Source organism: Geotrypetes seraphini, chromosome 7, assembly GCF_902459505.1.
Source record: "Geotrypetes seraphini chromosome 7, aGeoSer1.1, whole genome shotgun sequence".
Classification (NCBI taxonomy): Eukaryota; Metazoa; Chordata; class Amphibia; order Gymnophiona; family Dermophiidae; genus Geotrypetes; species Geotrypetes seraphini.
Genome location: NC_047090.1, coordinates 107,530,065 through 107,601,936, shown reverse-complemented (window position 1 = coordinate 107,601,936; position 71,872 = coordinate 107,530,065). Strand labels below are relative to the sequence as shown.

At 45.7% G+C, this 71,872-nt stretch overlaps 1 protein-coding gene across 1 annotated transcript; it reads right to left on the bottom strand.

The window, feature by feature from the left end:
- Positions 1–16,197: 16,197 nt before the first annotated feature.
- SRSF5 (serine and arginine rich splicing factor 5) lies at positions 16,198–37,970 on the bottom strand. The gene is made up of 8 exons (XM_033951695.1): positions 37,820–37,970; positions 36,619–36,769; positions 28,834–28,904; positions 28,578–28,685; positions 20,686–20,755; positions 19,462–19,535; positions 16,979–17,089; positions 16,198–16,862 (listed from the first exon to the last, which is right to left on the bottom strand). The coding sequence occupies exons 2-8, from the start codon at positions 36,742–36,744 to the stop codon at positions 16,592–16,594; spliced, it is 831 nt and encodes a 276-aa protein (XP_033807586.1). The 5' UTR covers positions 36,745–36,769; positions 37,820–37,970; the 3' UTR covers positions 16,198–16,591.
- Between the last annotated feature and the right edge of the window lie 33,902 nt (positions 37,971–71,872).

Sequence of the window (71,872 nt, the reverse complement as noted above, 5' to 3'; positions counted from 1 at the left end):
GACTGTCGATTCCGCAATAATCTCCCCTGGGAGAGTATTCCAGATGTCAACCACTCTCTGTGTGAAGCAGAACTTCCTGACATTAGTCCTGAACTTGCCCCCCCTTAGCTTCATTTCATGTCCTCTTGTCCGTGTCAAATTGGACATTGTAAATAATCTTCTCTGCTCTATTTTGTCAATTCCTTTCAGTATTTTGAAGGTCTCGATCATATCCCCACGCAGTCTCCTTTTCTCAAGGGAGAACAATCCCAGTGTTTTAAGTCGATCCTCATATTCCAGTTTCTCCATACCCTTCACTAGTTTAGTTGCTCGTCTCTGCACCCTCTCCAGCAGTTTTATATCCTTCTTTAGGTAGGGAGACCAATGTTGGACGCAGTATTCCAAGTGGGGTCTGACCATTGCCCTATAAAGCGGCATTATAACATTTCTCTCCGATCTACTCGAGATTCCTTTCTTTATCATGCCCAACATTCTATTTGCCTTATTTGCCGCTGCCACGCATTGTGCCGACGGCTTCAGGGTCCTATCTATCAGTACACCCAGATCTCTTTCTTGTTCACTTTTCCCCAGAGTTGCACCTGACATTCTGTACTCGTATTCCTTATTTTTACTGCCTAAATGCATTACCTTGCATTTCTCCACGTTGAACTTCATCTGCCATTTCTCCGCCCATTTTTCTAACCGACACAAATCGCTCTGGAGTTCCTCACTGTCCTCCTGCGATCTGATTGCCCGGCAGAGTTTTGTGTCGTCTGCAAACTTGATGATCTCACTGGATGTTCCGTTTTCCAGGTCATTGATATAAATATTAAAAAAGGATCGGCCCAAGTACCGAGCCCTGGGGCACACCACTAGTCACTCTCTCCCAGTCGGAGAACTTCCCATTTATGCCCACTCTCTGCTTTCGGTTTTTCCAGCCATTTGCCTATCCATCTTTGTATATCTCCCTCTATGCCATGGCTTTGTAGCTTCCTGAGAAGTCTTTCGTGTGGAACTTTGTCAAATGCTTTCTGGAAGTCCAAGTATATTATGTCCACCGGCTTTCCACTATCAATTTGCTCGTTCACGGGCTCAAAGAATTGGAGTAAATTCGTCAGACACGATTTCCCTTTCCTGAATCCATGTTGACTGGGTTCATCAAGTCGTGTGTGTCCAAGTGCTGAACTATGCTATCCTTGATCAGTGATTCAATCATTCTTGCCGGGGACAGACGTAAGACTCACAGGTCTATAGTTGCCCGGTTCTCCTCTCGATCCTTTTTTGAAAATTGGCGTGACGTTCGCTTTCCTCCAGTCGTCTGGTATCTGACCAGTTCTGATTGACAGGTTTGCAAGTTTTTTGCAATAACTCTCCAATTTCAATCTTCAATTCCTTCAAGACTCTCGGGTGAATTTCATCCGGTCCAGGTGATTTGTCACTTTTAAGTTTGTCGATCTGATAGTATATCTGGGCTAAGTCCACTTCAACTGTGGTGAGGCTGTCTTCTATTTCTCCTGCAAACACTTTCTCCGCTTCAGGTATTGTTGAGGTGTCCTCCTTCGTAAAAACGGACGCAAAGAAGGAATTTAGTTTGTCTGCGATTTGTTTATCTTCCTTGATGTACCCTTTTCTTCCCTTGTCGTCCAGGGGTCCCACTGCCTCTTTTGCAGGTTTTTTCCCTTTCACGTATCTAAAGAAGGGCTTGAAGTTTTTGGCCTCCCGGGCTATTTTTTCCTCATAGTCCTGTTTTGCTTCCCTCACCGCCTAAACAAATTCCAACAGCCCTACCAAGGGAGATGGGTACAGCTCACCAAGCCTGCTGGAGACTGAGGTAATTAGGGAGAGGTCACATGATATGTACAGTTCCAAAGTTATCTCAGTCTCCAACTGCTGGTCATGATGATATATATATAGATATATATAGATATATATATATATATATACTAGTCTTATAGCCCGTTACATTAACGGGTGCTAGAATATATGTGTGTGTGTCTCTCTTTATTTCTTTCTCTCTCTCTCCTTAGCCGCTTTCTTTCTTTCTGTCTTTCTTTTTCCTTGGCTGTCCATCACCACCCCTTGCCTGCTCCCCCCTGTCCATTCCTCCCTTCCTTTTACCTCCCCTGTGTCCACCACCACCCCTTCACAGGTCTCCTTATGCAGCAGCAAGCCCTTCTCCCTTTGTTTTACCTCCCCCCTGTCCAGCAGCATCTTCCTTCTCCCCCTGTCCAACATTAGGGCCTCCGTCTTTTTCTTCACCCCACCTGTCCCATCAGCACCTCTTTCCTTCTCCCCCTGTCCAGCAGTAGGCGTCACCTTCCTTTTTCTCCCCCCCTCCCTCCTTCTTATCCCTATGATACACTTACCTTGCTCTGCCCGTGATCAGAGGCTCCCGACAGCCGCCCAGTTGCATCCATTGGAAAAGTTCCCTCTGTGGCATCCCGCACCCCTCCTGACGCGATTCCCGCTGTCCCGCACCTGCCCCTGTGTCTTTCTTCTTGTCTTTCTGTGTCCCTTCCTCCGTCTGTCTGTCCAAAGCAGCATTTCCTCCCCCCACACCATTTCCCTGTGCACCTGCCCCTGTGTCTTTCTTCTTGTCTTTCTGTCTTCCTTCCTCCCTCTGTCTGTCTGTGCAAAGCTGCATTCCCTCCCCCCACACCAGTTCCCTGTGCCTTCCCACAGTCGCGACTACAAACGCAGGCCCGAGTCCTTTGCCGCCCCCCCTTCCCTTACCGCGGCCCCGACTGGCGATTTAAGCAGCGTGTCCAGCAGTCTTCACACACTGCTTCGGGCCCTTCTACTGCCCTGATTTGCTCCGGACGTGCCAGAGTAAATCAGGGCAGTAGAAGGGCCCGAAGCAGCGTGTGAAGAGTGCTGACACGCTGCTTAAATCGCCAGTCGGGCCCGCGGGGAAGAGGGGGGGGGCGGCAAATGAGTCGGGTCCCGGACAGCGGAAAGTTGCTGGGCTCCTCGGTGTGGCCGCGATCCCTCTCCTCCCAGACCCCCCCCCCCCCCCGGAGGAACAGAGATCGATTTGCTGCCATTTTGAAGATCGTTCTGCCCTGCTCCTTGCCTTAGTATATTTTTAAGTTGAAAGACACGGTGGCGATATGACACAGTTTTGTTTGGGATGTCTATGAGGACCAAAAGTCAAATCTCCTCGAATAATAATAAGCTGTTAATGATTTTAACAGAAGTTGCCATCCAACAAATAACATACAATTGGAAAGACTACAGGGGGTTGAATTACTGTTTCTGGTGGAGTTCGGTGTGTCATGTGTATGAAATGGAAAAAACATTGGCGATTAAGAGAGGATATTATAAGAAATTTAAAGATGTGTGGGGACCATTAATTGATTACTATAATAAATAAATGAATTTATCCCCATTTAGTATATATAGGATGGGAGGGTGGATGGGTGGGTTTTATGACATTAGGATGAGTAGTTACAAAAATATTTGGAAAAGGAGGGAGGGGAGGTAATTTATGGTATAAGATGATTGTAAAGTTTCAAGTGAAGAATGTATAGTATGACTTGATTTATTGTACACTTGTTTGTATAATGTAAAAAGGAATAAAGATATATAAAAAAAAAAAAAAAAAAGACACGGTGGCGGCGGCTCCTCTCAAGATCCCCGACTGCATTGGACTTCCGACGCAGGTGGGGATCCTGAGAGGAGCCGCTGCCTGGTCTTTCAACTTAAAAATATAGTAAGGCAAGGAGCAGGGCAGACCGAAGAACATTCATTCCCATAAGATCATCTGCCTCGGGGGAGACAGCCGCCGCGTCCGACATCAGCCTCGGGGGAGAGAGGACTTCAGGCAAGGAGCAGGGCAGATCAAAAAACAGCACGGGCCGACAGCCGCCGTGTCCGACATCCGTCTCGGGGGAGGAGAGAGAGTGTTTCGGGCGCATGCCACTCCTGAGATGCTGTACATCTCACGGAAAACGGACGCACCGCGATGGAACTGCGCATGCACGGCCTAGCGTTTTATTATATTAGATATACCTGATTGTAAGATTAATCCTAAGCTGGTCTGGAGAGTTGCTAAAGAATGGTTGACTTGAATATAAGATGGCGGCTTAATATTCAAGTGCCATGCCCTGCCCATGTCCCCTCCCTCACACCCTGCTCTGTTCTGTAGTCAGCCCCCTCCCTGCTAAGTTCTGCACTTAGCCCCCTTCCCTCCCTGCCCTATCGGCTCTGAACTCAGTCTCCTTCCAAGTCAGGCTCTGAATCTAGTCCCCCTCACTCTCTGCCAGGCTATGCCCACTATCCCACTTTCCTTCCCTGTACCCTCTTCTCCCTCTAGTTGTCTCATGGTAGGCCGGGACAGAAAGGATCCCTCCTGTCCCAAGCCGATACTAACAATTTTTTACCCCTCCCCCGTGTACTTTTTTTCACATCCCATGTGGTCCAGCGATGTATGGGCAGGAGTGAGCTTTCCTTGTTTCTGCCCCAAGTTGAGCTCCTCCGTCCAATCTCGCAGCCAGCGGGGAACCCGGGCTGGCACACAGGAACGAGCTTTTCAATATCCTGCCCAGCCCTGCGCCGCTCCCTGAATGTCTGCTGCTGGTTCTTGCGGGACTCCGGAGTTTGAGCAACTTGTGGGGCCTGGTCCAAGGTAGGTGAAAGAGGGTTATCATATGTCTGGATTTCCCCAGGCAAGTCCTTTTTGGTATTTTGTCTGGGTTTTGAAAAGCTTCCAGCTAGCAGTGACATTGGGATAGCATCTGCGCATGTGTGGATGCAAAGCGGTGATGTCACGTGCATGTGTGTGACATCATTGCATCACACCAGCACATACAGATGCCCTTCCCAACAAACATGTTGAGGGCAGGCCAGGGGGCAGAACGGGCATAACTCAGGCAGAATGGGGTGGGGTTTGTGGTCTGGAATTTTGTTATGGAAAATCTGGTAACCCTAGTGAAAGAGGCAGCACAACTGCTGCAAGGGGAGAGGTACAGGATGCTAAATTTTAGGGCTGAGCTGTCTTTTGAAATAAGTGGCACTAAAAGTGTGCACTATTTGCATATAGTTTGCACTTTCTTCAAGAGCATGCTAAATGTACATAGTGCATGCACACGGCCTAGCGAAGGAGGCGTGCAGGGTGGTGGTGCCTAGCATCACCCCGTGTGCCCCCACCCTCACCTACCTCTTCAAAATTTCACCAGCATCTGCTATCTGCTGCTCATGCCAGCCTCACTCTTCCTCTGACATCACTTCCTGGGGAAGATTGGGTGGCTAAGACTGACGGGGTGGCAACTGGTAGTGAGGGATGTGACTATTGAGTTTAATTACCTCACAAGGGTTCCTTCTTCTAACCTGGATCATCACTGATAAAGAAGGACTGGAATGGAAATGAGAAAGTTTTCACTGTGTAAGAAAGCGAGGAAATAGGAGTGAAGCAGGTAAACCAAATCTCTACTCTTTCAATTTTAGTTTCTGACCCTGAATCTTGGCATTTCCCACCCCGTCCAGATCCAGACATCTTCATGTCATCCCCACCCCTAAATCCTCCCTTGTCTACTCCCATCCCAGATCCCTTATTCCACATTTCTCTTCCCCTTTCTCAACCATGCCTTCTCCTCTTTCCATCTCAAATCCTGTCCCATCTGTGATTTCCCCAGTATTCATTTTTTTTATTTTTTAAATTTCTATACCATTTAAAGCCTATACGGTTTACACCCTTTCTTCTTTCCCCCTCTTCCCATCCCTAAAATGCCCTACTAGGATATCTCAAAATGGGCTATTTTGTTCATTATCACTGTTACACAAATAACAAGGGAGAAAAAAAAACCTAAAACTAATGTAGCAACATTCTTCTGAACAAATGAGTTCTGGCTGCGTTTTTTCTCCCCCTTGCTGTTTGTGTAACAAGGTTTCAGATGGAATGTCTTTCAGTGACCACGATATAACATTTTTTTTTAATTATTTGATAACTTGTTATCCTTCAGTTTTTTGAAAACCAGTTTTGTGCATACCATGATGAGGGTAATCTCAAGGTAACATGGAGAGGAATTTTTGATGACTTCCAAATCTGATTTGGACATTCTAGTGCCTAAAACCCTTTGTTCCTTTGATTTAAAGGAACTTCTTTAATAGCATTGAGAAGCAGATCTTTGATCTGCAGATGATGTCTGTTGATTGTTCAAATTGGACTCCTTTGGATGGGCTGAAGAAACGGTAATGAAATGAGTAACCTTCTCAATTTGTAAAACCCATTGGTCGGTTGTGATCAATGCCCAATAATGGTAATAATGTTGGAGACGACCCCCTATGGGAAGAGATGAGCCCAGTTCAATTTTATTCTGCTTTAGATCACTGACAAACAATATTTCAGAATACAGTATAGTCTTGTTATAACAGACTCCAAGGGACCTGGAAAAACGGTCCGTTATATCCAGAGTTGTATTTTTAAAAAAACTTTATTTAGGGCAACTTTAAACAACATAAATCAATGAAGTCACAGCAACAAAATCTAGAACAAAACTCAGCTAAATATTGGTAAAGCACGAAATGTCCGCTGTAGGCAAGATTCTGTTATGAGTCCATTATGAGATTATACTGTGTATTGTATAAAGATTATACTGATCATCTCCCCTTAATTTATTAGGTGATGCTCGTTGGAAGGTCTCTTATACATTTGCATGTTTGAATGTGTACAGATCCAATGTGTGCGCTGGTCTCATTATATGTCATATACAATTACAGTGGTACCTTGGTTTACGAGCATAATTCGTTCCAGAAGCATACTCGTAAACCAAAATACTCATATATCAAAGCGAGTTTCCCCATAGGAAATAACGGAAACTCGCTTTGATACGTTCCCCCCCCCCCCCCCCCCCCCCCCCCCCCGTGGATCCAGCACTCCCCCCACCACAACCTGAAGTCCCCCCAGACCCACCCAAACTTGCTTTTTACTTTCAGCTTGGCCTCGGCACCGGCATGTCCTGTGTGTTGGTGCCGGTGCCCGAAGATCGGCCTCCTCTTCTGTGCTGGGCCTTGAGCATCAACATGCATAATTTGTACAGTTTGTTTCATGTTTTATTTTAATATTTGTACTTTTATTTTATAAAATGAATAAAAACATTTGAAGTAAAACAAAAAGTTGTCAAAAAGACTGTTGACTGATGGTGCAGATGTTTGTGATACCAAAGAAAATTTTCCCGTAATAATGGAAACTCAAGACGATTCGTTCCACAACCCAAAAACTTAAATACAAAATACTGTATGCACTTGTATTGCAAGACCTCACTCATTTAGAACACTACTGCAGCGTCAGAGATCGGCTCAGTTGTGATGTTGTATGCAAGTATACAGTATGCACTCGTATTGCAACACCTTGCTTTTTTAGAACAGTCACTACACTCCTGCAGTGTCAGTGAAGAACCATTGCTTGTTTAGAAATCACTACATTCCTGGTGTCAGCGTGAAGCTCAATTGTGATGCGATGTGTATATTGTATGTACTTTATTGCAAGACTTTGCTTGTTTATCAAGTTAAAATTTAACAAAACATTTGTCTTGCAAAACACTTGTATATCAAATTACTTGCAATCCAAGGGTTTACTGTATTTTTCATGATCACTAAGCTTTCATGTAGCTGATTCTATGGATTCGCCAAATAATTCATCTCCTGAACATGGTATGTTTGCTAAACAATCTTGTAAATTAGCATCCATATTCGATACTTAACCAGGCTATTCGTCTCATTGTTACTGCCATAGCAGAGGCCCTAGAGTAGTGTTCTTCAATCACTGGTCCACAGGGCTGGCATGTCCATCGGGCCCAAGACAGTATTCTTCAGCCACCAGTCCACGGTGCGTTCAACGCGGCATCTTCGTGCTGACTCCCTGAGTGCTGTAGTGCACAAAGCCGTGGGAAAAGGGTCCTACGCACGTCCTGTGCCTGAACTGGAAGCCTTCCCTCCGACATTGCAATGTCTGATGCTTCTAGATGAGGCACGGTATGCACGCGAGGAGCTGGCCCTAAGATAACACCGGGGGGCAGGCCAGAAGGCAAGGCACAGCATGGAGGGAGAGATAGGGGGAATGCTTTTATTTTGTGATTGATTTACATCTGATGTCTGTTCAGGAAGAAATGCATTTGTTTTTTTTCCTCTGGAGTTGTACTGCTTGCAGTCTTGCATCTTAGGATTTGTTTGTAAATATGAGTATTTAGTTTTTTTGTCCTGCATTTGCATGTGGTTATTTGTTTCCTGGTAGGAATGAATGTTGAAAAGCATAGTGTGTTTTGTGTATTTTAATTTTGTGGTTAACCATTATGTGTTGTTAATATGATTATAGTGTGTGTGTGTATATGAAAAATGAATATAAAAAATGGTATTACAATTAGTACTATTATGGGGGTGGGGTCTGGGACAGAGATTGGGTGGAGATGGGCATGACTTGGCCCAGTGTTCTTCAACTGCCAGTCCACAAAATAATTATTTTATTTCCACCGGTCCATAGGTGTCAAAAGATTGAAGAACACTGCCCCTAAAGAATAGCTCAAATGAATCATATGCTGATTGGACCATGTTGACATAACTGGAAAAGATTAGTGAGAATATGTTAAAATTTCTTTGCTGGGCCTGATGAGAAAGCAAAGTTACTTACCGTAACAGGTGTTATCCAGGGACAGCAGGCATATATTCTCACATGTGGGTGACGTCATCTACGGAGCCCCGATGCGGAAGCATTTTCAAAGCAAACTTGATTGAAGATTTAAGTTTGCTCTGCTGCTCCACGCATGCGTGCCTTCCTGCTCCACTAGGGGGCGCATCCCCTCGTGGTCTCCAGTTCACTTAACTAGCAAAGAAGCCAACCTCGGGGAGGTGGGCGGGTTGTGAGAATATATGCCTGCTGTCCCTGGATAACACCTGTTACGGTAAGTAACTGTGCTTTATCCCAGGACAAGCAGGCATGATATTCTCACATGTGGGTGACCTCCAAGCTAACTGAAAAGGGATGGAGGGAAGTTGGCAATTTAAGAAAATAGATTTTGCAAAACCGATTGGCCGAATCGGCCATCGCTCCTGGACAGTGAGTCCAGACAGTAGTGGGAGGTGAAAGTATGAACCGAAGACCACGTGGCAGCCTTGCAGATTTCGATAGGTGTGGACCTGAGGAACGCTACGGAGGCTGCCATCGCTCGGACCTTGTGTCCCATTACTCGACCATGCAGCGCGAGACCAGCCTGAGCGTAGCAGGAGATGCAATCGGCCAACCAGTTGGACAAGGTGTGCTTGGAAACTGGGTGGCCTAACCGGTTTGGGTCGAAGGACAAAAACAATTGTGGGACTTTCCGGTGTGGCTGAGTGCGTTGGAGGTAGAAGGCCAACGCTCTCTTACAGTCAAGAGTGTGGAGCGCCACCTCTCCGGGATGAGAGTGGGGCTTGGGAAAAAACACAGGCAAGACAATGGACTGATTGAGGTGAAAATCAGACACTACTTTAGGCAAGAACTTTGGATGAGTGCAGAGTACCACCTTGTCGTGATGGAATACCGTGAAGGGTGGGTCCGCTACCAGAGCCTGTAACTCACTAACCCACCGAGCGGAAGTGAGTGCAAGCAGGAAAATTACCTTCCAAGTGAGGAATTTTGGATGGCATTTGTCTAGGGGCTCAAATGGAGGTTTCATTAGTTGAGCCAGAACCACGTTGAGGTCCCAAACCACCGGAGGAGGTTTGAGAGGAGGGTGGACATTCAGGAGACCCTTCATGAAGCGAGAGACTAAGGGATAGAGCGAGAGGGCTTTCCCTTCCAGGGGCTGGTGAAAGGCCGCAATCGCACTGAGGTGTACTCGAATGGAGTTGATCTTTAGGCCGGAGTGAGATAATTGAAGTAAATAGTCAAGGACCAGTGGGACGGGGACCGACACCGGGTCCTGGCTGTGGGAGGAGCACCAGGTTGAGAATCTGGTCCACTTTTGGGAGTAGCAGGTTCTCGTCGAAGTCTTTCTAGAGGCCTCCAATATCTCCTTGACTGATGAGACACGGGGAGAGAAGTCAGGGGGAAAGAAACCAAGCATTCAGATGAAGAGATTGAAGATTGGAATGTAACAGCGAACCCTGACCCTGTGATAGTAGAGAGGGAAACCGAGGCAGAGGCAGTGGATCTCTGACACTGAGTTGAAGTAGAAGGGAAAACCAAGGCTGGCGTGGCCAGCGAGGAGCAATCAGGATCAGGGTGGCTTGTACTGTTTTCAGGTGAACAAGTGTCCAACGGCGGGAACGCGTACAGGAACCTTCCCTCCCAGTCGAGGAGGAAGGCGTTAGCCTCGAGCCGGTCCGGGGAGTACATCCGGGAGCAGAAGAGAGGCAGTTTGTGATTGTGGGGGGATGCGAACAGATCTATTTGAGGTGTCCCCCACTGTTTGAACACCTGTCGTAGGGTTTGAGAGTGCAGTGACCACTCGTGTGGCTGGAGGAGGCGGCTGAGTCTGTCCGCCAGGCAGTTTTGTTCTCCTTGTATGTACACCACTCAAAGGAAGGTGTTGTTGGAGATTGCCCATTTCCAGAGGCGCAGGGCTTCCCGACAGAGGGACCAAGATCCTGTTCCTCCTTGTTTGTTTACATAGTACATTGCTACCTGGTTGTCAGTTCGGATGAGGACCACCCGGTCGTGGAGCAGATGTTGAAAGGCTACAGCTGCGAGATAGATGGCCCGGAGCTCTAGCACGTTGATGTGACAGCGGCGGTCTTCCGCTGACCACATCCCCTACGTGCGTAGGCCGTCCAGATGGGCTCCCCAAGCGTACTCCGACGAGTCCGTGGTGAGTACCTTGCTGGGATGAGGGGCGAGGAAGAGTAAACCTTTGGGAAAGATTTGAGAGTTGGCCCACCAGCGGAGCGATCTTTGCAAGGAAGGAGTCACTGTCACGGGACAGTCGATCGGGTCCCGGTCTTGACGCCATTGAGAGGCCAGGGTCCATTGAGGGATTCTCAGATGGAGGCGGGCGAAGGGTGTGACATGGACAGTGGAGGCCATTTGGCCTAGGAGAGTCATCATCTGTCGAGCTGATACCGAGGTCAGCAGAGAGATCCTTCGACTCAGACTTACTAACGCCTCTAGGCGCGGAGGGGGTGAGGAAGGAACGGAGGCGAACCGTATCCAGCGTGGCCCCGATGAACTGTAGGGACTGCGAGGGGCGTAGTTGGGATTTTGGGAAGTTTATTTCGAACCCCAGACTTTGTAGGTAGGTAATAGTCTGTTGGGTCGCTGAGATAACCCCTTCCCTGGACGGGGCTTTGATCAGCCGTCATCCAGGTAGGGGAATACTGGAGGCCCTGGGAACGTAAGGTTGCTGCGACCACCACGAGGCACTTGGTGAAGACCCGAGGTGATGATGCTAGGCTGAAGGGGAGGACTCGGTATTGTAGGTGCCAGTCCCCTACCTGAAAAAGCAAGAACTTGCGGTGAGCGGGGTGTACTGGGACATGTGTGTACGCCTCCTTCAGATCGAGGGAGCAGAGCCAGTCGCCCTCGTCGATCAGGGGGTAGAGGGTCGGTAGGGAAAGCATCCGAAATTTTTCCCGTACTAGAAATTTGTTGAGGCGTCTCAAGTCTAGTATTGGGCGTAGGTCTCCCGTTTTTTTCGGTACCAGGAAGTAACGGGAGAAGCCCTTCCCCCGTTGGTTGGGGGGGAACCTCCTCCACTGCCCTGAGGCGAAGCAGGTCTCGAGCCTCGGAGAGGAGCAGGGGTAGCTGTGTCCGGTTGGGTGGGCAATTCCTTGGGGGGTTGTCTGGAGGAATGGCCCGAAAGTTGAGAGTATCCTGATGAGATCACGCCAAGGACCCATGCGTCCGACGCGACTTGTTCCCAGTGAGGGTAAAAGGCCCGATAGGAAGGGGGCCTGGGACTATGGCGGAGGGGGCCCGCCCCCTTCCGCGAATCCCGTCAAAAGGACGGGGATGGTTTGGAAGTCGCAGGCAGTTGGGACTTGGGCATGGCCCGGTGGTAGGCTTGCGGACGCCTGGGTGGAGGCCGCGAGAAGGGAGGGGTGGATTTTTGTGGGTAGCGGCGTGGAGGGGCCCTGAACGGCCTGGGCGCGGGCGGTTTTAGGTTTTTTGCCGGACGAGGGAGGCAAATGAGCGTTCATGTTCAGAGAGGCGTTTTGTAGCCGTCTCGATCGTGTCATCGAACAGCTCTTTTCCCACACAGGGTAGGTTAGCCAACCGGTCCTGTAAGTTGGGGTCCATGTCGACCAGGCGCAGCCAAGCTAGTCGGCGCATAGCGATAGCAAAGGCTGCCTCTCTGGAGGAGAGTTCGAAGCCATCGTAGGCCGCGGGAATAGATGGAGGCGCAGGTTGGAGAGGGACTCTAGAAGCAGGCCAAACGCTCCTTGGCGGGAGGCCGGTAGGTCAGTCTCAAAGGCTCTCAATAGTCCAATGAGGTGTTTGAGGTAGGATGTGAAGGTGAAAGTGTAGCTTTGCACCCTAGAGGCCATCATGGCATTTTGATATAGTCTCCTGCCGAACTTGTCTAGGGTTCGGCCTTCTCGGCCTGGGGGGACCGCGGCTGAGACCCGGGATGGATGGGCCTTTTTCAAGGAGGATTCTACTAGCAGCGACTGGTGGGAGAGCTGTGGTTGTTCGAATCCTGGGTAGGGTACTGTGCGGTACTTGGCCTCCATTTTGGAGGGTACGGCTGTGACCATGTAGAGGGTCTCCAGGTTCCTGAAGAAGGCCTGTTGGAGTACCGGGGTTAGGCGGTAAGCGGAGGGACTCTCTGGGAAGTGATGGCATATTCAGCTCGGCTAAGTATTCCTTAGAGTATCTGGAGTCGGACTGGAGGTCTAAGTCCAAGCGTGGCCCATGTCCTGGACCAAAGCGATGTGAAGGATGGGCGAGATGTTCCCGAGGCCCCATGCAAGGTCCGGTGAACGAGACCTCACGTCGGGTGGAGAAGGAATGGGAGGCTTCCCTCGAGTATCGAGGTTCCTGCTCCGATCCACGCTCCGAGACCGGGGGAAGTACTGTGAAAGTGTTCCGGGGGTCGTAGATCTCCGACGTCTCGAGAAGCCCCTCGGAGACGATGTCGGGGTTCGAGGTACCGATCGATGTCGAATCGGTGACCTCGACCCGGACTCCCTCGGTGAAGAACCTGCAACCTCGGGTCGGTAGTTCCCCGGTCCGAGGGGGAGTTCGGAGGATGTGCGGGTTGGAGAGTGATAACTCAGCCACCCATTTAGCGGTCCCGTACGAGGTGTAGGTGAACGGCCTCGTAGAGTGGGGGAACCCGGGCCTTCTTGGAGTAGACGGCGGTTCGAGGTTCTGTTCCGTTTTTAGCACGACGTTTTGTACCGCGGCGGCGGTCCTGTGGAGGGAGAGCACCTCGGGTTGCCTCGGTGAGGAGTTCCGAGGAGGATGGAATGTGGCGAAGCTTGCGCGCTTTTCTTCAAGGTGGCTCGATGCGAGGCTCAAGCTGGTCTGCTACATGCGGGGTCGAGGTCGATTGCAAATGGGCCATTGCAGCGGTCAGCTCCGACGAGATCATCGCTCGGAGTAGGTCCTGGAAGACGGGCACGGACAGCATCGAGGGCATGTCCACTACCTCGATGCACTCCACCGGGGGCGACCTCGTCTCAGAGTATTCCCGTGTGGTGGAGGCACGGCCCAAAGGCTTGGAGGGCTTCGCCGGGGCTGTAAGCATGGGACTTCCGCCATGCGTCACCGGTGTCCCCGAGGCCGGTTTCTTTGCTGGTACAGAACCTGAAGAGGGGACTTACTCGGAGCCGAGGTTTTCTGTTGTCCCGAGGACTTCGGGTTCGAGTCTCGAGGCGATGCCGAGGTATTCGGGGCCGAGGTCAAGGCCGGGGCCGACCTCGAGGCCGAGGTAGAGGGTTGGTCTGGGGCGACTCTGGAAAGTAGCGCACTGGGGGCAGGAGTCGGTTGGATGAGCGGCCCCCAGGCAGAGAATATGCACCGGCGATGCGGGTCTGTGATGGAAAGAAGCCGCTCGCACCGGGAGCACTTTTTAAAGCCAGTCAAAGGCCGGGACATAGAATCGAAAGTGGCCGCGGCTCGAATAGCCACACGGCCACGGGGACCCGGAAGCCTCCGGGTCGGTGAAAAACGAAGCAGGACCAGTTGAAACAAGAAAAAACTCACGCACAGCGACTAAATTGAGAAAAAGAAGAAAAAATCGCGGTGCTAGAAGGCAGTTGGGGCAGAGCCTGAAAAAACACGACTTCTAGGCTCAGCGGAAAATTTTGAACTGGAAACCACGAGGGGATGCGCCCCCTAGTGGAGCAGGAAGGCACACATGCGTGGAGCAGCAGAGCAAACTTAAATCTTCAATCAAGTTTGCTTGAAAATGCTTCCGCATCGGGGCTCCGTAGATGACTTCACCCACATGTGAGAATATCATGCCTGCTTGTCCTGGGATAAATATATGTTTGAAGTGCTGATAACTGCCTCAACTGTTTTAGTAGATGCATCCTATAGCAAGTATAATAAAAACTATAATCATTCACTCCATTAACATGGAATTTTGATAAAGGCATTTACCAGACACGTCCATGGTCTGTCCTTTTCTTCCTGGTGGTACTGTCGGCTGAAGGCATAGACTTGAGGGTAGACTCTAGTGTACAGGACTGACGAGATCATTGCAATTTATCAAATCCTGAAATTGGAGTTATTCTATACATAGAATCTAACTTTTGTGGAGCCACAGGAACTGAAAAAGATGACTCCCAGTTTTTATATAATATATCCTTAAAACTGTATGTAAAGTTAACTTTAATGATTCTTTAGGAGGCTGGTCATAGTCTCCAACAACTCTTGAGAAACCTTTGTATCTGCTTCTAATTTGACAGTTAATTCTTGACCCAACTGCTTGATGAAACGTGTCCCTAGAGATTTACGAGGTGAACCTGAATTTGTGGTGATGAATGAGTTTTCCATATCTATATGAAGCTGGTCAGAATCTTGATGTAATGAAGGTGACCTCAAAGGACGCTTTGACTTATGATGATCTGAAGGAGATGAGTCATATACATGTTTTCTTTGTATGCTTTCCAGATTTCGAGGAGCAATGTGAAGAGGACGAATGGTATTTAGCTGAGTGAAAACGTGGAAAAAGTTTGGATGCATGTTGGTCATGTGGTGAACAACTATGCCTCGATCGCTACCTTTCTTTTGTTGACCGTCTTGATGATGATCGATGCATCTCCCTCAATGTCATTCTTTCACTTGATCAATGTTTCTCTCTCAATGTATGCATATATGGATTTTTCCTTTCATGAAAACCTCAATGGAGATTAGTGTTGAGGCGACAGTACCCAGATCTTGCATCGTGGCTAGACTGATACTGGAGAAGTCGTTCCTAGCCCAAACTAGTGTCCAAACTCAGCTTGGATCAAAGCATTGAGCTTTTGTTTGAAAGAAAACACCGATACCTTTGGCTTGGAAACAAGTACCATATGTGTCACAGCTCTTTCTAAAGAGGATGATATACCTCTTGTTTTAGAGAGGAGCCGTAGGGGCTTAAGCTTGGTTGACCTGACTCGATGCCTGAATGATCTGCACCCCGGACTTTGGAAGTGGTATCTTAGCTGCTTTATCTAAGGAAGGAACGTTGGACATCGGGGTTAGGGTCGGAGCTTCCGATGTTACTGCTCTAGATACCTTTGGAGCAATTGTAGACACAGATGCTGATGTTTTTGTTGTTGTCATCAGCAATGCTGAATTCTCCTCCATGTGTATACCGAACAATCTCTACTATTGCAGAAGCTGGCTTTTGGTGCGTTTTTGAAATGTTTAGCAACTGGGACAAGTGTCGAAACGGTGCTGGGGACTGAGGCACTGTATGTACCAGTTGTGCAGATCAGTAATTGAAATTGCTTTGTGCAGATCAGTAATTGAAATTGCTTGTTGACAACTACCGCACTTTTTAAATTCAGTCAGTGGTCGGATGCACTTTGGTAGTTTCTGCGCTAGGATGCTGTGGAATGGCATCACGCATATGTGAGTATATCATGCCTGCTTGTCCTGGGATAAAAAAAGTCTAGCATCCTGTACTAGACTACTGGCCAACATAAAAAAGGTACCTACCAAGAAGCAATCCTAACCCAAAACAAAATATGCACCTCTTATTTATCTTGCAGAGAAAAAAGTTTGAATCTACCCACCCCCCAAAAAATCAACACTATACTATACAAATTGTGACCCTGGGGAAAAAAAACAAAAAAAAACACCTGATGTGAAAATGACTCAAAACAGCATTTTTAATAAGATTTATTGTCATGTTCAACAGCTTATCTGATCTGCAAATGTGAATTGCAAAACAAATAGTCTCAAAAATAAAGCTATGTACAGCAAACATTGAGCTCTTAAATATCTGAAACTAATAAGGAAGTTCCAAAAATTTTCAAGGAAAAAAGGCTTCAAAAAGAGCTCTGTCAATAAACTCTACAATTTAGACATTCACAAAATGAGCAGGAAATGTTTATCAAAAAGACATTTAATACAATCAGTTCAATAGTTCCCTTGGTGGTCCACATTTAGTTTTCCAAGCCCTTACCCTCCCCCCACAAAATGTACATACTTACCATTAGTCTTAGCAAGTATTTTAAAAAGCCCTCTAGACAAAATATTTACAGTTTAATTTTCACTTTCAGCAGATCTTGACCTCGACCGCTGTCGATCCACTGAAGCAGGAGATTTTGATCTACTTGAGGAGGCTGCCCGTGGTTGGTTTTTCTCAGGTGCTGGAGACCTGCTAGCAGAGCGAGACTTGCTTCTGTTGCTGCGATTGCTTCGGCTACGGCTCCTGCTTCTCGATCTGCTATAAGATTTGCGACTTCGGGACCGGGAACGACTACGAGACCTGGATGAGCTTCTGCTGCGGGAACGTGACCTGCTTCTAGACCTACTAAAGAAATATAACAAAACAATATTTGAGCCATGTTTAAAGCAAAACCTCCTAGCAAGGCAAAAATAAAGTTAAGTCACAAGACACATTAAAACACATTAAAAAAAGGTGAATACCTGTGCCTTTTGCTGCCTTCAATTAACTTAATTTTTCTGCCATTAATTTCTTTGCCAGATAGTTTCTCAATAGCATTTTTTAAGTCACTGTATGAAGCAAATTCAACCACCCTGAAAAACAAATTTGTTTTCAGTGCATTAATGCAGATCAGTGAAAACTATAGGCATCAATACAATTTTATTTTTGTTGACAAGTAGGACAGAGACAAGCAACAAATTCCTTCTATAGTGAAAATGAAGTCAGCCATTTCATACCGGGGCGTGACAAAAACATTTCAGACTAGTAGTTTAAGCTAAGATCATTTAAGATCTTAACAGCAAGACCCTCTTGTGCTGCAAAAAGGGTAGCAGGTTGGATGTGAATTAACTCTATCTTTTCCCCTTCCTCCCCATCTTTTAGTAGTCCATCTCAACTCTTGATGCCTAGTTCCAGACACCACCTTCGACTTATGCCATGCAGAAAGCATGGTACAGACAATGCTAAGTGCACTGTCATTTAAAATCTTTAGGCAGTGCCCATACCATGCACTTGCAGGTGCCTTACCATCTGAAATCAACTTGCAGGACTATCAGCTCAGTGACAAAGCTAAGCACTAACTAAAAGGGGGGGGGGGGGGGGAATAAGAGTATATGCCTGCTGTCCTCACTGAACATCTGCTACATTTTATGTATCTTTTTTTTTTCTCCTTGCTCACCATTCATCTTCCACCTGTGTTTTTTCCCTATGCATCTTTTCTGTCTCCTATACTCCCCTTTCTAGTATTTCCTCTGTGCCCATCTTCCTTCATCAACACTATTGTGTTCGTATCCCCTCTGTGCCCAAAATCAATCCTGTGTCCCCCCCCCTTTCTCAAATCTAATATTTCTTCAGCATTCCTCTTCTATTTTATCTATTTATTCAATTTTCTATACCGTTCTCGAAGCTGGGATATTAGATTATTTGCTATTCTTTTGTCCATTGATGCTTGCTTTTTGAAAATCAATTGGAGGGCCACCTTAAGAATTGTTAATTAGGCTTGAGTATGTGTACGTGCTAGACATCATGTCGTTCTGTTAAGTAAAATGCCTTGTTCACTTGTTGCTCAGAAACGTCAGGAGCATGTTGATAGCCCAGAGAAGGTAAAAGTGAATTCTCTATAAGGTAAAAGTATTTAGTTGGTTTTCTTGAAGAGTTAGTAATTTTTTGCTTTTTATGTTTCAACGTTGCTAGAGAGACTTTTCCCTGACGTAGCGGGTATATAATTCTATCTCGCAAAACGCAGGCTGCATTGGATGACAAAGTAATAAGCAATGGCCTTGGTTTCTAAAGAGCATAAGCTAAGTACTTTAAGTTCTCAAAGTCTAAAATGAACTCAAGTAGTTTACACCACAAATGCACTTTTTGACATAGCACTTAGAAGCACCAGTGCACTTTTTCATGAACTGAGGTTTCTTAAGTACAAAGTATTAATGAATTATGAGATTTTTAAAAACAGTTTAGTATAAACTAGTAGAAATTAATTTAGATTTTTAATATAAATTAATTGAAGATTGAAGAGTGATGAATTAAAGAGATAAAGTAATTTAAGGACTAAAGAATGAATTGTTAGAATCATGGTAGGGAGGATGGGTTCAAGCAGGTGATGCAAGCAGGAAAAGAATTGTCTCTCTCTCTGAGAAAACGCGAAATGGGTGAAACTCCATAATCTGAGGCTTGTTCCCATTCATATAAGAGAAAATATCACCTGCAGTGTCATTTTGCATAGTTCTTCATTTTGGATTTAATTAATAGGTAACCATCAGGTTTTCTGTAGTTTCCTGTTAGAGCTAGACATAACTGGGGACCATAAAGCCTAGACCGTGCTTCTTTAACTTCCAACTGGTTTAGGCTCTCTCTGACCAAAGGGCAGCTGCTCTAGTTGCACTCCTCTAACACTATTCCTGCCATGTGTGAACGTATTGTTAGCTTGATTTTTCTATGTAAAATTCTGTAATTTGTTTTCTCGATAGTGGAAGGGTTATTTGTGAGAGGGAGGGGAGACAGGGGTTTTGCTGATCTTTGCTCTGCATTATTTGAGATTTATAAAATGGCAATCGTACAGAATATCATTTTTTTATACTTTAATAAAATAAATACTGAAGATACAGGAGGAGTGTCAGCCAATAGGACCACCTGTTAATCAGTTTCTTTATCTCCGCCTGCTGGTAGATGTGTGCTATCCCATTGGTCTCTGGATTCATCTGCTGCTGTTGCTAAGGAAATAACTATTCAAGGCCTGTGCAGATGGGATCAGACGTTTTACAGGGAAAGGGACCAGGCACGCGGGAACAGGGACAAATTTTTCCCCTCATTCTCTAGCCACTGCCTAAAGATTTTAGTGCACTTGGTCATTTCCATACCAGATTCTGTGGATGACATCAACCACATGCATCAGATTATTATGCCTGCTTGTACTCTGAGAAGTATTTTTATATACGATTAAAATATTTTTTAAAAAATTTACCCTTCATTAAGCTTAGGACGGTGTGCATCAGCAAAGGTAACTTCTCCAGCTTGCCTCATGAAATCTTTAAGATCCTAACACAAGACCAAATTGTTAAGCAGAGAAATTACATACAAAGAAAACACAATACTAAAAATGTTAATTTTCTCAGATAAAGTACAAATATGGAATACACCTGCCACATTTGTATTGCATCAGAATTGGAAAAGTCTCAGGGCACGAAATAATTGAAAATAGTATATCTTAAAAAGCTAAAATAATTTTTAAGTAATAAATTTCTACATATTGTGGTAGTACATCTACTTCTACACTAAGCTGAATGCTATGAACAAATTTTGCAAGTTAATATTAATACCTAAAAGCTTTACATAATACCAGTTATTTTGTGCCCCATATATTAGAAATATAGATTACTTTACCTTCAATTACATTTCCCTAGGCTACTCAAGCAGCACACTGCATTAAGTGCTTGGAGGCACCATCACGATACATGCCCGACTGGCTCTTCGCCACCCATTTGGTGAACACTACCCAACTGGAGGAAGCCTTTAATCGCATGACCCTCCCTATTAGATGACTAGGATGATGGCCGACATTTTCTAATCTTGTGATGTTACCAAGGACCACTTTAATGCGATCAGGATTCCAACGACCACCTAATTTCGTATCTTTCAACTCTTTTCGACCAGGACCTCATTCGGAAGCGTTACAGGAGGAACAGCTCTCAATTTAAGGACCAGACCTCTTTATCAATTCTCAGGGGGGTCGCTGCAACCTGGCACTTTAAGGAATGCTCCGATATTGTCTAGACCACCAACGGATCTAGAGAGGAGGCCAACTGACTCTGTAGGAGCTGACTGGCAAATTCAACCAGGCCCAACCAAAAGTGACCAAGACAGAGCGATAAGGATAACCCACAGGCACTCCTCGTCACGAGGCCGACACACAGATAGGCTGGCAAATAAAGGGTTTAATATTTAGTTAAAATTGTATCAAAAACAAGAAAAAAAATCCTAACCAAAATTTACAAATGTTACTGCTACAGTTTTTAACTAGTCACTTCCCAAATATTTACAGCATTGAAGTGGAAGTAAAATGTATTTACTTAAATAATTGTGATGCACATACTTTAAAAAAAAAAAAAAAAAAAAGTATAAGCTATAAAAAAAAGTTTAGCTTTATATTCTCAAACTCAAAAGATTTTCAGTAATCACTTCTACAAACCTGCCAGCTCACTCTCGAAGATAAGTTTTCCACTATTAGACGATTCTCTGTTCTTACTGGTGGAGCATTTCTGAGAAAAATCAGAAGGCAGTGTTACAATCTAAGCCAATGCTCAGAATAAATCTCTCACTTTGAGAACATTAAAAAATAAAAGCTACAATAAATACAAAAAATTGCAGTGCCAAGATGGAAGTGTCCCTTAAAATACATATACATACACACAAATCTGTCAGAAGAGAAGGATGAACCTTGGAGAATAGTTGTCACTGAATATAGAATTTAAATAAATATTTTCAGTAAATATCTTACTTGGAATTTTCCAAAAATCATGAACCACCTATTAAAAAGAGATTATATACTCACCCAGGTAAGTTCTTTTCCAGTAGATAGGCGAGACATTCTAGAAGGGTAATATCCTTATAGCCGTGTGCATCTGCAGAAGGAATCCACTCTGGATTTTTCCTCTTGCCTCTGCTGTACTTCACTGGGCTCCTTAGCTCCACCTACAGTTAATGCTGAGAGCCATCCAATACACGTGAAGTAGAGGCACCTGTAGCAACAGGCTTAGAAACAAACTGCTCAGCTCACAAAGTAAATCAAATAGCAATGGCAACCGCCAAAGACAGCAAAGGAACTCAGAACTACTCCCATATAAAATGGAAACGAACAAAATTCTTCCCAGCCCCCAAGGACTGACAAGCATCCAAGAATCAGCTTGGAAAAGCATAAACAATCAGTAGAAAGGTAGTGACCTCCAGATAACGTAGAAGAACTCGGCGCACATCCAGTTTCTTCTACAGGCAAGATCTTGTGTCCTGGAACCAGTAAGCTGAAAGGCAGGCAAATACTTCCTGATTGTGGGTTCCCTACAGACAATTCAATCTCCGAGATATGGAGAAATGGTTCTTTGTTTAAAAAAAAAAAAAAAAAAAAAAAAAAAAAAAAAAAAAGCTTGTAGTTCCGACACATCGCACCAAAATAATGACAACCAGAATAACGGTTTTGAGCATCAAGTCCTAGAGGGAAGCCTCTTGAAGGGGCTCAAAAGGAGCCTTGGTAAGGCTAGACAGAACAAGGTTAAGGTTGCTTAACCAGCGGTCTGATGTGAAGAGCCCCCTTCAGAAATCTAGTGACATCAGGATCAATGTCAATGAGAACTAATGATGGGATCTAAAACAAGAAAGCCTGGCCACCTGAACCTGAAGAGATGCCACAGTGAAGCCTTTATCCAGGCCAACCTGAAGAAAATGTGAGAATCAGTGAGGTCAGAGCTGGTCGTGGGTGCACCGATGTTGTAAGGCCTTCCACACTGTGGCATAATCAGAAACTGTGGATGATTTAGGCTTGAGAAGAGTATCAATAACCATAGGAGAATAATCCTTGTATTCTAAGGCTGTGCGCTCATGAGCTATGTTATAAGAACAAAGTGAAGCAGATCCTCCATGTAGACTGGACCCTGCATGAGTAGATCCAGATGGTCGCTCAGCCGTAAGCCGCAACCCCTGAACAGACCATGAGATCTGCTTACCATGGTCTGCAAGGCCAAACTGAAGCCTCCAGAATAACAAAGCCCAGGTGGATTGCAATCCGCCAAATGACCCAGCCTATCATTGGCCAAGGAGGAAAGACATACAGGAGAATCTCCTGAGGCCACGGCTGCACCAAACGTCGAGCCCCTAGCTTCCAGACTCAGATCTTCGACTGAAGAAATGATCTGTTTTCCTGTTTCTTACTGTGGCCATGAGGTCAAAGTGTGGCCAACCCCAGCGCCACACTATGGCTCAGAATGCCACTGCGAACAGAGTCTACTGCCCGATTCAGGGTCTGTCTGCCGAGGAAATCTGCCTGAATATTGTCAACTCCCAATACATGTGCAGCAGAGTCAGAGGTGCTCTTGGTCCCTTCCCTGACGATTTAACATAGGCTACTGCCGTTGTATTGTCAGAGAAGACCTTGCCTAAGCACTCCAGTCTTTTGCAATTGCATCAGGATTAGTTGAATAGCTCTGAGCTCCAACTGGCTGACTGACCATTTCCACTGAACAGGACACCAATTGCATTGAGCGCCCCAACCGCAAAGGCTGGCATCTGTCATCACCATTATCCAGGAGGCAATCTGCAGCGGTATGCCCCTTACACGAGCTTCCAGAGTCCAAGGAAGACAGGCCTTTAAGGCATCCCTGTGCAGAGCCCACTGAGAAACCAAAGCATGCTGAAGGGGTGCATGTGCACACATGACCAAGGAACCACATCCAAAGTAGCAACCATGGATCCCTGAACTTGAAAATAGTCCCATGCTGAAGGAGCTGGCAGCTCTAGAAGGGAAAAAAATCTGGGCCCACAGTTTCTGCTTGCAGCCATGCCGAAGAGGGAGTATCTGGTATTCCAGTGATTGCATAGACATCAGATTGCTCTTTCTGAAGTTGACAATCCAACCCAGATCCTCCAGCACCTGAAGCACCCACTCTGTGTGCCGTCCTCGAACGAGGGTGCTCTGATCAGCCAGTTTTCTAAGTAAGAGGGAACCTGGAGACCCATTTTCTGCAGATAAACTGCCATGACCATCATCACCTTAGTGAAGGTCTGGGGCGCTGTTGCTAGCCCAAAAGGCAGAGCCGATAATTGGTAATGCTGGTCCAGAACATGAAACTGCAAAAATTTGCAGTGGGCAGGAAAATAAAAATGCGCAAGCATAGCTCCGTGACATTCAGAGAGGCAAGAAACTGACTTGGAGCCACTGCTACATGACCAAATACACAGTCTCTCCAGGTGAACGCGTGGAACTTTGAGAACCGCATTCATGTGCTGAAGATCCAGAATAGTTCTCCAATCTTCGGAGTCTTTCTTTAGCATGATAAAGTATGAGTATCTGCCTGACCAGAGTGTTCAGGCGACACAGACTCTATAACTTGAATATCCAGAAAGCACTGAACGGTGGCTTGAAACTTGAGCGCTTTGTCTGGGCAACCTGTAGGAGAGTCCATAAACCAATCCGTCAGAGGCTGGGCAAATTCCAGTTTGTAGTCCAACCAAATACTGTCCAAGACCCACTGGTCAGACATAATGCAAATCTTGACGGGAAGAAATGCTGAAAGCTTGCCCCCTATATGTAGAGGGGCATCCCTCGGCCTGACATCAATGTGCTTTTTTGGCAGAGGGCGCAGAACAGGAGGTGGAAGGCTGGGAATACCTGTAGCCAGAATACCGTCATTGCCCTGTGACAATCTCTTCAAAGTAGCACTTGCATATGGTTAGGATCGCCAAAAGCCATGAAAATTAAATCAACTATAGAGGTCTACTATCAGGCAAAGTCTTAGGGCGACGGTCCATCACAGAACTCATGAGGTCGTCAACACCTATGCCAAACAACCACCTATTAAAGGGCAGTCTAGCCCAAGTAGCCTTGGAAGTGGAATCACCAGCCCATCATCTGATCCACAGCATCCTGCAAGCAGATGGGAGTACGCTTAGCGAATGAGTGACAAAATTCATCACCTTGCCCGTCCCTGCAGATAACCGCAGGAAACAATCCTGTGTCATTCTTTTGTGTCTTATCTCAACCTCAGTCCTTCCACACCAGCACTCTTCAATGCAAGGCTTGAGGGTCAGTGGTTGTGCCCATACTCTTGATTCTTCCCTCTCTCCTTAAAGAACATAAGAATTGCCACTGCTGAATCAGACCAGTGGTCCAACATGCCCAGCAGTCCGCTCACGCGGCGGCCCTCTGGTCTAAGACCAGCACCCTAACTGAGACTAGCCCTACCAGTGCATGTTTTGTTCAGCAGAAACTTGTCTAACTTTGTCTTGAATCCTTGGAGGGTGTTTTCCCCTATAACAGCCTCTGGAAGAGCGTTCCAGCTTTCTACCACTCTCTGGGTGAAGAAGAACTTCCTTACGTTTGTACAGAATCTATCCCCTTTCAACTTTAGAGAGTGCCCTCTTGTTCTCCCTACCCTGGAGAGGGTGAACAACCTGTCCTTATCTACTAAGTCTATCCCCTTCAGTACCTTGAATGTTTCGATCATGTCTCCTCTCAATCTCCTCTGTTTGAGGGAGAAGAGGCCCAGTTTCTCTAATCTTTCGCTGTACGGCAGCTCCTCCAGCCCCTTAACCATCTTCGTTGCTCTTCTCTGGACCCTTTCGAGTAGTACCATGTCCTTCTTCATGTACGGCGACCAGTGCTGGATGCAGTACTCCAGGTGAAGCGTACCATGGTCCGGTACAGCGGCATGATAACCTTCTCTGATCTGTTCATGATCCCCTTCTTTATCATTCCTAGCATTCTATTTGCCCTTTATGCTGCGCATATTGTGTGGACGGCTTCATCGATGTTTCCTGCAAGGACAGGAACAGTGACTAAATTTGTCATTATGCCAAAACTCGCATCAGTTTACGGAATGCGTCAATATAAACTGTCCCAGCCAAAGAAGGGGGAGGAGCCACAGCCTCACTCTCCAGTGTGTGCACTTGAGACGGCGCATGTTACAAATGATGTCAAAACAGTTTTGATGCCTAAAGCAGCTGCGTCAGTTTCTGGAGGACCTGCATATCCTTTAGCACCACACCACCTTCACTGGTGCATTTAATGACCTGCGCAACCATAGAACCCTGGCTCTGGCAATTTTAAAGGCACTTTCCAGAGAGTGATACTGCTGCGAAACCAGAATGCTCATTATCAGGCCGCAGGGAAAAGTAGCAGACTGCGAATGCATATCACTAAGCCAGGACGAGGAAGTGGATGGAGCTGGCTGACTGACCAAATTAAACTGCTGCACCGATTCAGAAATATGGTCCGGCAACATTGCAGACTTAAGCCAGGACCTTGAGATCATCTCCAGGTTCAAAAACCCCAGAAGGATCCAGAGATCCAGCACACAGTCACTGATCTCTCACCCCAGGAAGTGCTGCACCTGCAACTAACGGGTCAGCAAGGGAGTCATCCACATCAGGATTCCCCAGTCAGGGTTGGGCAGTGCAAGAAAAGCGGGAGGCTGAGTCAAGGATGTGTCCAAAGGAGCAATGCCACTGAGAGCCGCCAGAGGCAGACTGGGACTGCGCAGGGGGAGAATGCCTGTTCTAAAACTCATTGCACAAAAATTTCATAAATTCTGAACAAGTGTCTGGCTCCTATGGCGTACAGCCACCCTTGAGACATCTTAATTTGTGTTTCTTAGGCTGCAGAGGGTCTGAGTATGGAACAGCCATGCTGAGCTTCGAAAGTAAAGAAGGCCGCCCGGCCGGGGTAAGCGTTTAGTTACCTGCTTCAGCAGAGAAGAGGCTAGGCCAGATGCTGCCGCCTCCTCTGGTTACATCACACAGCACAAGGATGCTATAAAACTGCTAAATTTGTACGACCATGGCAAGAATCTATATGAGAAGAGCCCAAGGACTCCATCCCAACAGGTTTCCAGGCAAAATTTGCAGTTTTGGAGAAGCAGGGAGATTTAGAAAAACAGACCACTAAAAATCCAAGATGGCCAACACCAAGAACTTCGCACCAAAAGTGATTTTTTTTTACACTTCCCAAAACACAAAAAACAGCGATTTTAGGATTTTTCTGGTGGAGGAACACAGGGGAACATGCATGAACACTGAAAACCCCCACTTTTACAATCTCCGATTCACCTCAGTCTGTAACAGCCTGAACTCACTATGATCTGTCTGAAGATCTGTGCTGCAATCTGCCTTACCTCCCTTAACAGAGAATCACTACCTCATGCTGGGAATGCCTCTGTGAAACTTATCTTCAGGCTGCCAGTCAGACGGCACATCCACCCCTGCGGACCAACGGATACGCACCGGAACAGGCGGAGGTGAGAAGACGTAGCCAGCACCCTTCAAGACCACTGCTGAGTCTCCTAAGGGCGCCCAACAGCCTGCCCTTGACCCCTGCTTAACAGCAGGAGACTCCACTTCAGAGACGGCCCTGAGCTCCAAGGCTGGCTAACAGGTACCCACTGGAATCGGCTTGCAGCTAGGCAGACCGAAGTCTCTGTGTTCTCAAAGCAGGCAGAGCTGAAAAATGCTCCAAGCACCACAATCTCAGGGGGGGAAAAAAGAGGGACAAAAATACACCAGATAAAATAATAAAATGGGGAGAACAGAACACTCCTGTAAACACGCAGAAGGAAAGAACTGCACGTAGAGCTAAGGAGCCCAGTGAAGTACAGCAAAGGCAAAAGGAAAATCTGGAGTGGATTCCTTCTGCAGATGCACATGGGTCTCAAAGTCCCTCCTTGAGGGCCGCAATCCAGTTGGGTTTTCAGGATTTCCCCAATGAATATGCATGAGATCTATGTGCATGCACTGCTTTCAACGCATATTCATTGGGGAAATCCTGAAAACTTGACTGGATTGCGGCCCTCAAGGAGGGACTTTGAGATCCCTGGCCTAGAATGTCTCACCTACTGCACTGGAATAAAATGTATTGAATTTTTTAAAGCAAAGATCAGGCATATAAAAATGATAAATGTAAGTTTGCCAGATCTTTCCGACAATACTTGGAAATTTAAGTAAGCCCAGTAAGTCCACAACTCGGTAGCCCTGACATGTGGTTTCAGAGGCAATCGTATCCTGTTTTAAGTCCTTGCAGAGAATCAGCATAGATCAGTGTCAAATTTTGAAAGAGTTTAGGTTATGTCAACATCTCCCTTGAATCCAGGCACCAAACATCTAGTTATTTTTCAATATTAACCTATACTTTTAAGGATGTCTTTAAAATGCATAACTCAGATCAAATAACTGCCATTTTTGTATTTTGGTTTAAAAAAGATCCATAAACTACATGAAAAGCCAGTACTTAGGATTAAGAGTCTTGTTCTGCCAGGTGCTTGTGGCCTTCTGAAAGCATGACACTAGAGTTGATGGACACTCTTCCCTTAATTTTAAAGCAAAGCATTTTTCTGACTTGTATAATTGGCAACTAAGGTGTACAAATATATGGAGTTGGAAATTAAATTAATAAAATCAGAAGTAGTAATGCTGTCAGTCCTTGAACCAAGGTCATTATTTTGAACTGTAGCAGCTGTTTGGGTTCCTTGAATGCCCATGGTAGCTACAATTAGAATAGTTAACATTACCAGGTACTTCAGCCACAAGTCCCAGAGCTTAATCATTTGGTTGTGTGAAAAAATAATTTCACCTTATTTTAAAAGTATTGTTACCATGTAACTTCAAAAATACCCATGCAAGTCTACTTGTTTTATCCCATTGAGGATTCTATCATAACAACCCCCCCCTTCAGTTATCTTTTACAAGTTGAAGCCTTTCCTCTTATGAGAGGTGTCCATCCCCTTAATTTTTAGTTGTCCTTCTTTGAAACTTTTCCATTTTCACTATATCTCTGATACACAAGGTAAAGTCACAACATGAAAAGATACAAAGATATAATACTTATTTTCTATCCCATCCCTAATAATTTCTAGCATTGTTTGCATTTTGGCCCATGCCACACGTCATGGACAATATACTGAAATCCAGAACTTTTTTCTTGAGTGCCGACTCCCTATGTGAACCCTGGCATCAGGTAACTATGATTTGGAATATTCTTCCTAATGTCCATCACTTTGCTTTTACCCACATTAATTTTCAAAAAGTGAATGGCAGATGAAATTTAGTCTTATTTGTCCCATCATTATACCATCTAGTTGCCACCGACACCGTGGCTTCACCTTTATGCAAAGGTGTTGAGGAAGCTACTTGCAGTGGCAACTTAAAAAATTTTGATTGTCTGGACAATAGCATTTTCTTCACATAAATACTGATGTAAAACAAACACCTGACCTATCTATGCCTTCCCACATTACTGCTTACCCTGCTTTGTGAAACAACCCAGTCAAGTAATAAACAATAGACATTTTATTGAAAAAGGTACAAAGATTCTGAACAGCACACCTTCTGTCATTACGAGGGCGACGACTACTAAAACGATCAGTATATCTTCCTCTGCCTCTTCCTCCTCCACCTCCTCTGGAGCGAGCTCTAGCGTGTTCAATTGTAACTCTACATAGAAAAAATCCATAGATTTATATCACATGAAGTAGTGGATTTAGGATTTTGATTAATAGCATCAGTATTTAATAAGGATATGTAAACCATATGGTTTTTCAACTTTTTTGTACATCTATAAAAAAATTTTAATTTACAGTACCTCTCACTACATAGTTCTTTTCCATCTAATTCATAGACTGCATCATCTGCATCTCTAGGATCCTCAAATTCCTATTGAGCAAAAGTATTATTAACACAAATACAGAACATTGTTTTTCAAACAGTAGTGCAAATATCAGTTTCTCCAGTATCTACCAAGGTGCTCACTGGGATGACCGTATGCTACAAAGAGATCTGGTTTTCCTATTACAGTGACTAACATGCAGTACAGAAGCCTCATTGCTCCAAAGGAAAAAGTGAATTGAAAGCAATGTTACTTACCGTAACAGTTGTTATCCAGGGACAGCAGGCAGCTATTCTCACTAGTGGGTGATGTCATCCGACAGAGCCCCGATACGGACATCTTGCAAGCATGTCTTGCTTGAAGAAACTCAGAAGTTTCGAGATGCCTGCACCGCGCATGCGCCAGTGCCTTCCCGCCCGATGTACCGGGCGTGTCTCCTCAGTTCAGGTAGCTAGCCTGAGAAGCCAACCCAGGGGAGGTGGGTGGGACTCAGGGTGGGATGTGAGAATAGCTGCCTGCTGTCCCTGGATAACAACTGTTACGGTAAGTAACATTGCTTTATCCCAGGACAAGCAGGCAGGTATTCTCACTAGTGGGTGACCTCCAAGCTAACCCCAATGGGATGGTGGGAGAGTTGGCAACTTAAGAGAACAAATTTTGTAACACTGTTTGGCCAAACTGTCCATCCCGTCTGGAGAAAGTATCAAGACAATAATGAGAGGTGAATGTATGAACAGAGGACCAAGTGGCAGCCTTACAAATCTCCTCAATCGGTGTCGATCTGAGGAAGGCAACAGAGGCTGCCATTGCTCTGACCTTATGGGCTGTGACCTTATAGGGAAGGGATAATCCAGCCTGGGCATAGCAGGAAGAGATACAAGCCGCCATCCAGTTGGAGATGGTCCGCTTCGATACAGGTCGTCCCAACTTGTTTGGATCAAAGGAGACGAAAAGTTGAGGAGCAGTTCTGTGTGGCTTTGTGCGATCCAAGTAGAAAGCTAGAGCACGTTTACAGTCCAGAGTGTGCAAAGCAGATTCTCCAGGATGAGAATGAGGCTTTGGAAAGAACACTGGAAGCACGATGGATTGGTTGAGGTGAAATTCAGAAACCACTTTAGGCAAGAATTTCGGATGAGTACGAAGAACCACCTTGTCATGATGGAATACTGTGAACGGTGGATCCGCCACTAGGGTCTGAAGCTCACTGACCCTGCGAGCAGACGTGAGGGCCACCAGAAAAACCACCTTCCAGGTGAGATACTTAAGTGGAGCCTTGTTGAGAGGTTCAAACGGAGGCTTCATGAGATGAGACAGGACAACATTGAGATCCCAAACCACAGGAGGAGGTTTGATAGGAGGGTTGACATGAAAAAGTCCTTTCATAAATCTGGAAACCACAGGATGAGCAGACAAAGGTTTCCCCTGTAGAGGCTGATGGAAAGCCGCAATAGCACTCAGGTGGACTCGTATAGAGGTAGACTTGAGACCAGACTGAGACAGGTGTAGAAGATAGTCCAACACAGAGGATAGGGAAGCTCGCTGAGGCTCCGTGGCATTGGAAATACACCAGGAAGAGAATCTAGTCCATTTTTGGGAATAGCATTGTCGAGTAGCAGGCTTCCTGGAAGCCTCCAAGACCTCCCTCACTGCTTGAGAGAACTGGTGAGGAGTTATGTTGAAAGGAACCAAGCTGTCAGGTGGAGGGACTGCAGGTTGGGGTGAAGTAGTGAACCTTGATGTTGAGTAAGTAGTGAAGGAAACACTGGAAGAAGTACTGGCTCCCTGCTGCTCAGTTGAAGTAGAAGGGAGTACCAAGGTTGTCTGGGCCACCGAGGAGCAATCAGAATCATGGTGGCATGGTCTGATCTCAACTTGACCAGAGTCTTTTGAACGAGAGGAAATGGAGGAAACGCATACAGGAAGCGATTCCCCCAATCCAGTAGAAAGGCGTCTGCCCCGAGGCGATGAGGAGTGTAGATCCTGGAGCAAAACTGAGGCAGTTTGAAGTTGTGGGGGGCTGCAAAGAGGTCTATCTGAGGCGTTCCCCACTGGGCAAAGATCTGATGAAGGGGGTTGGAGTGGAGCGTCCATTCGTGAGGCTGGAGAAGACGACTCAATTTGTCTGCCAAGACGTTGTCCTTCCCCTGAATGTAGACAGCTTTGAGGAAGGCGTTGTGGCGAACAGCCCAATCCCAGACTCGAAGAGCTTCCTGGCAAAGAGGGGCCGAGCCCGTGCCCCCTTGTTTATTTACATAATACATGGCGACCTGATTGTCGGTGCGAATAAGGACCACCATGTCGTGAAGCAGATGTTGAAAAGCTTGGAGAGCATTGAAGATGGCTCTGAGCTCCAGAAGATTGATTTGATGGAGTCGTTCCGCACTGGTCCAGAACCCCTGAGTGCGAAGACCATCCAGATGAGCCCCCCATGCATAGTTGGAAGAATCGGTCGTGAGAACTTTCTGGTGGGGAGGAGAGTGAAACAGCAAACCTCTGGATAGATTCGAAGAGGTCATCCACCAGAGAAGAGACTGCCGTAGAGCAGGAGTGACTACAATGTGATGGGATAACGGTTCGGACACCTGAGTCCACTGAGATGCCAGGGTCCATTGAGGAATTCTGAGATGTAGTCTGGCAAAAGGCGTGACATGAACTGTAGATGCCATGTGGCCCAAGAGGACCATCATGTGTCTCGCTGAGATGGATTGGCGAGAAGACACCGACTGGCAGAGTAGAAGGAGAGCATCCATGCGTTGAGGAGGAAGGAATGCTCGAAGTTGAATGGTATCCAGGACAGCCCTGATAAAGGGGAGAGACTGGGTGGGCTGAAGATGTGACTTGGGAAAGTTGATCTCGAAGCCCAAGCTCTGCAGGAAACAAATTGTAGTCAAGGTCGCCGAAATGACCTCTGGAGCCGACGGTGCCTTGATGAGCCAGTCGTCGAGGTATGGAAACACCTGAAGACCCATGTTCCGGAGTGCAGCGGCCACCACCACCAGACACTTCGTGAAGACTCTGGGAGACGAGGAAAGGCCGAATGGAAGCACTCGATACTGCAGATGTAGATTTCCCACCCGAAATCTGAGGAACTTGCGGGAGGCCGGATGAATAGGGATGTGAGTGTAGGCCTCCTTGTAGGGATGTGAGGTCCAGAGAGCATAACCAATCGTTCTGCTCGAGGAGGGGATAGAGAGAAGCAAGGGTTAGCATACGGAACCGCTCCTTGACCAAAAACTTGTTGAGGACTCGAAGGTCCAAAATGGGACGCAGATCGCCCGTCTTCTTCGGGACCAGGAAGTACCGGGAGTAAAACCCCCGGTTTTGCTGATCTAATGGAACCGGCTCGACGGCCCGAAGCCGAAGCAGAGCCTGAGCCTCCTGGAGAAGAAGAGCGGTCTGCGTCAAGTTTGAAGGATACTCTCTTGGCGGGTGGTCCTGGGGGACCCGTTGGAAATGAAGAGAGTATCCCTCTCTTACGATGGTAAGGACCCAAAGGTCCGTGGTGATTGTCTCCCATCGATGACAAAAATGATGGAGACGACCCCCAATGGGAAAAACGGGGGGAGACAGAACGAGGTCGGTTATGCTCCCTGGAAGAGAGTCAAAAAGGCTGAGTAGCCTTGGGTGCAGCCGGCATCTGAGGCTTCTGCTGAGGCTTCTGGGGAGGCTGTCTCTTCGCAGGTTGTCTCGCAGGAGGAGCTTGCCTCGGCTGATAACGCCGCTGGTAAATCAAAGGCGGCCTAGTGGGTCGAGACTGTGGAGGCTTGGGCTTAGGCCGTAGGATAGACTGGAAGGACTTCTCATGATCCGAAAGCTTTTTAGTAACAGTCTCGATAGACTCATCGAACAGATCCGCCCCCGCACAAGGCACATTTGCAAGCCTGTCTTGGAGGTTCGGATCCATATCAATCGTACGAAGCCATGCCAGGCGACGCATGGCTACCGAACAGGCAGCAGCACGTGCCGAGAGCTCGAAGGCATCGTAGGAGGATTGCATCAGCTGGAGGCGTAACTGGGAAAGGGTCGCCACCACCTCTTCAAACTCGTATCGAGCCTGAGCATCGATGAAAGGTATGAACTTGCGGAGCACCGGCAAGAAGTCGTCCAAATATGAAGAAAAGAAGAAATTGTAATTGAGCACTTGAGACGCCATCATAGAGTTCTGGTAGATACGTCTACCAAACTTATCCATCGTCCTCCCTTCTCGGCCCGGTGGTACTGAGGCGTAAACCTGGGAGGGATGAGACCGTTTGAGGGAGGACTCGACCAGAAGGGACTGATGAGATAATTGCGCCCCCTCAAACCCTTTGTGGTGGACGATGCGGTATCGAGCATCCAACTTACTGGGAAATGCAGGGATGGAATATGGTGTTTCAAAACAGCGCATGAAAGTCTGGTCAAGCAGTTTATGCAGAGGAAGCCGGAGCGTCTCCGCTGGAGGGTGAGGCAAATGCATGGTGTCCAGATACTCCTTGGAATATCGAGAACCAGTGTTCAAAGTTACATCCAAGTCATCCGCCATTTGTCGGAGGAAGGAAGAAAAGGACAGTTGGTCCGCCAGCGCCGGCCGGCGAGACGGACTAGAAGAAGTGGAAGCCTCCGGGTCCAGAGAGAGCTGGGAGCGGCAAGGAGAATAGGAGGTAGATGGTTCCTCATACTCCGGTCCCTCAGGCGGGGATAAATCCGAGGAGGAGTATCCCATACGCTGCATCTTCTTTTGCAGAGACACCTCCGAATGACGCGAGGAGTGTCGAGATGGATGCCCCTCCCGGTGTCGGGATGGGGAACGAGACCTCCTGTGCATCGCCCGGTCCCCAGAAGCCTCCAAGGAATGGATGGGACTAGATGCAGTGGATCGTAGAGGTGGCAAGGATGCGGACTCACGCGATGCCACCCAGGCCTGGTATGGAGTGCGGAAGAACTCTTCCTGCAATGCGGTATGCCCAGGACTCCGATTATCAGGGGTTGACATAGTACTCTGATGTCTAGGAGGCGTGATGGGCTCCAAAGGCGGCATATCACTAAAGGAAGCTCGCCTCGAGGCTCCCGCCGCCCTCCTCGTCGAGAAGTGAGATCGAACGACGAGGAGGAGGGGGAGGGGGCGGTCCGCCCCCCGGGACCGGGAGGTCACCCTGAATGGAGGCGATAAGCCGGGGTCCCATAGACTGCATAAGCTCGACAAACTGAGCTTCCAGCAGGGATCGCAGCGAAGCCGATATGGAGGGATCCGCACCGAAAGGGGGTCCTCCAGCACGGTCTTCGCGCTCCTTTGCGGCCAAGTGCTTCTGCTTGCTAGCTTTAGGCACTTTGATGACCACCGGAGGGACAGTGGAAGGCGGTACCTGAGCCGAGGAGACGGGGACAGGCACCGGTGTCGAACTCGAGGCTGAAGTCGGAGTGAACGATGCCGGCTTCACAATGCCCGATGCAGGAGTCGTCGATGCAGGTTTCGCACGGACCGGCGAAACATCAGTAGAAGTGGAAGCAGACGGCTCCTTGGCAGTCTCCATCTTAAACATCGACTCCCAGAGCAAGCAGCGCCGTTTAAACAAGCGCGCAGTAAGCGTGGAACAAGGCCGGCACGATTTCGGAACGTGTTCTGGACCAAGACACTGAAGACAGCGTCGATGCGGGTCCGTCAACGAAATCGCACGCTGGCACTTGCTGCACTTTTTAAAACCGGTGATCGGCCGGGACATAGGCCGGAAAATCGTCGCCGCAAGGTCAAAGGCGCTGGGCCTAAGCCACGAGGCCGGCCTGGCCGAACCGCCGGAAGAAATAATTTTAACTTTTTTTTTTTTTTTAAAGGAAAACTAAATTAAAGTTGAAATAAATCAAATAAACAAATAATGCGGTACAATAGAAGGCAAATTTACTGAAATTCAGTCAGCGCAGATTGAAGTGAAACTTCTCAGCTCCGCGGAAAGAAAAGAACTGAGGAGACACGCCCGGTACATCGGGCGGGAAGGCACTGGCGCATGCGCGGTGCGGGCATCTCGAAACTTCTGAGTTTCTTCAAGCAAGACATGCTTGCAAGATGTCCGTATCGGGGCTCTGTCGGATGACATCACCCACTAGTGAGAATACCTGCCTGCTTGTCCTGGGATAAATAGTGATACCTTGGTTTATGAGCATAATTCGTTCCAGAAGCATGCTCGTAATCCAAAGTACTCATATATCAAAGCACATGTCTTCATAGACCACAATGTAAACTGAAACAATTCGTTCCACAACCAAGGTTTACTATGATGGCCCAGGGGTGGATACCTGCCTGTGGGTGCTGCAGCCCTTGCAGCGTGGTGGTTTCCTTTCCCTGGGGTCCCCGTGCGGCTCTCCTCCCTCTTCGGCTGATGCTTCTGCCGTCCACTACCGCCTCACGGCTTCAGATTCAAGTCGGCCGCCATCCTCCAGACGCATGCGCAAGACCTCTGAACTACCCCGTGAAGCTGGCGCCGCTCCAACACGCATACCATGTACAAGCATGCAGGACGTCCTGCATGCTTGTACGTGGTGCGCGTATTGCTGGAGCGGCGCCGGCTTGACGGGGGAGTTCAGAGGTCCTGCGCATGCGTCTGGAGGATAGCAGCCAGCTTGAATCGGAAGCCGGGAGGTGCTAGTGGACGGCAGATGCATCGGCCGAAGAGGAAGGAGAGCCGCATAGGGACCCTGGGGAAAGGAAACCACCATGCTGCAAGGGCTGCAGCACCCACAGGCAGGTACCCACCCCTGGGCCACCATAGTGAGAGCTCGTGTAGCAAGTCAACACTCGTTTTGCGAGACGAAAGTTTGCTGAGTGTTTTGCTCGTCTTGCAAAACACTCGCAAACCAGGTTACTTGCAAACCGAGGTTCCACTGTAATTTTATGATAATCGTTTACAATGCTATACAGTAATAACTCACAAAGCACCCTATCCATCTGTACCTTTAAAGGGCTTAGGGCTAGATTCACAAACCTGGCCAATCGGAACCGACCTGTTGCTGATCTGGGTAGGTCCGATGAATTCGTCAAAGTTGAATATGCAGATGAGGGCAATCGGTGGAACGCCCCCATCTGCCGGCAGATCGCTGGTGTGCGATCCTGATGCAGGCATCTAGACCCATCCGAGCTGCGACTTTTTAGCCCAGCGAGCCTATGGTTTTAACCCGCAGGTTAAAATCACAGGCTCGCATTGTGGGGAAGGGCAGGAGAGATTCAGAGCAGGAGAGAGCAGGGCGTGCAGAGAGCAGGACTTCTATGGAGCTGGAGAGTCGGAAAGATGTTTTCAACTGGTCCCCAGCAGTCGCTTCATGGGTTGATCGGCCAGCCCAGTTGGTTTTAAAAATGTAGTGAATCACGTCCCTGTCTACTTTGAATGTGTTTCTCTCATTTGCATGCACGGATTTGAAGCGTATCGCAAGAGAGGTTAGTGAATAATGGAGGGAAATCTGGTCGCAAACCAATCAGTACACAATTGGTTTGCTTTGTGAATCTAGCCCTTAAGACTCAGCAAACTTTGCCAGTCACAGCACAAAAACAGCAATAGCTATGTAGTCTGTTCAACTTTTAGACATTTATCGAAGTGAGGACATTTTTAGTCTGAAAATAACAGTTTTTAAAAAGCTGCATCAGTCTAAATCCTCAAGTTTCCATCACTATCACAGGATACCCTACCAATCTTGTTTCCCTTCTACAGCTAACTTTTACAGAAAATCCTGATATGTGAACTTGAAATCTGTAATTTCAAACCCATTCAATACCCTAAGAAAATGGTTTTTACTTACCACAAAACCAAAGCCTCTTTTCAAGTCGATGTCTCTAATTCGACCATACCCTTTGAAAAATCTTTCGACGTCTTTTTCTCTAGCAGCTGGGTTCAAGCGGCCAATGAATACTCGACAGCCACTCATTTTGCCTTTTTTAACTAGACGCAAACTAAAGTAGAAATAAAAAAAAAAATAAAAGACAACGATCAGATGAAAGAAGGGATGTTCTTTGCTACGGACAAAAAGCAGCGAAATCTCAAACTGCAAGTGGGGCGAGATCAAAGTCCTGAATGGGAGGAGAGAGGGTGGTCCTTTGGCACGGTTCCTTTCTCCGCCTTCAAGACTGCATCAGACGGAGGAAGTGGCTCCCGCCTCGCCACATTGTTATACGACCCTCGCCCGCCATTTTATGCACGAGTTCGCCACCCCATCCCCAAACTCGCTCTCATCAAGTACCACCATTAATCTTGGGAGTGGAGAAAAAAAATAATTCAGTTCCGTAAAGGGTTGAAAAGCAAGCGCTCAAATTTCGGCAAAAGGCCATTACTGCACGTGGTTGTTGTTTTTTTCTAAGATTTTATTTAATTTCACGTTTGAAAGCGAGAGTTCATCGTTAGGCTTACAATCGCGGTTCCTTGGAGGGAAAAGAGAACCACTCTCGATCTGAAAGCGCGACTCTCGGTGGGAAGGTGTCGTCTGCACAAGATGGCGCCGGCGAAGTACCGACACAAAAGCCAATTCGGTTAATTCGAAAGCCCGGAAATCCACACCACATAAAAAGCGAGACTTGCCCTTACAAAGATACATATATTTTATATAAAGGCACGGCAGCTAAAAAACGCGCTCAGTTAAACATTTCAACACTACTGAAAGCTTTCATCGTCGACAATTTCCAAGCAGCCATTTTGTGACAGAGAGAACCATGACGCAGCTACATTTCGCTCGATAGGTTAAAGCCAGCGCGAGAGAAGCTCAGGCCCGAGTCTGCGATCCTAACCTTGCTTCTCTACCCCCTCCCTCTTGCATTCTAAAATCTTAACTATATTATCTATAAATCGTAGCGGTAATGCTAAAAATTATTTAAAATTAATAACCACCAAAGATTCAAAAAGATCATAACTTTGATTTTTTTTTTTTACGTCTAACTACACCGATCATCCCCGTTTATTTTTGTTTTTTAACTTGCGATCATTGTGTTCTCCCCCTAGCACAAAGTTACCTTCCTGACGACTCTTCTGTAACTGATGCAACAATAATATTACAACCGCAGAAAATGGGACAACCTCTGCGACGTCACTTCCGCACTGCGGCAGTTTGGTGCCACGTGATGCACTCCGCTTTTGTATGTTGAACCAAAACTTGGAAGTGCGCAAGCGCAGATTGTTTTATATTCGAGGGGCGTACCATATAGCAAAGAAAAGAGAGACAAGCGAGGCGAATTCTTCTGCTTGAAAGGCTGCATGCCTCGAAAAAGTTAGGGCCTTGGAAACCGGCACTTGTCATTTTACTTTAAGCAGAAGCAATTAAAAGTAACGCTAATTATATTATCACGGGTCAGGCTTTCAGGGATGGTCTGGGGGGATCACGTGCAGAAGCTCATTATAGGGCTTCAAGTGCATAAATATTTGTGCAGGAAGATATGTAGACCGCTTGACACAGCAAGTTGATACAGTACTCTGCCTAATGAGCTGGACTCCTGCCAGTGTAGATTGGAGATTTACCAAAGAAAGCAGAGTATTGTTTCTTTTCAGCAGGACCAGTGGTTCCCAAGCATTTTTTTTTTTTTTTTTAATCATGGCACTGCTATTCTATTTCTCTTCCCCAGAACTGGCCCAAAGGTATCTGATACGCTCCTTTCCCCACTCCATATTTGGCTAGAAAAATGTTCAACTTATGAGAACATAGGAATAGCCTTACTGGGTCAAACCAATGGTCCATTAAACCCAGTAGCCTGTTCTCACAGTGGGCAAATTCAGGTCCCTAGTAACTGGCCAAAACCCAAGGAGTAGCAGCATTCCATGCTACCGATCCAGGGCAAGCAGTGGCTTTCCCTATGTCTTTTTCAATAACAGACTATGGACTTTTCTTCCAGGAAATTGTCCAAACCTTTCTTAAAACCAGTTACGCTATCTGCTCTTACCACAATCTTTGGCAATGCGTTCCAAAACTAGCCCAACAGTCTTGACACTTGCTATGCCCTGAAATATATATGTAACTTCCCAAAATATATATGTAACTTTGCTTCTGGAAAGTACCTCCCCCCCCCAAACACATGGAAAAATGGCATACAGATCTCTAGAGATTTGTACAATGACAAAAATCAAACCCATGCCCATCCATCCCTGCTGGAATTTGATCAGTCCCCATAAGTAACCTTTTCATTCTTGCCTGTCCCCATAACATTAAGATGTAGTTATTTCATTTAATTTATGCCACTGAATTAGAGGCTCTGGTAGAGACCCATTCTACAAAATAAGCAAAAGCATATAATGTGAATATAAATACTCCAGTTGATGAGGACCCTCAGACTATGTCAGCTGAAGACATCCTCTGAAGGCAGCCAACAATAGGCAGTAGCAATGTCTCTAAGCTACAGATTCTGGCACCTCAGTGGCTCAGTGGCTCAGGGAGCAGCCAGGGACTGCTTTACACATAGTAGAAGGAGAGTTTCTAGTCAACTTTGGAGGAGGTCCTCAGCTGGCAGTGCTTGGGGATCCCCCCAACAGCTAGAGCAAGGGTCAGCAAGAACTTAACCACTGGAGAATAAAACCAGATATGCATTTTTTTTTTTCTGTTGAAACACAACACAGATATCTGCCATATACATTTCCCAAAGCTAATGTGTTTACAGTCCCAATAAATTCCTTGTTTTTTTAAGATTATAAGCTCTTTCAAGCAGGGACAGTCTCGTGTGTTTGCTGTACAGTGCTGTGTGTAGTAGAATAGTAGTAGTAGTTTTACCTTTGTTGTCTGGAGATTTATTTTTCCAACGAGTTGGTTCCAGATTCTCTTTTTTTCTGGTTTCCTTTCTTCTGCAATTCTGCTTCAAGTGGTTGCTGTCCATTGGTTTCTCCTACTGTAGTACAGCATTTCTCTCTTCCCTCCCTCCCATTGTACAGCATCCTGACTGACTCTCTTCTGTCTTGGATCAATCTCCCACTTTTCCCCCTCCCCTGCCTGTGCATTTCTTCCTCTCCTCCACACCCATGTGCAACATGTCTCCCTCTCGCATTGTCCATCTTTCTCTCATTTCCTCCTTTGCTACAAAGGGAAAGAAAGAGAAAATAGTGTACCTAATGCAGAGGAACATGGAAAGTTTTTTAATGATACTTTTCCCTAAAGTAGAATATAAGATTTTACTTCCCGATTTGGAAACAACAAATGCTATCCCAGTGGACAGATATTGGAAAGAATTTGCATATACATGGAAGATCAGGTTAGAGACCTTATGCAATAGACTAAGTCAGAGTGATTGTTCCCTGGATCCTTCTCCATCGTATATTTTTTTAGATATTCCAGGCAAGGCTATTTCTTGGTTAGCTTCATTGATAAATTGTTTTCTAGATTCTGCCTATTTTTCTACATTGAGGGGTCATATATTTATTTATTTATTTATTCGATTTTTTAGTCCTCCCAAAAGAGCCCAGAACGGGTTACAATGAATATATTGGTGCATTAAAATTATAAGTAAGATATAGTTCTTACCCCTTTTTTAAAAGGTCGTTCTCAGATCAATCTGTTCTGACAGATTGATCACCCAATTGCTAATATACATTTATTAACCAAATTATTTGAGTCCATAATCTCTAAACAATTTTCAAGTTATATAGACAAGATTTCCATACTATCTCCATTTCAACATGGCTTTTGCTCCAACTACAGTACAGTTAGCCTTGATCTCTAAAATTCAAAGTTTAATTTCACAGAATCATTTTGCAATTTTATTGCAATTTGATCTTTCAGCAGCCTTTGATGTTGTGAACCTTGATATTATCCCAGGACAAGCAGGCAGCATATTCTCAACAGTTGGTGACATCACCGACTGAGCCCCGCAGCGAACAGCCTCTCAAGCAGACTTGCTTAAAGATCTTTGTAAGAGCTTACGAGTGCTGCACTGCGCATGCGCGAGTGCCTTCCCGTACCGAGTGAGGGCGCGCATTCTACCTGTGAGGTACCTCAGTTCAACGTTTTCCGCGGAGCCGAAAAGTCCTCTTCACTTCAGCTCTGCAGCCTTCGTTGCCTACTCTCACCGCGGCATTTTTATTTTATTAGATGCTGTGCTCGCGTTTTCATACTCTCTTTTTCTCGTTAAAAAAATAAAAACTTTTATTTTTTGTTTTTCTTCCGGTCAGCGGCCCTTTGGCCTAGGCCTGGCCGCTGACCTCATTCGTTAAGTCGGCCTTTATTTTTTCTATGTCCCGGCCTCTTACCGGGTTCAAAAAGTGTAGCCAGTGTGGCAAGACCATTTCAATTACCGATCCTCATAGTCGGTGTATTGCTTGCCTGGGTCCTGGGTGCTTGTTCGTGCTGTGCTACCCTTCAACCTCGAGCCCTTCGCAGACGCCGTGCCAAGCTTCTTCAATTTTTTGGCACTATGGACCAGACGGCCGAGAAGGTGTCAACCTCGGCTTCGGGGATGGCCTCGACCTCCAAGACCTCGACGCCAGCATCTGCCTCCACCAAGGCCTCAACCTCGACACCGGTCTCGAAGGCCTCGCTAGCAGTTCCTCTGAAGTTTTCCTCAATGGGTAAGGTTCCTGTCTCTCCTTCAGGTACTATTCCTAAGAAGCCTCCAGAGTCCCAGGCATCCCAGGCCGTGTCTGTGGTCCTGCCAGCCTCTTCTAGACCTCCAGCTAAGAGTGCCTCCAAGCATCGGGAATACTCATCCTCGAGGTTGTCCTCCTTGGAGCGCAATACTGCACCTTCGAGACCTGATCCCTTTGTCTCGGTGCCCATGTTCGAGGACATGTTAAAAGCCATTCTGACCACTCAGATTTCCTCAGTCATGGCTCAACTTCTCCCGGCCTCGACTTTGCTTCCTGCAAGCCAGCCTGAGATCCCTGTTGAAGCACCTCGAGGCAAGCCTTGGAAGTCTCGTTGTTTCTCATCCAGTGACTCTTCGCCTACTCCTCGGACACAGTCTCCTCAACCTCGATCGAGGCATCGCTTGAGGCATTCGAGGCATCTCACTTTCAAGCTTAGTCAGGAGCCTTTTCTACACCAGAAACCCTCTCCTCCGGATACTGAGTCTTCTATGCCTCGTTTATCAAAGGCTACCAAGACTTCTACTAAATCTAAGCATAAGTCTCGCAAGGCTATTACACCGGCTGCTTCTCCTCGCAGTCCATCAAGGTCGAAGCCTCCTCCATCGAGACCACCTCCAAGGGACCCTTCTCCTCCTGCCTCGAGCCACTCTGTTCCTCGGAACCCCAAGAACGTCACTATCGAGGTTCTTGAAGTGCAAGCACTCTCTAACTCCTCCTGTTGTGAGTAGTGGAGCTTCTTCAATCACGGTTGCGCCTGGAGTCTGAGCCTCCTTCTCAGTATTCCAGTAGAGGCTTCTCCTTCCTATTCGGTTTGTTCCTAAGTCTCACACTCCTTCTCCTAAAAGTGCCTCAACCTCAAAGTCTGCTTCTTTTGCCAGGTTTGTCTTTGACATGGGGAAGACTCTTCAGCTGGATCTCCACTCTGAATACTTGGCCGACATGGAGTTACCTCAATCACCCAAGGAGACCTTGAGGCTTCCTATGGACTCCAGTATTGAAGCAAACTTTCTTCAGGAATATTGAAACTCCTTATTCCATTACAGCCAATCCATCCAAGCTCGAATCCAGGTATCACACAGTACCTTGCAAGGGCTTTGAGAAATCTCAATTGTCCCACCAGTCCTTGGTTGTGGAATCTTCTTTAAAGAATGCTCAACCTTCTAAGCTCTAGCTGCGCTCCCTCCAGGCAGGGAGGGCCGAACCATGAACAAGTTTGGCCATAAGCTATATCAGAATTCCATGATGGCTAACAGAATTCTCAATTACAACTACACTTTCACTGCTTATTTTAACTATTTCCTCAAACTGATGCCTCAAACTGATGCCCAGCTCTTGAGGAACAAAGTCTTCTGGAATTTAAACAGATCATCAGAACTCTGTCCTCAACTCGACTCTTCATGCTGCAAGCCACATACGATGCTTTTGAGCTTTCTTCTAGAGTTTCTGCCTTTGCAGTAGCCATGCGCCGTCTTGCCTGGCTCCACATTGTGGATATAGATCCCAATTTGCAGAACCGTCTAGCGAACTTGCCTTGCCAGGGGAATGAACTCTTTGATGATTCTATTGAGACTGCTACAAAGCGTCTCTCTGAACATGAGCGTTCTTTTGCTTCCTTGATTCAGCCGAAGCCTAAGACTCCTCCTGCTTGCCCATACAAGCAACCACCACGTCGTTATCCTCAAAAAACAACACCCGCTTTCTCTCGGCCTCCGCCTAGAAGGCCTCCACAGCAACAATGACAGCAGAAAGCTCAGACTCCTGCTGCGGCTAAACCTGCTCAGACTTTTTGACATTCCCAGTCTGAGCATGTCAATCTCCCTGCATCAGAATTCTCTTCTGCCCATGGGAGGTCGTCTTCACCATTTTTATCACCAGTGGGAGATGATCAACTCAGATCTCTGGGTTCTCACCAACCTTCGGGAGGGATACTCACTTCACTTTCTTCAGGTGCCTCCAGATCGCCCTCCAAGAGAGTGTCCTTCCAATTCGTCGCAACTTCCCCTTCTTCTTCAGGAAGCTCAGGCTCTTCTTCATCTTCGAGCTGTCGAGGAGGTTCCTCTGACCCAACGGGACATGGGCTTCTATTCCCATTATTTTCTATTTCCAAAGAAGACGGGGGATTTGCGACCCATTCTGGACCTCAGAGCCCTCAACAAATTTCTAGTCAAAGAGAAGTTTCGGATGCTTTCTTTACCAACTCTGTATTCCCTGATGAATTCATGGGAGACTGGCTATGCTCTCTGGATCTCAAAGAGGCTTACACTCATATCCCGATTCATCCAGCCTCTCGCAAGTATTTAAGATTTCGGGTGGGGAATTTTCATCTACAATACAGAGTTCTTCCTTTCGGACTCGCCTCATCCCCCAGAGTCTTCACGAAGTGTCTGGTGGTGGTGACTGCAGCCCTCCGTACCCAGGTTCTTCAAGTTTCTCCATACCTGGACGACTGGCTCATCAAAGCCCCCCTCTCAACAAGGGATTATTGCAGCGACCCAACAGATTATTACGTTCCTCCAATGTCTGAGGTTTGAAGTCAACTTTCCAAAATCCCAGTTGACCCCATCCCAGTCTCTTCAGTTCATTGGAGCCACTCTGGACACTGTCCAACTCAAAGCGTTTCTACCTCCACCACATCGGGATATCCTCATTCGCATTTGCCATCAAGTGTCTCATCTCACATCAATTTCAGCAAGACAAATGATGGTTCTGCTCAGTCACATGGCTTCTACAGTTCACGTGACACCTTTTGACAGACTTCATCTTCGCATACCTCAGTGGACCCTGACATCTCAGTGGCAACAAGCTACCGATCCACTTTCTCAACAAATTACAGTAACTCCTTTGTTGAAGCAGTCTCTCCACTGGTGGATGCTCTCTTCCAATCTTTTCCAGAGGTTTGCTGTTCCACACTCTCCCTCATCAGAAGGTTCTCACAACAAACTCATCATGAGGAGCCCATCTAGACGGTCTCCATACCCAAGGTCATTGGACTCCTTCAGATCGTCTTTGTCACATCAATCTGTTGGAACTCAGAGTGATTTTCAATGCTCTCAAGGCTTTTCAACACTTTCTTCACTACAAGGTAGTAGTCCTTGTCTGGATTGATAACCAAGTCGCCATGTACTATGTCAACAAACAGGGAGGTACGGGATCTCACTCCCTTTGTCAAGAAGCTCTGAAGCTGTGGGATTGGGCAATCCATCACAACATCTTTCTCAGAGCTGTCTACATTCAAGGTCAGCACAACTGTCTGGCGGACAAATTGAGTCGTCTTCGGCAATCACACGAATGGACAATCAATTCCTCGCCTCTACATCAGGTGTTTGCTCGATGGGAGACTCCTCAAATATATCTCTTTAGCTCTCCCCTCAACAACAAGCTGCCTCAATTCTGCTCCCGAATATACTCTCCCCAGCATCTTGAGGCAAATGCTGTCCTACTGGATTGAACGGGTCAGTTTCTCTATGCCTTCCCTCCATTCCCTCTGATTCTCAAGACTCTTGTCAAACTCAACACAAAACATGCCACCATGATTCTGATAACTCCTCGGTGGCCCAGACAACCGTGGTACTCCCTTCTACTTTAACTCAGCACCAGGGAGCCTCTTCCTTCTGCCAGTTTTTCCCTCTCTGTTACTCAGAGTCAAGGATCCTTACTTCATCCCAATCTGCAGTCTCTACACTTAACAGCTTGGTACCTTTCAACCTAACAGACTCTCTACAGTTTTCTCAATTTGTACAGGACATTTTGGTAGCTTCCAGAAAGCCTTCCACTAGGCAGTGTTACGGCCAGAAATGGACTAGATTTTCTACTTGGTGTTCTTCTCGCCAAATGGAGCCAATGTCTACTTCCTTGGCTTCGGTTTTGGATTATTTATTTCACTTATCACAATCTGGACTCCAGTCTACATCTATCCGAGTCCATCTCAGTGCGATTGCTGCTTTTCATCAGCCTCTTTATGGGAAATCTCTGTCTGCACACCCTGTGGTTTCCCGTTTCATGAAAGGACTTTTTAATGTTCATCCACCGCTCAAACCACCTCCAGTGGTCTGGGATCTCAATGTTGTCCTGGCTCAATTGATGAAACCTCCATTTGAAACCAATTGATAAGGCTCATCTCAAGTATCTTACTTAGAAAGTAGTTTTCCTGATTGCCCTCACCTCTGCTCGAAGAGTCAGTTAGTTACAAGCCTTGGTTGCAGATCCACTTTTCACAGTTTTCCACCATGACAAGGTGGTCCTCTGTACTCATCCAAAATTCTTGCTTAAAGTTGTTTCAGAATTTCACATCAATCAATCTATTGTTCTTCCACTATTTTTTCCAAAGCCTCATTCTGACCCTGGAGAAGTAGCGCTCCATACTTTGGACTGTAAGCGTGCCTTGGCTTTCTACTTGCAACGCACTCAACCTCCACAGAACAGCCCCCACAACTTTTCATCTTCGATCCAATTAAGTTGGGGCATCCTGTACTCGAAGTGAACTATATCCAACTGGATGGCTGCTTGCATCTCTTTCTGCTATGCACTCAGGCTGGTCTCCCTCTGCAGGGTCAAGTCACGGGCCACAGAGTTCGAAGCAATGGCAGCGTCTGTAGCTTTCCTCAGATCAACTCCTATTGAGGAAATTTGCAAGGCTGCCACTTGGTCCTCGGTCATACTTTCATCTCTCATTACTGTCCTGGATACTTTCATCCTAGAAGGGATGGCCATTTTGGCCAGTGTTTTACAAAATCTTTTTCTCATAACTTGCCAACTCTCCCTCCCACTATGCTTAGCTTGGAGGTCACCCAGTGTTGAGAATATGCTGCCTGCTTGTCCTGGGATAAAGCACAGTTACTTACCGTAACAGTTGTTTTCCAGGGACAGCAGACAGATATTCTCATAACCCACCTCCTCCCCTGGTTGGCTTCTTAGCTTATCTATCTGAACTGAGGTACCTCACAGAGACGCATGCCCTCACTTGGGCGGGAAGGCACTCGCGCATGCGCAGTGCAGCACTTATAAGCTCTTACAAAAGACTCTTAAAGCAAGTCTGCTTGCGAGGCTGTCCACTGCAGGTCGCCTTAAAGGACCTCTAGTCCGCTAGGATACAGAAACCCAACCACGGTCACACGTTTTGACAAAAAGTCTTCTTTAGGGGTCCCTGGGGGTCCTATAAAGGTGAGTACGTGGGAAATAATTGTGTGGTGAGCCGGCTCACCACACAATTGTTTCCCACGTCTCACCTTTATAGGACCCCCCAGGGAAAAGAAAGACTTTTTGTCGAAACGCGGACCGTGTTGGGTCCTGTATCCCTAGCGGACTAGTGTCCTTTAAGGCTCCTTATGTGGATGGAATTATTTTACTGTGGATGATTTCAGTGTACCTCTTGGAACTTTGACACTTTCAAATAAAGACCATTTAGGAAACATTGTCACTCCATAAATTTCAGTGATACAACATCTACCGTGTGGATAAGATAAGTGGCGGATGAAACCGTGTGTATTGGTGATAGAAATGTAGTAATGGGGAGCAGATAGAAGGAAATAGGAGGCTGGGAAAGGAGTAAGATTGGAAATAGGAGTGCTAGAGAATGAGAGGAGATGGAAAATTGATAGGTAGCTGGAAAATTTAAAAAGAAGAAGAGTGAGAAAGAGGGTGAGATTTGAGTGGAGAAAGGCAGAAATAGATAAAAAGGGAGGAAAGCTGAAAGGGAAAATCAATATGTTGGAGACAGGCATAGTGAAGGAATGTAGCAAGAGAAGAGGAGAAAAAATAGACAGCAAACACTAGAAAGAGAAATTAGTTGAATATAGACAAAAGCAGAAAGAGAAACTGGTATCCAAGATAATGGAAAACCAAAATGTCTGGACAAGGTTTATTTTGAATTAATTAACTGGAATATGATAGCTTTGGGATATGTGCATCACAAATATATGGTATAGCCACACAGCTGATTTGGGAGAGGGGCTAGAGCCCAAAATCGGTGGGTGGGCACCAAATTTTCTCCCCATTTGAAAGCAAAATATAAATACTTGAGCTGGTGGGGATCCCTAAGCCCTGCCAACTGAAGACCTCCTCCTCCAGTCTGGCAACCAAAAATCTCCAAGCTTTGCAGGGCTGTATCCTCAATCTACCACTGCTTTCATGCATGCAACAAAGCCAAGGGGGGAGGGAGGCAGCATCAGCAGCTCTGAAATACTTTTAAAAGCTCCAGAACTTGGAAAGTTTCGGTTACTGGACCTGAGGAAGGGGAGGAGATGGTCATTAGCTGGTGAGGCTTGGGGATCCCCACTAGCTACAGCAAGAGAGATGTTCATTTTGAAGGGGCCTAAGCTCAAAGTGGGAGACCCAGCCCCCTCTCATGGCTATGCCACTGATTGTGTCTAGTACAAAATGAAGTACCTGCTGAGCTTTGAGGTTTCCAGTTCAGTTTTGGTATTCATATTTTTTTTTCTAATTTTGGATCCATTGTTCTGTATTTGGTGAAGGACTATGTTTTGTGTGTAAATAAGTCATTTAAAATTGTTTTATATGTGATAGTAATGTCTAAAGCTGGCCCTGAATTGAGGTTCCATTTGAATCCAACAGTTTCCAGATGTGGGGATCCAACAGTGTAGGCAACAACAATAGCATAATAAGGGGGTGGGGGAGAGGCAGACAGCCCCCAGGCACCATCTCAGGGGTGCTGGCACCTCTCCATCCTACCTCACTATTCTACGCTTGTGCCATCCCTCCCCACCCTGTACCTCTGTAGATCTTTGCCAGCTGAGCAACACCCACACCACGCCCCAGCCTCACCCCGCCCCTCAGCCTGCACGTCTTGGTCAGGAGGGCATACGCGGATGCCCCTCCCGTCACGATCTGCATTTCAAAACCTGGACAAAGTGCCGGGTTTCGAAAAGCTGTCTGGACGCCCGGAAATGCCCTCTAAAAAGAGTGGGCTAATTTAACAGTGGGTTTAAGTGAAGAGGTTAAGTGTCAGCTTTGCAATCTGCAATGAGCAGCCTGCAGAGGGCTGCCTTTATGATTTACAGGTAGATGAAATATGAACCCTAAGGCAGTTAGTAATCTAGCCCTTGAGTTCCAGCACCTTCTGGAAACTCAGAGTTCTTAACAGCTCTCTGATGTCTGAATGGGGGTTGCATACTAAATAATGTGTGACATCAACAGAGATTATATAAAATCCTGTCTTAGGCAGGAGATTGTCTTTTGACACTCTCCACCATTAGATCTGGATTCCCAGCTAAAAGGAATCTCACCAATTGGAGATTAAATAATAATTTATCATCTTGGAAGGAAAATAAGAGATGCAAATAGTTTATTTTCACAGTGTTGTAACTGATGTTTAAAAAGTGCCTCTCTCTAGTTCCTGAGAGAAGAAAAATAAACTTGGAGTTTTGGTTCAAATAACCAGTGTGGTCTGGATTATTAAGAGTGCTTACTCTAGCCTACCTCCCTGCAGTAGTTCTGGTCCCGGTTCACGGCCCTACACATAAATATCTTGAGGTAAACCCTAACCCAGCAGCCGGGTAAACAAGGGGTCTGTTACAAAAGACTGAAAAACATAACATAACATTATACCAAAAAGTTCTACACGGTTTACAAAAGATTATAAACATCTATAATAAAATAAAACGGTAAGCCGTGCATGCGCACTCCCACCTGCGTGCGTCCATTTTCCGTGAGATGTAGGGCACCTTAGGTAGGAGTGCGCATACGCACTTACATCACCAGCTGCCGATGCCTCCACACGCCGGGACCGCAGCCAACCGCCGATCTCCATTCCTCCAGCGGGGGGAGGGGGGGAGGGGGTATCTCAGAGGAGAGGGATTGCGGCTGCTCAGCGCCCCCACCGAGGATCCCAGCAACTTTCCGCCCCGGCTCTTAAACTGACCCGAGTCCTTTGCCGCCCCCGCTTCCCTTCCCGCAGGCCCGACTACCTACCCGGCGATTCAAGCAGCATGTGCAGCAGTCTTCACACGCTGCTTCGGGCCCTTCTACTGCCCTGATTTGCTCTGCCGCGTCTCTGATGATGTCATCAGGGACATGCCAGAGTAAGTCAGGGCAGTAGAAGGACCTGAAGCAACATGTGAAGACTCATGTTGGAATCACCAGGTTCGTAGTCGGGCCTGCGGGAAGTGAAGGGGGGGCGGCAAGGACTCTATCCGAGTAAAGAACAAACGGCAGAGACCGGGCCTGTACTAACTCCCGTGGACAGGGGGAGCAGGAAGAGGTGCTGATGGACAGGGGGGGAAGGAAGGGAGGCCTACTGCTGGACAGGGGGAGCAGGAAGAGGTGCTGATGGACAGGGGGGAAAAAAAGGAAGGGAGGCCTACTGCTGGACAGGGGGAGCAGGAAGAGGTGCTGATGGACAGGGGGAGGTAAAACAAAGGGAGAAGGGCTGCTGCTGGATAAGGGGAGCAGTGAAGGGGTGGTGGTGGACACAGGAGAGGTAAAAAGAAGGGAGAATGGACAGGGTGAGCACGCAAGGGGTGGTGGACAGCCAAAAGAAAGAAAGACAGAAATACAGAAAGCGGCTAAGGAGACAGAGAGAGAAAGAAATAAAGACAGACACACACATATAATCTAGCACCCGTTAATGTAACGGGCTATAAAGCTAGTGATCATATATTTGAATGAGTAAGCTAGTCAGGTATTTGGAGAAAATATAGGATTTTAGCTGTTTTCTAAAATGTCTGTAAGAAACAGCTGTGAACAACAATAATCGAAATTCTTTTTCATGAAAAGCTGCCTGAAATGCTAAAGAGTGATTTAGGAATTTCTTGCTTTTACAACCTTTTACAGAAGGGAAAATGAACAGAGCATGAGTTTTTCTACTGCATTTGTGCGTAGCTATGGAAAAACTATTAGCCAGATAAGTAGGGGCTGCACCATATAAAACCTTGTAACAAAAACAGCCCACCTTGTACAGTACCCGAGCTTCCACAGGCAACCAATGCAATTCGCAATAAAATAACATAACATGATCGTATTTCTTCAATCCGTAAATCAATCTAACTGTTGTGTTCTGTATCAATGATAATCTCAATAATTCCTTCTTAGTAATTGATAAATAAGCAATATTGCAATAGTCAAGGAGACTCAACGGTAATGACTGAACCAATAATTTAAAGGCTGAAAATTCAAAATAGGGTCTAATTGTTCATAGTCTCCATAAAGTAAAATAACTTTTACGTACAACAGCATCTACCTGGGTTTTCATAGTAAGATATTTAATACAAGTCCTAAAATTTTAATAGATGGATGGATTGTATAAGATATTGAGAGTATATTGATGGAAAGTTCATTGATGGAAAGTTCATGTAGGAGATGCTATAAAGAACTTTGTTTTATCAGAATTAAGCTTAATGCACACTAACACACAATAAAAGCAAAAGCAAACAAACTAGATGCTGCTTGGGGCACTAATGTGCAATAATGCAATAACTCCCAAGTCAGATTTTTGTCCTGGTAAGCCAACTAGTAAAGAACATAAGAATTTCCACTGCTGGGTCAGACCAGTGGTCCATTGTGCCCAGCAGTCCGCTCACGCGGCAGCCTTCCGGTCAAAGACCAGCACCCTAACTGAGACTAGTCCTACCTGTGTACGTTCTGGTTCAGCAGTGTAGGGGTGTTTCCTTATTTGCACCTGAAGGTTAGGCCTCTCTGACATTATCAAGCCTGAACCATTGTTTGCAAGAAATCATTCCAGCCTAAACCTAGTAAGAAGAGAACGAAGAATATATCTTTGTTATTTCTGCCTGATGCATTCTGGGTATGTACCAGAACTGTATTCTAGTCAAGGACATCCAGCTATGCTTACATGCTTTGCCTATGTGAATCTTGGGGGAGTTATTGCTCCTGTGCTGGTCTTATCTAACGAAGGCGCCTCTGTTTCAGCCTGTACGAGACTCTATATAGAAAGGCTATTCATCTAAGTTCTGTTTCTGGATTGGTCCGGAGAGGTCATCTGACGAAATCCAAGTGAAATGTATTATTATAATTTAGGCTGTGCCAGGATGTGAGTGAACTCGCATCTTATCATAGGTTATTCTGCATTTTCTATAATAATTAAGACCTGAAAAGTTACCTCTTGTGACTCTCTGCTTGAGAGAGAAACCGGACTTTAAACAGATCTGGATTCCATCACATCAAGGAACCCTTGGCTGCCAACCTAAGTTACAGCTTCTCCAGTTGCTGACGGACTGTTCCTAAACAGAAGAATTTCTATATCTGCTAAGCTGAGGGAAGATGTCTTCCATTTCACCTGATTTTGGTGCTACGGCCTAATTGGATGGTGAGAATAAGGAATTATATTTCTTTTCAGCTGGGTTAGAGAGAGAGAATTCTATTGTCTATAAGATAAGGATTTGTAAAGCTACTCTTGGTGATAAACTGTAATAGTTTGCTGCTAATCAGGAATTATTATTATTATAAGGAATTATTTAGAGTGTAAGAATTTGTTTATCTCATTTATCTAACAAGTGTTGTGTGATAATTATGTACTGAGTTTCATATATGTATTTGGATATTTTGTGAACTATAATTAGTTATTACTGCTAGCTTATTTATTATATTTTTCTATTTTCATAATAAAAGTATTTCTCATTAGCCTGGGTCTGGTGTCGTGTAAGTAGGCAAAGATAGCTGAACCTGGATGAGATGTTATGGCCTTCCCTAGAAAAAACTAACAGGCATGTATTTATTTATGTAACTGATTAGTACACCATAAATCTTTCTACAGCAGGAACTTGTCTAACTTTGTCTTGAATCCCTGGAGCAGGGCTGCCCAAGTCCGGTCCTCGAGATTTATTGGCAGGCCAGGTTTTCAGGATATCCACAATGAATATGCATGAGAGAGATTTGCCTGCACTGCCATCTTGGTATGGAAATATCTCTTTTGCATATTAATTGTGGATATCCTAAAAACCTGGCCTGCCAGTAGATCTCGAGGACCGGACTTGGGTAGCCCTGCCCTGGAGAGTGTTTTCCCATATGACAGACTCCAGAAGAGCATTCCAGTTTTCTACCACTCTCCGGGTGAAGAAGAACTTCCTTATGTTCATACGGAATCTATCCCATTTCAATTTTAGAGAGTGCCCTCTCGTTCTCCCTACCTTGGAGAGGGTTAACAACCTGTCCTTATCTACTAAGTCTATTCCCTTCAGTACCTTAAATGTTTCGATCATGTCCCCTCTCAATCTCCTCTGTTCAAGGGAGAAAAGGCCCGGTTTTTCTAATCTTTCACTGTACGGCAACTCCTCCAGCCCCTTAACCATCTTAGTCGCTCTTCTCTGGACCCTTTCGAGTAGTACCGTTTCCTTCTTCATGTACAGCGACCAGTGCTGGATGCAGTACTCCAGGTGAGGGCACACCATGGCCCGGTACAGCGGAGGAGACACTTCCACCTCCAGTGCTGGTGCATTATCCTGCAGGGATTATCCTGCAGGGATAGGGAAGCAGAGCTTCCTACATGCTTGTAGCTTCTTCTGCTGCTTTTCCTCTGCAGTCAGAACCACAAAGGACTCCCTTTGTTGGAGTTTTAAAATTGTTTATAAGTTGCTTGATACAGCACCTAAGGAGAAGACACATAAAGCTATTTACTGTTTCTGCCAGTCTTGTAAGCATACTATTATGATTCACGCTGTCAAAGGCTACTGAGAAATCCAGCAACACTAGTATTGAGGCAGATCTCCTGTTACGGTTTCTGTGCAGGTTATCAAGAAGGTACTCAGGAACTGTCTCTGTTCCATACACGTCTGAAGCTAGCCAATTACTTTCAGTTTGCCTGTCGAGTTGAATGCATACTGCCCATTTTATAAGTTTTGCCAGGAAAGGAATAGTAAAGACTGGTCAGTAGTTTTTGAGCTTGTCCTCATCAAGGGAGCTCTTTTTCAATAGGGGGTGCATTAACAGTTTTTGGCAACTGCCCTGCAGGGGTTCAGAGAACAGTTTAAAGGCTGTAGGCCTTTTATTATTTTTTTTCAAGAGCTTCCTCTGTGAACTGGTTGAATGAGTCCCGGATGGCTGTGTCAGTAGAGTCCAGAGTTCTGTTCAAGTTTTCCTGTTTTTGTTACAAAGCAGTTTTTGGGATGCTACCAGATTATCTTGCTTCTCAGTTTTCTTTGAACTATTCTAATAAGAGTACACATAGAATAAATCTATTTAATTACCCTTCTTTAAAATCATGTCAATATAAGAAGTTTTTGACAGAATCTTATCATTCCAGGCTGCTAAATTGAATAAATGGCTTGGAAAACCTATATTAGAGGCTACTTCTTATTCTGATTTTAGAAAATCACTAAAGACACGCCTGTTTGACATGTTTACATCTTAGTTGTGGTACTGTTCAACTTCTCCTTGTTAACTGATGCATTACTTTTTTTTTTTTTTTGATCGTTTTAATATGTACTCTATATATATTGATTGTATGTGTTTTTTTACTTTGTTGTGAACCACTTTGAACTTTTGGTATAGCAGTAAACAAAAAAATAAATTATTATTATTATTATTCAGAAGCTGGTGGGAGTTCTGGTGGCATACCGAATACATAAATACACAACTCCATATCAAAAACATTCCTAACATTCTGTTTCTTAGCCACTGCTGCACATTGAATAGAGGGTTTCAATGTGTCATCACCAATGACACTTAAATCTATTTTGTGGGCAGTGAAGCCTAATGTGAAATCATACATAGGGCTACCATATATAACAAAGGAAAACCCCAGACACATAACCCCATTCCGCCTCCAGCCCAGTTCTGCCCAGCCCCACCCCCAGCAAGCCTCTTCTCTTCTGCAACAAGCGCCGGTCGTGTATGGAGGGCCTGGAGCATGCACGGATGTGTGTGACGTCATCCGCACATGCTCAGAGGCCCTCCTTATGCGGCCAGAGTTCACTGGGGCTTTCCAAAATCCGGACAAATGCCTGGCTTTGAAAAGCCCGGAAAGTCCTCTAAAAGAGGACATGTCCGGGTTTTCCCAGACGTCTGGCAATCCTAATCATGCAGCTTAGATAGGGTTCAACAGCCTCCCACCAAGTGGCCTCCTCATCCAACAGCAGCAAAAAAAAAAACACTTCATAAAACGTCATCTCCTGCGGCTTCTGATCCCGTGGCAACAGAAGATGATGTTTTATGAAGCGTTTTATGCTGTTGCTGGATGGGAAGGCCATTCTTTTTGCCTCTGACTGCCAATTAGCTGTGCCAGGGGACAGAGCAATGGGTGGGGTCAGGTGGAACAATGGGCAGACCAGGCATAACAATGGGTGGAGCAAGGCAAGCTAGGGGAGGACCCTAAATCTCCTGCTGAGCATGTTGAACCCTTTGGCAACTCTGTAGTTGTCAGTAAACAATCCCTAGCAGCTCCCAGCATCAAAGTGGCTCCCACAGTCTTTAGCAATAGTTTTGTGGTGCTACTATTAGGAAGTCAGATTACCATATGAGGAAAAATTACTGCCATGGAAGGATGAGAAGATAGTGTTTTCACATACCTCCACTATAATAATAACTTTATTTTTCTATACCGCCATAGTCAAAGAAGGCTGGACAATCAGCGAATTGCAGAATGCAAGAAGGATGTTGCATAATAAATTGGAGAAACATGGGGAAAGAATACATGAGAGAAGAAAGATGTTACATAATACATTGGGGTTAAAGGGGAGGGAGTACCTAAGAGAGGTCATCTGATTAGGCGAGGAATTTGTTAAATAGAGCGGTTTTAATTGATTTTCGGAATGTGTTGTAGGTCTGTTCGGCTTTATTTATGTGGTTTCCCAGCCAGGATTGCTGCCTGTTTGCTTGGAACATGAAGGTCCTGTCTAGGAAGGATTTGTATTTGCAGCCTGTGATCTTTGGGTATGCGAAGATGTTTTTGTTTCTGGTTGTTCGTGTGGGATTGTGTAGAGTTAAGTGTGTTTGCAGGTAGGAAGGTGCTAGGTCCCAGACTTGTTTGAAACAGAGGCATGCAAATTTGAACAGTATTCGCGCCTCCATTGGTAGCCAGTGCAATTTTTTGTAATAAGGGCTAATGTGGTCTTTTTTTCTCAGTCCGAAGATCAAGTGAACTGCAGTGTTTTGCACTAATCTTAATTTTTGTACAGTTTTTTTGGGGATACCCAGGTAGGCGATGTTGCAGTAATCTAGGGTAGATAAGATCAGCGACTGCACCAGTAATCTAAAGGATGTTGTATCAAAGTATTTTTTGATAGTCCTTAGCTTCCACAGCGTGTAAAAGCATTTCTTCACCAGTAGGTTTGTGTGGTCAGCCATGGTTAAGTGAGTAACTAGAGTGATGCCCAGTATTTTATGGTTTTGGAGATTGGATATTCATGGCCATTTATTTTTAATGATGTTTTCGTTATTTTGTCGTTGGGGCTTGTCAAAAAGACTTTTGTTTTCTCTGTGTTTAGTTTGAAGCTCGTGGTCCATTTTTCGATTTCTATCATTGTGTGTGAGAGGTTATCTATAGTTTCATTTGTGATGTAGGATGGATATATCGTCTGCGTATATATATAGTGTTTTAAGTTTAATTTTTGTAGTAGATGACCTAAGGATGCAAGGTAGATGTTGAATAATGTGGGTGATAGAGGGGAGCCTTGGGGCACCCCTGATGGGTTTTTCCATGGGTTGGAATAATTTCCGTTGCTGGTTACTCGATAGGATCTGTTTATTAGGAATTCTTGGAACCATTTCATTACCTTTCCTGAAATTCCTATTGCATCAAGGCACAGTAGCATGATTTTGTGGTCTACTAGATTGAACGCACTGCTAAGGTCAAGTTGCAGTATCAATGCACTTTTGCCTTTCTGAAAAGATCATAGAGGTGGTTTAGTATGGAAGCTATGACGGTTTCTGTGCTGTATCCTTTCCTGAAGCCTGATTCGTGTTCACTGAGGGTATTAAATTTGTCTAGGTCAGGGTTACCCAACACGTCGATCGCGATCGACAGGTCGTTCGCTCAGGCGACCCCAGTCGATCGCAGAGCGGGTTCCCTTCTTCCCTTCTTTTTTTTCCCATCCTGATTGGCCCGCCTCTTGAAGAACGCCGGCCAATCAGAGTGCTGGAAGGGCGGGGTGAAGGGTCGGTGGGGGATGGAGCTCAGTGCACCACAAGAAATAGAAGCGCCTGTAATGATTGAGGTAAGAGCCGAGGCCTAGTGCTGCCCGATATACAATTTTAAAACCCCCAAAATTGGCCTCCCAATCAGTGGCGTACCGGGGGGGGAGGTCCGCCCCCGCCCCAGGTGCACGGCTTGGAGGGATGCACAGCCGTCCGGTCCTCCTGCCCTTCCTTTCCCCTGGTCCGCGCTCGGGGCTCGCACCTGCCTGGTCCTGTACCGCCGCCCAAATGGTGCTGTTGGTTATCGCCAGACTCGCGGGAGTTGACGGCACCATTCGAGCGTCGGTGCGGGAACAGGCAGGCGCGAGCCCCGAGCGCAGACCAGGGGAAAGGAAGGGCAGGATGACCCGGACCTGGCCGGCTGTGCACCCCTTCTAAATCCATTGTACTTGTCTTTTATTCAGTTCCACTAATGAGCATTGTGACACATGGGGCAGTTCTTGGAGGTATGTCTCTTCTGCATTTCTTTGTTTTCCTGTGCCTAAGTATTCTATTAATTTAACTTCCTTGTTCCTGTGGGGATCTCCAAAGGGGACGAATGGGAGACAGCCGGTGGCAGGTGGTACTTTAGCAATTCTTGCAGGTTGCCATAGGCCTCAGGTCTTCCCTTTGCCTGGTCCTGCCCCTCCTCTGAGTAAGAGACAGGATTGGGGCAGAGGGAAGACAGCTCCTGAGGCCTATGGCAACCTGCAAGGATCGCTAAAGTACCAGCGATCCTCTCTGCAGACTGCTCTCTGCTGGAATTAGGTAAATGGATGTGGGGAGGGCAGGCCTTCGGGAAGAGGGGGGGGTGCAGTCCTTCAAGGGGTAGTGCAGGCCTTCAGGGGGGGAGTCAACCTTTGGGGGGGAATGTGCAGACCTTCAAGGGGGGGTCAGGCCTTCGGGGGATGGGGGTGTAAAGTGAAACACATGCACATTTCTTTTTCTCGGGGCCCTGGTGTAGAAGTACATGGAGGGAGGGAGAGAAGGGGTTCAAAGAGACGTACATATGCCGGACTTTGGGGAAAAGAAATAATGGGTCTTAAAAATAGAGGAGAGGGAGAGAGATGGTGGACAATGGGATTTAGGGAGGGAAGGAACAGACAGGGAAGAAGTTGGAAACAAGGGATGGTATGGAGAGAGGAATAGAGATACTGGATAGGAAGGTAATTGGGAAGAGAAAGGGAGAGATGGTGGACCCTGGGGGTGGGGAAGGAGGGAGAGATGAAGGATGAAAGGGTAGTTGAGAACAGGTGGATCTGTGGATGGTGATGAAAAAAAGGAAAGATGCCAGACTTGGGGGGAGGGAAGGGAAACAGAAGGATTGGACAGAGATGGAAGATGGATGGTTAGCATGGTGAAAGAAGAAAACAACAAATGGGCAGGAGACCCTGGCAAGTGAGTTATCAGAAGACAACCAGAGCCTGAGACCAACAAGATTTGAATAATGTCCAGACAACAAAGGTAGTAAAAATGATTTTATTTTCAATTTAGTGATCAAAATGTGGCCATTTTGAGAATTTAAATCTGCAGTCTATATTTTGCACTATGGCCCCCTTTTACTAAACCACAATAGCGTTTTTTAGCACAGGGAGCCTATGAGCATTGAGAGCAGCGCAGGGCATTCAGCGCAGCTCCATGCACTAAAACCCGCTATTGTCTATTTTTGTATGGTTGTTACTGAAGTGACATTGCATAAAGTCATCTGCCTTGATCTCTTTGAAAAAAAACCCAGAATATAAATGATAATTAACATTTTCTCTGCGTACAGTGTGCTTTGTGTTTTTAAAAATTTTATTGTTGGTAGATCATTTTGACTTGGTCATTTTAAAAGTAGCTCGCAAGCCCAAAAAGTGTGGGCACCCCTGGTCTAGGTAGTCTGTTAGTTGTAGGTTGACCAATCCTTCCTGTAGCTTTGTGAAAAGGGGAATGCTAGTTATGGGTCTGTAATTGGATGTTAGTGCTGTTGAGGTTTTTTGATCTTTGGGGATAGGAGTAAACAGTGAGTGTCCCATATCTTTGTTCAATGTTCCGTTTGTAAGGGCAGTTGTTAACCATGTGAATAGTTCCATTTTGAAGTCAGGGGGGGGCAACTGTCATGATTTTAGGGGAGCATTTGTTGAATAGGCAGTTAGATTTGGTGTAGTTGTTGAATAAACTTAGGAACTGGTGCCAGTTAGGGAATTCAAAGTGGTCCCAATTCATGTCTGCTCTGGGATCCTGATCATGGGGTTCAAGATATTGAAGTGTATTGGTTGTGGGTGTGGGTAGAGTAGTTCTTAGGTCCGTGATTTTATTTTTTAAAAAGTTAGCTAGGGTTTGAGCGGATGGGATGCTCTCATTGTCCTTTTTCAGGATTTGTGTTGTGTCTGTTAATGTTTTTACTAGCTTGAATAATTCTTTACTGTTTATTTTTGTTGAACCAATTTTTTGTGCGTAGTGCTTTATGCGTTTTTCTTTGATCAGATTTTTGTATATTCTCATTTTTTGTTTCCAGTTTGTCTTGTCTATTTCTTTTTTTGTTTTTTACCAGATTTTTTCCAGTTTTCTTAGTTCCCGTTTGTTGGTTAGTAGTTCTGAGTCGAACCGTTTGTTTGGTGGTCTATCTTTCTTTTTGTATGTTTGGTATGGGGCTATTTGGTCTAAGAGGTCTTTACTGAACTTATTCCATCTTGTTGGGAATTCCTGTATTTCGTATATTTCGTTGGTTGTGTGACGTAGCTCATAGTGAGCCCAGAATTCTGTTGGGTTTATGGTACCTCGACTGGTTATTGTGTTTGTGTTTTTACTTTTGTATTTCGGTTGTGAACTCTTTTTTTGCCAACGTAGGTTGAAATTGCCAGTATAGTGGTCTGACCAGATGCATTTTTTCCAGGTTCCTGTGTAGTATTGTATTTTTGGATCAAGGGTTTCTTTTTGAGAGAAAGTAACTATGTCTAGTTTGTGTCCTTTTTCATGGGTTATCTCTGTGTCTGGAATTGAAAAATCGAGTGACGTTAGGAAGTTGGCAATTTCGGTTACTTCTGGTTTTCCCTTTTGTTCTAGGTGTAGGTTTATGTCACCAAGAAGTAGATTGTATGATCCTTTTAGGGTATTTACGGTTAGGAATTCGAAGAATTCATCTCTGGCGTTTGACCATTTTTTGGGTGGGATATAGAATAGAGTAGCAATCAGTGATTCTTCTAATTTGCTGTTGGTAATTTTGCAAGTTAGTATTTCTAGGTTTTCTGATGTTTTGGACTCTGTCTTTGTGTAGTTAAAGGGTTCTTTTAGTATGATTGCTAGGCCGCCTCCTTTTTTCCAGCTTCTTGATAGTGGGAGTATTTTGTATCCCTGTGGTAGAATTTCTTTCATGATAATGTCTGTGTCAGAGACCATCCATGTTTCTGTGAGAAATAGGAAATCTGGCTTTGTTTGCAATATCCAGTCGTTTATTATGTGTGCTTTGTTTCTTACGGAGCGGGTATTTAGATAGAAGCCAGTGATGTTTTTGTAGCTGGTTGGGGTGGGAGTTTCAGAATATATTAACTTTTTTAGGTTTCTGTTTTTGGTCTGGTTCCTAAATGGTTTGCGGTTGGCGTTTATCACTGGGATTTGAAGTGGGCTTTTTTCTGGGTAGGTTTTTAGGAGTTGGTGGGAGTTTGTTGATTTGGATAGTTTGGCTGGTCTGTGCCAGGAGGGATAGTTGTGAATAGGTTGATGGGATTTGTCTTCATTGGCCCAGCATCTAGAGCAGATTAAGTACAGTATCCCTAGTAGTAGTTGGTGTTTGTTAAAAATTGCCATGTTGTGTGAGGTATAGTGAGATGTAAGTTGTAACAGGTAATGATGGGCAGTATAGGTTAAACATGCGGTAGCAGGCTATACATGCGGTAACAGGTTGTACATGCGGTAAACAGGCTATACATGCAGTTTATACAAACTATATATGCAGTCCATAGATGTTATACAGGCTATATATGTAGGCTATACATGCAGACTATACTGTCTATATAGGCTAAACATGTGGTAGCAGGCTGTACATGCGGTAACAGGTTGTACATGCGGTAAACAGACTATACAACCTGTTACAGGCTGTACAACCTGGTACGTGCCTGTTTACCGCATTTACCTGTTCTTATTCTGTGCCACGGAATGAGAACAGAGTTTTGAGCTGCATTGTAATCCCTGACGCAGCTTCGTGTGAGGCGAAACAAGGACTTGTTTTTGATTGACAGTAGGAGGCGGGTTTTGGCCATCAGCTGTTCTGGTCTTCCTGTATTGGTGCCTGTTGACCCCGGAAGTGCTCCTGGAAGTGTAATTTTTTGGCTTCTTAAACAACGGCCATTCTAGTGCCGAAGTGCACAGAATGAGAACAGAGTTTTGAGCTGCATTATATTCCCTGACGTAGCCTCGTGTGAGGTGAAACAAGGACTTGTTGGAATTTAAAAGAGGACATGGTTTGTGAAAGGTTCATCTAGTGAGTGCCACCAATATTTTCTCTGGCCAGACGTTTTCATCTATGGCATGTTCTCGACCATGTTTCCAAAGCTAAGTAAACTGGGATTTTTTTTTTCTTTTCCTGTGCACAGTGATGGGTTTTTTCACCCTTTGATAAATTCATTTCAGTGGTGGTGGAGTTTTTTTTGCCTATGATAAGAAATGAAGCAGTATTGAATGTTTATCAAGTTTTGATTGTGGACTGCTGTTAATTTGAATTTTGAGGCTTTTTCTCCACCTTTTATGTGAAATGCTTATCGGGAGTGTTTAGCCCACCTCTAGCAAGTAATATATATAACTTCTGAATTTTTTGATTTAGTTATTACTCTGGTTTTTTTCTTGAGAGATGTTTAAATACCTATGTGGAATGAATGCACATGAGGTGAGTCTCTTTCAATTGAGAGGAAACTCTGGAATGAAGAGGCATAGGATGAAGGTAAAAGGGGATAGATTCAGAAGTAACCTGGTGAATGCTGGGCACAGTCTTCCGGTGGAAGTGGTGAAGACAAAGAGCATATCTGAATTCAAGACAGTTAGGGAAAAGTACGATGGATCTGTAAGGGAGAGGACAGGATAGTGGATGGCATGGTTGGGCATACTAGATAGATCATATGGTCTTTATCTGCCTTTATTTTTCTCTGTTTTTATGTTAAATTTTGGCTGTGGCAAATCTCTAAAAATCTCTTAACCAAGTTGTAGTTTGTCAGTCTAAACACTAGATGTCACCATTGTTTCAGCTATATGTATTTTCCAGTACCTAGGCTAGTACAAATAACTATTTCAGCTATCTACTAGTGTAATGTGTGATTTCAGGATATTCTCGGAGTACCCGTCTTATTTTGGTCACCCAAGCAGAAGAGAAAGATCATTGGAGAAGGACATCATGTTTGGGAAGATTGAAGGAATCAGGCAAAGAGGGCAACCTGCAATCAGATGGCTGGACATATTTAGAGCTTTACTCAAGAACCAGTAGTTTATATAGATTTATAACCAACCCGCTCTTCACAAAATCATCTATAAGGACAATAACTGGGTTGTTATATCAATATAGAACTAAGCTTAATCGAAATACCTCAGCCCCACCACTCCACCGCAATAATGAGTTCTAAAGCGGGAGATTTACGTGGTGCTTCATCAGATCCCCCAGTCAGAGGCACTGAAGGTCATATTTGACATCCTTGACCATCGTATCCCTCCACAACGGGTGTCTACCATCTTTCTCATACAATTAGCCAAATGGGTCATTCAAGAAAATTATTTTCAGTACCATCATGAATTTTATCAGCAGATTCAGGGGGTTGCCATGGGGGCCACTTTGGCCCCCTCGGTGGCAGCCCTCTTTATGGCCAAATTTGAGGAGGACAATGTATATCCATCTCAATGGTTTGCCTCTATTACATTTTGGGGCCGTTTTCTTGATGACGTTTTTTTCATCTGGGACGATACAAGGGAGGAGCTGGATTTATTTGTTCAACATCTCAACATGATTGATGACAATATAAAATTCACCATGCTGTGCCATCGTACACAGATGGTGTTTTTGGATATTGCTATTTCTGTCTTTGAAGGTAAAATCCAGACTTCACTGTATCGTAAACCGGTGACACGGAATACCATCCTCCATTTCGATAGTTTCCACCCATTCAAATTAAGATTCAATCTTCCCATAGCACAATTCTTACGTATTCGTAGGGTTTGCTCCTCGTTAGAGGAGTATAAAAAGCAGGCGGATCTGCTAGCAGGCAGATTTCGCAGGAGGGGTTACCCGGAAAAATCTATACGTCATGCTTATTTAAGGGCTAGATTCGCTCAGAGGGAGTTACTTTTGGGTATTCCAGATGATGTTGAGGGGGACACCCAAGAAATTCTGACATGTGTGCTTCCCTATTCCAAAGCTACTAAGTTGCTGGTGGGGTACTTGCATCGCTACTGGCACATAGTACAGATTCACCCATCTCTCAGTGAGTTCCCTCGGATAGCATACTCTAGAGGTAGGACCTTGGGACAAAGATGTGACCCTTTAAAATATGAGAAGAAGACTGTGAGGGAGAGAGGATGTCAGTGGTGTTCCACGGCTATCATAGGGGACGTATGGAGGGTTCCAGGTAGACCAATATCCTTATATTCGAATGCAATTACGGATTGCACAACTGAAGATGTGGTATACGCGATTGTATGCCCGTGTGAGTTGGTCTACATTGGCAGGACGAATCGAAAGATCAGGATTAGACTTAATGAACATAAGTCACGTATTGTTAATAACGTGGTCCAGGCCCCTTTGGTAACCCACTGGCAGCGATATAAACATGGGGTGGATCAGCTGAGGTGGCGAGTGGTGGAGAGAGTGGTAGGGAGGGAGGGTGGGAAGGATGTACGGAGATTGAATGAGATTGAACAGAGATTAATCTTTACTTTGGATACTGTTGAACCGCGGGGATTGAATGTTGAGATTGATTGGAGTACATTGATTGGAGGGTAAATGGACCAATGGGCTGCTGTTTTTGGGGGAGGTGTGGTCATGTTAAGGAAACTATTTACACCTGTACTGAGGACGCCGCCACCATCTTTCACAGACACTATACTTGAGAGTTGGATGACTGCGGCTACCTCGGTGAGTCGGGATGAGAGGGGACAGTTAGATACACATTAGGTTTTGAGTGGAGGGCGGTGTTATGTTGAGAAATGTCACGTTTACTGCCCTAAGCTGTTGATTTTTTATCTTTATATAGGGAGACCCTTGAGACAGCACAACTAGTGCGAAACATGTCGGGTCGGACTCCCAGGTCTAGCTGTGTATAGACGTTAAGTATATACTCTTACATACTTTTATAACTATCTATTTATTGATATATATATAAAAAACTAAATAAGCTAAAAAACTAAAAACACTAAAAAATAAAAAATAAAAATTAAATGTTATCACGGCGTTAAAGACGATTTACCAGTGATGAAGCACCACGTAAATCTCCCGCTTTAGAACTCATTATTGCGGTGGAGTGGTGGGGCTGAGGTATTTCGATTAAGCTTAGTTCTATATTGATATAACAACCCAGTTATTGTCCTTATGGACATATTTAGAGTCACTAGGACTCTTAACACAAGTCTTTGGCACCTAACTAACCTATCAGAAAAGTGCATACCACAATAACAGATGCTGTTACTACTACTATTCAGGGCAGGATTAACCAATAGGCCCAGTAGGCATGTGCCTAGGGCCCGAAATGGTCAGGAGGGGCCCGATGAAGGAGGGCATCAACATTGTTTTTTCCAAACGGCGATGGGCCCCTCCAGCATCGATCGGCAACACGGCCCCCCACTGATCAGCAACACGCCCCCCCCCCCCCCCCATCGACGGAAAGTAAGACAAGCAAGCAATGTGGGTAAGAAAGGTAACGGGAACTGTAATTTTGCAAGCAGTGCTGCTTGCCCAAAGCTTCCTTCTGATGCAGCTTCCTGTTTCTGCCTGGGCGCATGGTGGGGTGGGGCGGGGCAGGGGGCCCAGTGTACTTATGTGCCTAGGAGCCCTCGACAAATTAATCCTGCCCTGCAACTATTAATTATTTCTAGAGAGCTACTATACGTATGCTGTACATAGTCACAATGGAAACAGTCCCTGCTTACAATCTAAACAGACAAACCAGAAAAACAGGATGCCAGGGTGGGAATACAGTTAGGGGGGAATGGCTAATCTGCTGGTTAGGGTGGTGAGCAGTATGCAGAAGGGAGTAGGGTTATGGATTGAAGGCTAAATCAAAAAGGTGGGTTTTCAATCTGCTTTTAAACAAGGTATGGGAAAGGGCATGATGGACAAACTCAGGTAGTTTATTCCAGGCATACGAGGCAGCTAGATGAAAGGAATGAAAGGCTAGATTCACTAAGCAAACCGATCGTGTACCGATCGGTTTGCGACCCAATTTCCCTCCTACCTGATTCACTGACCTCTGTCCCAATCATCCTCCAATCCGCGCATGCAAATGAGGGGGAACAGCATAGAAACATAGAAAGATGGCGGCAGAAAAGGGCTAAAGCCCATCAAGTCTGCCCACTCTACTGACCCATCATTCAAATGCAGGCAGGCAGCGATTCACTAAACAAAATGAGGGACACCAACTGGGCTGACCAATCCATAAATAAGCAACTACTGAGGACCAGTCATTCAGGTCCTTTCCGACTGCCCTGCCTTCTTCCACCCTGCTATCTGTCCTGCTTCTCTGCTCTCTGCCCTGATCTCCTGCTCTCAGCCCCTGACTTTCCAGCTCTCTCTGCCCTGACTCTCCTGCTCTCTCCCCCTGATTTTCCAGCACTCTGCCCCGATCACCTTCCTCGCAGTATGAGCCTGTGGTTTTAACCCGTAGGTTTAAAGTCGGTTACAGTGGCGTACCTAGGGTATGTAGCACCCGGGGCCCATAATTTTTTGACACCCCCCCATGTAAAAAAATATTTTTTGTAATAACCATGAAAAATAAATGGTCATAATAGAAACAGGCACTGAAAATTTTCTTTTATTGAACCTCATATATGTAACCATTATTCCAAACATAACTTAAATTATGTCTGAATTGTCATGACATCAGAAGTACATATGGAGTAGTTGCAGGTGAGGCTTGGGACAGTTCTGATTGTGTTAGTTCGGTTTTATGTGTTTTTGAATAGAAAGGTTTTTATTTCTTTTTTGAAGGTTTTGTAGTCTGTGGTCGAGGTCAATAGGTTGTAGAGTTGGGGGTCGAGTGTTAGGAGGTTGTCAAACAGTTTTTTTTCTTTTGACGATTTTGGTTGGAGGGTGTGTGAATGGTGCATGAGTTCTCCTATGTCTGGTTGAAGTGGATTTAATTATTTAGCTGAAGAAATTAGTAACCCCCCCCCCCATTCCACACACAATTCTCTTCCATTTTTTGTTCCCATTCTAAAAAACACTGATAAGTTCCCAGAAAAAAAATACATTAAAAGAAGAAGTGAAAACAAAGGCCCCTACAGATGAGAACATAACATAAGAATAGCCTAACTGGGTAGGCCAATGGTCCATCATGCCCAGTAGCCCATTCTCATGGTAACCAATCCAGGTCATTAGTACCTGGTCAAAACCCAAAGAGTAGCAACATTCCATGCCACCGATCCAGGGCAAGCAGACACTTCCCCCATGTCTTAATAACAGACTATGGACTTTTCCTCCAGGAATTTGTCCAAACCTTTCTTAAAATCAGCAATGCTATCTGCTTTTACCATAACTTCTGGCCACTTCATTTTTAAGCTTAGTTCTTTCCTTCCAAACAGAGACCTTGCTAGATGTCAAATACAGAAAGAACAAGGTAACTTCACAAGGACTTAGCTGTGCAGGAAATGTGAATCTCCTCATACACCCACCATATAGTGCAAAAATGTGCAAAGATCTGTTTTTTTTCTTTCGATCACTACATAGTCTAATGCCACACAAGCAGCGCTGTTACAAACATATTCTGAAGGTCAATGCTAAGGTTAACAAAGTTTCCTTCCTTGGACCACAAGGAGATACTGACAAACCACTAGAAGAGATCCCAAAACAACTACCCAGGCACAACACCCAAAGACCCACTCAGTGTGTGAACCAGTTGAGTGGAGTGGACTAACTGGGGTGTGGAAATGGGCCCAGAGTTTGCTCAGCAGAATTTCCCAGACCACCTCTTCCTCTCAACACATTGACACGCTGCCGCCACCACCACCACCATTAGGAACACCTCAACGGGTAGGCCAGCAATGCTTATAAACTTTATAAAACACATTATTATATTTTCTTATAAAGCACATATTTTAATTGAACTCTCTGACATCTTCAGCCTTGCCATTCACAAAAATAGAAGGAAGAAAAGTTCCCGTTTCCTGCTGTCTCATGTCCCCGGCCTATACAATATTTTTCTTCTGCAGACCCCTCAAAAGTCTGACCAAATCCTCGTTTCACTTGCATTATAAAGTACTGAGGATGCCATCTCTCTCCAATCCCAGGTCCTAAAGTGTAAGACAGTAGTGCAAACTAGTGCTGCCCAATTCAAGAAAAAAAAATTTTCGATTCGATTCAGCCTATTGAATTGGCTTTTCGATTCAACTTTCCTGCCCAATTGGGTGTTGTTTTTTTTTTAAACATCCTGGGGGCTTTTTCACCCCCCTTTGGCTTCTCCTAACCACACTGGCGCTGTGGTGTAAATAAAATAAAGAAACAAAAAGGACTTTTCCTCTCTGTTAAATCCTAGCTCACGTTTGTGGTCTAACACCAGCTCTGGCAGGATACACATTTCAAATCTGACATATTGTAATCACAAAACAGAAAATAAAATTAGTTTTTCTACCTTTTGTTGTCTGGTTATTTTTCAAATCTTATTGGTCCAAGGCTCTGGTTGTCTTCTGATAACTTGCTTGCCAGGGTCTCCTTCTTCCTTCTTTCTGCATGCTAACCATCCATCTGCCATCTCTGTCCTCACCGTTTCCCTTCCCTCCCCAGGAGGTCTGGCATCTATCCTTTTTTCGTCTCCCTACACAGATCTATCTTTTCTTAACTTCCCTTTCATCCATCATCTTTCCCTCCTTCCCCACCACCCCAGAGTCCACCATCTCTCCCTTTCTTTTTCCAACTACCCTCCTATCCAGTATCTCTATCCCCCCCCTCCACACCATCCCTTGTGTCCAACTTCTCTCCCTTTCTGTTCCTTCCCTCTCTAAAAACTATGGTCCATCATCTCTCCCTCTTCTCTGTTTTCAGACCCATTATTTCTTCCCACCCAAAGTTCGGCATATGCGCGTCTCTTTGAACCCCCTCATTCCCTCTGTGTATTTCTACACCAGGGCCCCCTCCCTGAAGGCCTGTCCCCCCCTTAAAGGTCTGCATCCCACCCCTGAAGGCCTGCCTGCCTGCCTGTCCCCCCCCTGAAGGCCTGCCTGCCTGATCCCCTTGAAGGCCTATCCCCCCCTTGAAGGCCTGTCCCCCCCTTGAAGGCCTGCCTGTCCCCCCCTTGAAGGCCTGTCCCTCCCTTGAAAGCCTGCCTGCCTGTCTCCCCTTTGAAGGCCTGCCTGTCCCCCCCCCCCTTGAAGGCCTGCCTGCCTGTCACCCCTCCCTCCCCCTTGTAGGCCTGTCTGCCTGCCCCACCCCGAAGGACCTCTTGCCCCCCCTGGCCTCCCTGCACCACCTGAAACGGGCCCTGAGGGGGTGCTCCCGGCCTTGAGTTCAGTCCTCCCGCCCCGAAGGACCGCTCGCCCCCCTGGCCTTCCTGCACCACCTGAATCAGCCCACAGCGGGATCGCGATGTCAGCGATCCCTTCGCTGTTTCGGAGCTGCTTCCTCTGCCGTGGTCCCGCCCCTTCTCTGACATCAGAGGAGGGGAGGGGCAGGACCATGGCGCAGGAAGCAGCCCGAAGCAGCTCAGGGATCGCTGACATCGCGATCCCGCTGCGGGCTGCTTCATAGGTGGTGCAGGGAGGCAAGGGGGGCGAGCGGTCCTTAGGGGATGGGGGGGACTGAACGGCAAGGCCGGGAGCACCCCCCTTAGGGCTGGCACCCTGGCCGACCACCCCCCCCCCCCTTAGTACGCTACTGGTCGGTTAAAACCACGGGCTTGCGAAAAAGTTTTTTTAAAAAAGTTCTGCTGGGCATGGAGGGCCAGCGCATGCACAGACCATCTACAGATGGTCTGTGCATGCGTCGAGATCGCTATAGAGCGATCCAGGCACTTGGTTGGGGGGCGTGATTCTGATCGCCCTCATTTGCATGAGGGTAATTCATGAATCAGCCCCCGGACGCGGATCGGATCCCTCACGGATCGGATCCGATCTGTGCCCTTAGTGAATCTAGCCCGAAGTCTGGAATTGGCAGTGAAGGAGAAGGGTAAAAATAAAAGCAGCTTATCTGAGGAACAGAGTTCTCAAGGGGAGGTGTATAAGAAGAGAGGAGAGATATTGAGGGGCTGCGGCATGAACACATTTGTAGGTTAGTAATAGGAGTTTGAAATGTATGTGTAGGTGGATAGGGAGCCAGTGGAATGATCTGAGGATAGGGGTAAGGTGAGTGTAGTGAAGTTGGCAGTAGATAAGTTGTGCGGCTGAGTTTTGCACCGAATGCAGGGAGGGGGAGAGGTGGTTCAGCGGGAGACCTGTTAGAAGTAAATGGCAGTAGTCTAAGAGAGGGGTTACGAGAGAAAGGTGCAAATTTTGGCGATGTTGTAGAGATAGAAGTGACAGGCTTTAGTGTAGAAAATGAGAGGTCAGAGTCGAAGACTACTCCAAGGTTGCGAGCAGAGGAGACTGGGAAAATAATAGTATTATTTACAGAAATGCTGTTGTGATATTAAACACATTACTATTCTGGTAAATGCTTGGAATGCACTCACAGGGGAGGTGGTAGAGACAAAAATGGTGACTGGATTCAAAAATGCACGAGACAAACACAAAGGATCCTTAAATGCAAAAGGATGGAATCAAAACAAAACTTGTCTGTGCTTAGACAGCAATTCCATTAGTAGAGAAGTAAGACCAGTACTAGGCAGACTTCTACAAGGGGGTGCTGAAAAGTTCTTAGTCGAACCAACCAATTTCCTAAATTCTGAGCATTATCTTATTTCGTTAAGTGCCTATCTGCAGAAACAAAATTCTGTGCTTTGACATTGAACCGTATCCACGTCATTTTCTTCTTGGTTGGACTGAGAACTTTTCAGCACACCCTTGTATGGTGTTCCCGATATGGCAAAGCAGGGCAGACATTTACGGTCTCTGTCCCAGTTATGGAAAGACAGATTTGAATGGGCTGGAATGGGTTTTGATGTAGGGTTACCATATGGCTCCAGAAAAAGGAGGATGGATTGAGACATCTGAGTTTTACTTCCATTGAAAGCAATGGAAGTAAAACCTGAATGCCTCAAGCCGTCCTCCTTTTTCTGGAGCCATATGGTAACCCTATTTTGATGGCAACTCCAGCGATTGAGATGTAGTAGTGCTAGGCAGACTTCTATGGTCTGTGACTTAAAAATAGCAGGGACAGTCAAGAACAATTATATGTTTTTTTTGTGGTGCATTCATATTATATGCTAGGAGTGTATTTCAGAGGGGGGAGGGGAGACACCTTAAGGTTGATAGTGATTAAAATCTTGTCAGTTTGCAACATTGTTGCTTTAATCAAGTACGGACAATGAATGCGCGGAAGTGACCTGCCACATGTAGAGATCAGATAGAAACTTAGATGAGGCTTTCAATATAAGAGCAGGTGGACAGGAGTCGATGGGAGAATAAGCTTTAGCATATTTTTTGAATAGTAGATTAAACTGGTTCCAGGCTGGTTCGGTGAATGAGCTCCAAGACATGTTGGCACGGCATGTTGGGTTTATTAGATTTACATGGCCAGTGGGCTTGTTTTAAATCATAGTATCTCTCAAAGCTTTTATTTTAGTGTGGAAGTGATCTGCGAGGGTGTCTACAGAAGAAGTCATGGATAGAGCATGTTAAAGAGGCAGTGTCAGACTGGATTAAGCTGCAACCAAAATTATAAAACCACTCTTCCATAATTGTGTGACTGTCCTATTTGTGGTGCCAGGATTTGATCATGATATAGTTTAACCTGCATTGGAGTGGCAGGTGTGGCCCTAGTCTGCCTTATTGGGCAGACTAGATGGTCCATTCGAAACATAAACACTTCTAAAAACCCGCCCAAGTCGACACTTGGATGGCCTAAAAGACAGGTCATCCAAGTGCTGATATAATCAAACCTACTTTTTGGAGGTATCCAGGAACTTTTTAGGCCTTTGAATGCTGCTGTGTGCCCAGAGTTAAAAGGGGCTTATCTGGAGTAGTGGTTAGGGCAGGGTGTGTGCCGACCTGGGCTTAGTTGTCCTGCAGGGATAATTGAAGGTTAATTTACGAGACTTCTTGGACGGAACTTATACATTGTGACTTAGACGATATAAAAACAGGTGTAACTGCCTAAAAGGTATCCAAAGTGACCAAATAACCACTTCAGAGACAAAGTAAAGACCTCCACACACTCCCCCAGTGTTCACTGACCCCCTCACACCCCAGCAAAGATCAGAATAAAAATGTACATACCTGTCTCCAGAACATCAGCACCTAGTATAGGAAAGACCTAGTAGGTCTCTTAAAAAGCCGGGGGGGGGGGAGGGGCTATTGAACCATAGAAAGGAGGTCCCAGGCCCATAAGCCACTTTAACCACTACATTTATGGTGGAAAATGTAAGCCCATCAACCTCCCCCCCAAAAAAAAAACAATAAACCTATAGTACTGCCATATAGGTGCCACCTGCAGCCATAAGGGCTATCAGGGTTGTAGACATGTGGGTATAGTGGGTTTTGGGGGTGTTTTAGGGGCTCACCATAACCTATAAAGGAGTTCTGGTGAGATGTTTATGTGGCACCCTTTTTGAGAAGTTCACAGCAGTGCCTTTAAGGTGTCCCACTTATCTGTTGTCATGTCTTGGTTGGCCAGTCCATCACAGTGCTGGCCCCTCCCACATCTAAAAGATCTTGTTCTGGGCGTTTGGGACTTGAATGAATTTTTGATTGAGAATGTGGTATAAAAATAGACGTAGTGGTGGTCTGGATGATCAAACGCCTGGACGTCCAGATAGATGATTTTTTTGGGGAAAAAAAATATTTTAAATGTACTTTTCGAGAATGGACATTTTTCCACTGCTGCCTTTGGGCGACTAGCACCTAGGTCCAAATCGGACTTAGACGTATGTTTTGATTATGCCCCCACTGTAGATGGGAGCATAAAAGTATATATCTAATTCTCTACTAACAAATTAATGCTTCTACAGAAAAAGAGAATTTACTAATTTAAATTATTATAAAAAATCTATATCATAGATCTTATAAATAATAGTGCTCAGTAAAAGCTAATGTGAACTATATAATACGTGAGCGCAGGGTTCTATTAGTTCGTCAAGCTTAAGTCATCATTGCACTTCTCCTTCCCTCCC

Excerpts from the sequence above, each read along its gene's own strand:
- SRSF5 (XM_033951695.1), bottom strand. The coding sequence starts at position 36,744 with ATGAGTGGCTGTCGAGTATTCATTGGCCGCTTGAACCCAGCTGCTAGA. Across the intron at positions 20,756-28,577 it reads CGCCCTCGTAATGACAGAAG|AAATGCTCCACCAGTAAGAA; the intron begins GTGTGCTGTTCA and ends GATTTTTCTCAG. Across the intron at positions 19,536-20,685 it reads CTTCGAGAGTGAGCTGGCAG|GATCTTAAAGATTTCATGAG; the intron begins GTTTGTAGAAGT and ends GTCTTGTGTTAG.